This window comes from Thalassophryne amazonica, chromosome 17 (genome assembly GCF_902500255.1).
Source record: "Thalassophryne amazonica chromosome 17, fThaAma1.1, whole genome shotgun sequence".
Classification (NCBI taxonomy): domain Eukaryota; kingdom Metazoa; phylum Chordata; class Actinopteri; order Batrachoidiformes; family Batrachoididae; genus Thalassophryne; species Thalassophryne amazonica.
The window spans coordinates 51,815,832-51,887,920 of NC_047119.1; the positions used below are offsets into that span (position 1 = coordinate 51,815,832).

General features: G+C 41.7%; 2 protein-coding genes and 1 long non-coding RNA gene across 3 annotated transcripts; 1 reads left to right on the forward strand and 2 right to left on the reverse strand.

The window, feature by feature from the left end:
- The first annotated feature begins 9,490 nt into the window (after positions 1 to 9,490).
- On the forward strand, positions 9,491 to 10,424 carry LOC117530145. The gene is made up of 2 exons (XR_004566194.1): positions 9,491 to 9,670; positions 10,344 to 10,424. It is a non-coding gene; the product is annotated as an uncharacterized LOC117530145 (long non-coding RNA).
- Positions 10,425 to 12,572: 2,148 nt separating this feature from the next.
- Positions 12,573 to 58,869, reverse strand: mamdc4 (MAM domain containing 4). The gene is made up of 26 exons (XM_034193101.1): positions 58,776 to 58,869; positions 55,110 to 55,274; positions 54,510 to 54,635; positions 54,099 to 54,332; positions 53,838 to 53,963; positions 53,230 to 53,385; positions 49,044 to 49,147; positions 43,988 to 44,143; positions 43,715 to 43,805; positions 43,389 to 43,502; positions 43,013 to 43,105; positions 41,243 to 41,380; positions 41,011 to 41,150; positions 35,932 to 36,040; positions 35,753 to 35,857; positions 34,549 to 34,683; positions 30,172 to 30,299; positions 29,874 to 30,090; positions 26,755 to 26,892; positions 24,997 to 25,124; positions 21,016 to 21,106; positions 18,166 to 18,315; positions 17,909 to 18,034; positions 17,275 to 17,399; positions 14,267 to 14,372; positions 12,573 to 12,860 (listed from the first exon to the last, which is right to left on the reverse strand). Exons 1-26 carry the CDS (start codon positions 58,819 to 58,821, stop codon positions 12,682 to 12,684), a joined length of 3,426 nt encoding a protein of 1,141 aa, XP_034048992.1. The 5' UTR covers positions 58,822 to 58,869; the 3' UTR covers positions 12,573 to 12,681.
- Positions 58,870 to 63,491: 4,622 nt separating this feature from the next.
- Positions 63,492 to 70,386, reverse strand: phpt1 (phosphohistidine phosphatase 1). Its single transcript, XM_034192381.1, has 3 exons — positions 70,136 to 70,386; positions 67,189 to 67,316; positions 63,492 to 63,595 (listed from the first exon to the last, which is right to left on the reverse strand). The coding sequence occupies exons 1-3, from the start codon at positions 70,299 to 70,301 to the stop codon at positions 63,503 to 63,505; spliced, it is 387 nt and encodes a 128-aa protein (XP_034048272.1). The 5' UTR covers positions 70,302 to 70,386; the 3' UTR covers positions 63,492 to 63,502.
- Positions 70,387 to 72,089: the final 1,703 nt, after the last annotated feature.

Below are 72,089 nucleotides of genomic sequence, written 5' to 3' on the forward strand. Positions count from 1 at the left end.
AGGGAAAAGGTTTTATATGTTGAGAACACCTCGCCATCAAAATGAAGATCAGATCAAAGGGAAACACGCTGACAGAAACTTCAGCTAAAATCTTTCCAACTCAGTTTTTCTTGGATACCTATATTCCTTTTGATCATACTGAACACTTAGTAATTCAGAAATCTGTGTTCCAAAGGTCCAACAGAACCTCAGAATCATAACTAAAGCACCCGTCACACATAGCAAGAATGTGCAGGAACCAGACCGAAACCGCAAATATTGCCATCATCAGGCAGAGTCTGAAGGGAAAGGTGCGTGGTCAGCAGTGTCAGAAGGCATCCAGACTACCTCGTCCACATCTGGATGATGGCATCCAAAGCGCACGTAGACAACAGGTAGATGATACAGACTGCTGTCAGATGGCCATAAAAGGCGCTGAAGACTGCCTGATGTCCAAAAGTCTGGATGGCAAACACAGAGCTGGAGTAGGAGGCAGTGTTGTGTTCCTCATGCGCACGTGCACGCCAGGCTGGAATGATCATTTTGCTGTGTTTGTGTTTGTAACAGCTGCAAGATCCGCTAAGCGTGCATACATGACACTGGACACCTTTGATGAAAGTTTGTTGGCAGTGGGCCAAGCAGTCACACCATCCGTCAGACACAGCCTTTCCAGCAAACTTTAATTTCTTCTTTGCTCACTTCAGGAGCACAACACAACTCTGTACACCGTGATGTCGGTTGGATTATCATATGGGATTTAATTTTTGCTGTGGTTATTTGCAGCACACAGCTGTCAGGTGAGAGGCTTTTCACCACAGGCTGCGGTTTTGTTCCTGTGCACTCTACGCTGTGGAACAATCGTGGTTCCGTGCTGGAGGTGAGTTTCATGTTTAATAATGTCATGACGTAGTGATACAGTTCCACATGACACCTCCTACAGAGATCAGATGGCGATCAGGTAATAATATGCATATTACAACGGTGAGATCCTTTCAGCTCCATGCTTGATGTGCGCTATGACGCATTACTGCGCATGAGACCACAGAAAGACACAGCAGCACACGGTGCTTTCTGTTTGATTGTGTGCTGTTCACATTCACTGTACATGATGAATTTTTGCCACATACATGTTGTTACATATCAACATGTCCTTTGCTCTCCCTGGCCGGGGTCCAGTGGAGGTGGATATTACACAACATGCCGGCAGGCTTTGCTGTGACCAATCCATCTCAGAGCTCAATCAACCGTGATCAGACTGTTTCAGATGCTGTTTTGATACAGTCAGAATTGTTATGTGTCGGACGCAGTCGGAGAACCGACCAGCGTTTGACATTCGGACCCAGCATAAAGTAAACAGAGCACGGTTCAAAGGATAACAGAATTTAATGACATAACAGTGAGTGCTTAATTATTAACAAATAAGTGCGCGGTCTGGCGAGGTGGAAAAACTGTGCTCTCCCAGCAGCACAAACGGTCCGGAGCCAGAACAGTTCGGACCCAAGGACCCCGCCGACACCCCCCAGGTGGCCGCGACCAACCGAGTCTGTGAAAGGAGAAACCATAATGTGAGTCCACCACTCCACACACAGAGAGACCACTCAAAGGTGTACATAATCAGCAAACACTTCCTGGCTTAATCACCAATCAGCTTCCCACCCTGCAGGCATGGAACACCCAGTTCAATTCTCCACTGCAGTGGAAGCTGATTAAACGACTAACATAACAGCTCAATGTAATAAGGTGTGAGGGACACCATAGCTACTGACTGTACTCATGTTAGTAGCAAAACCTAAAGTACCTCAGGAAGTGTGCTGACGAGCGTGAGACCTCACCCCCTCCTCTTTCACAGACCATGGCATCAAACCTGGTACGGTCTCTGCGTCCATGATGATGAGATGGTTCTCCGAACGTCGATCTCACCCGTCTGGTCACAAGGTTGAGTCTCTGTCAAATACACACTGTGTACTCCAGACTTAAATGCAACCATGCCCCAATCCATATAGATGCACCACAGCTGTGAGTCCTGACGAGCTGCACATGACCAGCCTCAGGTGATCAGGGTGAGGTCCTAATAACTCAGCCACACAGCCACTCAGTCCTGAACGCATGCCACCTGGAAGGAATAACAGAAGACAGAAAACAGAAGACAGAAACAAAAGCCAGCCAGGCACACCAGCCACACAACAGCACCCCACCCTCACGGGAAGCCTCCCGGCGACCACACAAACCTGGCCCAGGAAAAACACCCCCCTCCAGGGACCATGGCTGGAAACCGTATCTGCATTCATCTTCCAACTGAATCTTCATCTAACAGAACGGTTGACGTCTTCTCCTCTGACTGCATCTTTGCCTTTGTTTCTGTCATTCAATTTGCACAGGTGTGGCCAGGAGTTCTTGAACCTGTGCGGTCAGCCTTTGTCCGACCATGTTTAAAGTCTGTTTAGTCATAAAACAAAAAAGACAAACACAAACAACCAAACCACCCGCCCCCCTCCCCAGAGGACCGTCCCATCAAACCCCAGGAAGAGGAGAAAAGAAAAACACAACCCAAACTTAAGCTTGCAAACAAAAAAACCCGCTAACACCCCCCCTCCCCCCCCGGACGACATGTAGGGACCAACACCCCCCAGAGGACATCCCGCCAGCTCCAGGAGTAATAACCACAGCCGAGGTCCCTCTGGGATCCAAAGTCACCCACGGGGACTCCCAGCGCCTCCCAGAGGACCATTCCATCAGACCCCAGGAGACGCCCCCCCTCATGACTAACAGACCCAGCCCCGGCCGTCTATGGCTAGATGGACCCACAGCCCTTTCCCCCCCAGAGGACACCACAGTCATACCCTGAGGGCGGAAACTGGGGGGAAAAACAAAAGAAAAAAAACATACAAACAATACAACCCCAACCCCACCCCCTCGGCGCAGTGGAAACTGGAAGTACGTCCACTGTCACCAACCATGACTATACCCCAGAAGTCAACCGGGAGGAGTGGAACAGCGGTAATGGCAGACGGCACAAAACGGTGCCACCCCTCAGACTTCCAAACCAGCCACCAGCTGCGGGTATATTCCACTGCCCCAAACCTCAGCTACGCCGATGGCATACGGCTCAAAGGCGCGCTGAAGCCGGAGGTGGAACAGGGAATCAACAAAAAAAAACAAAAAAACACCCCGAGCCCCCCCCCCACCCGGGTGCAGAGGTTACCTGGGAAACGCCCAGCATAACCAAACAGCACCACCCCAGCAACGCCAATGGCAAACGGCACAGAGGCGCGCCAAGGCTGGAGGTTGTAAAGGGAATTAAAAAAAAATACACCAACCCCCCCCCCCCCCCCCCTCCCGGGTGCAGAGGTTACCTGGGAAATGCCCAGCATAACCAAACTGCACCACTCCAGCAACGCCGACATCGTACAGCTCACACGGCTGGAGCCAGAGGAGAAGAGAGGGCACAACAAAAACAAAAAAAAAAAAAGAAAAAAGAAAAACAACCCAATTACCCCCCCATCACCCCCCAGAGGACCGTCCCATCAAACCCTGGGAGGTGAAACCACAAGAAATAAAAAGAAAGACTAACAGACTAACATAAAGTTACCTGTGTCCTTTCTATGCTCCAGACAGCCTGCACGGTCACGACCCCAGAACACTAATAGTGCAGAACATCCCACACAAAAACCAACTCAAAAACCCCCCACAAAAAATGAACCAACACAAAACTAATAAGTGACTTATACCGTTAAGCTCAAACAAATGGAACACACCTGTTCCACCTTAAGAGCTATAACGGTAATGTGACTCAGTCACCAACAGGGGGAGCCAAAGTGCTAAAAATAGAAAACCCCTTTGGTAACCGAGAAAACAACTCACGCTGCTTTCCCTGTGCGCAGCTACGTGTAACACACAACCAAAATGTGCTTCAACTAAATTACGCCGAAGCTGACACAACAAACACAGTAGCTATCTTCACCCGGGGAGACGGGGCTACAACTGTAACAACAGGACGCACAGCGACCCGTGCCACAGAACTCCGCCGTGCGCGTTCACCCATTAAAGACACACTCATGCAGCTCCCGTTTTACCTCTTATCCGGTCGAAGTGTGACGCGAAGTTGTCGCTATTCACACTCCACAACAACCCACAGATAAGGCAACACCACAGGAACACGGCTGCAAGAGAGCTCAAATCACTATTCAATAATCGTTTCTCCGACACGCACCATCCGGGCGGAGAGCACCTGCAACTGATCCGGATAACTTCTGACGTCTGCTGCCGCCTTCCCGGCACAGTACCGCCTCTGCTACCGCTGGGTCCATGATGTATTGGCCAGAGACTACTGTTATGTGTTGGACGCAGTCGGAGAACCGACCAGCGTTTGACATTAGGACCCAGCATAAAGTAAACAGAGCACGGTTCAAAGGATAACAGAATTTAATGACATAACAGTGAGTGCTTAATTAATAACAAATAAGTGCGCGGTCTGGCGAGGTGGAAAAACGGTGCGCTCCCAGCAGCACAAACGGTCCGGAGCCAGAACAGTTCGGACCCAAGGACCCCGCCGACACCCCCCAGGTGGCCGCGACCAACCGAGTCTGTGAAAGGAGAAACCATAATGTGAGTCCACCACTCCACACACAGAGAGACCACTCAAAGGTGTACATAATCAGCAAACACTTCCTGGCTTAATCACCAATCAGCTTCCCACCCTGCAGGCATGGAACACCCAGTTCAATTCTCCACTGCAGTGGAAGCTGATTAAACGACTAACATAACAGCTCAATGTAATAAGGTGTGAGGGACACCATAGCTACTGACTGTACTCATGTTAGTAGCAAAACCTAAAGTACCTCAGGAAGTGTGCTGACGAGCGTGAGACCTCACCCCCTCCTCTTTCACAGACCATGGCATCAAACCTGGTACGGTCTCTGCGTCCATGATGATGAGATGGTTCTCCGAACGTCGATCTCACCCGTCTGGTCACAAGGTCGAGTCTCTGGCAAATACACACTGTGTACTCCAGACTTAAATGCAACCATGCCCCAATCCATATAGATGCACCACAGCTGTGAGTCCTGATGAGCTGCACATGACCAGCCTCAGGTGATCAGGGTGAGGTCCTAATAACTCAGCCACACAGCCACTCAGTCCTGAACGCATGCCACCTGGAAGGAAAAACAGAAGACAGAAAACAGAAGACAGAAACAAAAGCCAGCCAGGCACCCCAGCCACACAACAAGAATATGTATACTGCGATCAGATGACGCAAAAACTGTGCATAGATGTTTGTTCCATCACGATGGCACCAAGAGTGTTTTGAAGATGTGCAACACACTCAGAACAGCCGAACGATTGGGACTAAATATGTAGACTGCGATCAGATGACGCAAAAACTACGCATAGACCGTCATCAGGTGTGTGTCCCATCTCGATGGCACCAAGAAGGTTTTGAACATGTGCAACACACTCAGGACAGCTGAATGATTGGGACCAAATATATAGACTGACCATTGACTGCTGTCTGTAGGTCTTCAGACCGCACCTCAATACTTCCTGATTGTGGCTGGATGTGTCATTCTGACACCATTGGGCCTCAATCTGCGTATGTGTGATGGGGGTATAAGGAACTGATGGCGTCTGAGGCATCAGATAGAAATGTGACATCATCCATCTTTAAGCTCCTCGTTTCCAAATACCATTTGTACAATGTTTGTAATAAAATATCTTAAAGTGCTCAGTGCAAAGAAATGAATTAAATTTAAAACCACAGCAGCGGAGGGTGAGAGGCAGTTGTTTAGAGCAGTAGTTACCAACATTGTTTTCTTCGGAGGCTGGCCTATTTGTCCCGAAGAAAGACTGAGCTCTCCCAGAATAAAGTAATTACCACCCCCCCTTTTTTTATAAGAATATTGACATGATAGGTCCCCCCACCCCCACCCATATTTTTCTATTGATCTTTTTATTTCTTATTGTCAAATAAGCCCTTTTTTTATACTCCAAACTTTCTGGGCCACAGCCTCACCCTAGATACACCTGTGGTTTATATGTATCAGTTATCAAGAAATAAAACCCAATAATTTCATCCTAAATAACAGCCAGATTTTGCTTACAAACCCCACAAACTCTAATAACCTTATCAACTCCAAACTGAAACATTTATATTGTAAAGTGTTCACGATTTATTGCTTGTATCATGTCCTTTAAAATGTGTACAGACAAGCACACATTAAGTCAATAAATGTGTCATCTCATGGGCACGCACGCTCGTGCTCACCTGGAGCGCGGCGCGCACTCTGCGATACTGCATCCAACCGCATACCAGTTCATGCGCGATCATGACGTACAGCAGGAAGCTGAGCACACCGGGATCCATGGAGGAGCGCGTGATGAGGATGAATGAGGCGCATGGGCATGCAGGTTCTTGCAGGATGACGATGATGATGCAGAAAGGGTCCTCGTGTGCGCTGCAACTTCATCCACTCCACAGACGCTCCTGAGCGCACGCGGCCTTTGAGAGCACTGTTCATCTGCGTGAAAGCAGATTTTTTTCTTCTCTCACAGACATCAACTGAGAGATAAAACAAGCTGACAACAGAGGATGTTGCCGTGGTAACATGAGTTGCTAAGGACAAAATGATGCCTTCAGCTCCAGAGCTTCGAACCCGCCTCACCACTCCCTCTGTGTGTGGACATCAGTGTGTGTTCTGCAAAAATGCTGGGAACATATTTATGGCTTAACCCTCTTTAACCAAGCCAATTTTAATCTTAAATATCTATATATATTTGAACTTCATAAGATGCGACAGCCCAAATCCAATAAAAGCTGATGACACTGGAGGCAAAACCCTAAAAATTCTCAAATTCTGCATGGGTTCCTTCTGTCTGTCAAGATGCACACTTGGTTTAATCCTCGTCTCACAATTACACATTACTGCTGAAAACTGCAGAATACAAAAGATTTCTGGACAATATAAAGGCTTTTTAATGCTTTTACACAAGACATGGAAGACATTAAACCAGACAACCAAGCCTGATGTGGACAAATTCGATTAATTTCTACAGCGCCAAATCACGACGTAAGTCGTCCCAAGGCGCTACACATGGGCAAGGTTTAAACTGTACCCATACCACAAGCAAAATCATTGGCGACTGTGGTCATGAAAAACTCACTCAGGTGTTTTTAATTACAGGAAGAAACCTCAAGCAGACCAGACACAGTGAGGGGACCATCTGCTTTGGCCACACTAACAATAATATCAATTTTCCGATGGAGTTGCTTCCTTATTTCAGTGACGGGATCTGACCCTTGGTGGAATTAAATAAGATTTTCCCTGTTATCCCGGGGAGTGGATAAACTGTGTTCTTCTGATAGTGAGACATCAGTTTACAATTATTAAAGTTCCTCATCAGGAAAAAAAAAACAATCCGGTGTGTTGACTGGACACCTGTAACATTTATAGGTGGGGTGTGCATTGCTGCATTCCATTGCGAATCCGAAGCCCGTAATTGCAAATAGATATTTCAGACTTCTGCTCTAAATGCATTCTTGTGCATCTGCTCGGGAAAACATGGATTCGTGCAGCAAGCTCATGTTTGTATGGCTGGGGGCAGTCAGCTCCACCCCGTAGTAGTTTCAGTCGCCATCTTGGGAGAGGGATTGTCATGAGTTTGTGACCCACTGCCGTTGTGACAGCAACGCCAAGATCCACAACTCAAGTCAGTCCGCCTCAGATATACAGTATTTACTGCATAAAATCCACCAAACACTGTATACAAGTAAAACTTGAAGAAAAGTTCATTCTGCTTACCCCTCGCTGTGTGTGTGATGAAATTTTGCTGTGATATCAGGACATCAAACTCAGATTACGTGCACCTTGCCCAAGATTTCCAAGTTGGAATTCAGACTCAAATGGCTGTTCTACTGCACTTTTCCGAGTCAGAACTCCCACCCTGCCACCCTGAGTTCCAAGTACGCTGGAACGCAGGGTTCTTTATCGTATTTCACTCTTGTCGTGAATGTTTGCTCATTTACAAACAACCACAATTCGGATGTTTTACACGTGTAATTTACCGTATGCAATTTTCTGGATTTAGGAGTGTTTTCTGAATGTATGCGAGCCCATCGTTCTAACAAAGGGAGTGACAAATTTAAGCAAAATTTATGAAACTGCTCATTAGTGAAGCTTAATGTTAACACCTAAAGCACTCAGTGATTACTATATTTTCTGGAGTACAAGTCTGGGTTTTTTTGTTACTAGTTTGGGAAGTCTTGTGACTTTTTTCTTAAAATATCACACATTCATTATTAATGAGAATAACAAATGACTGATATCTGGCTTTCCCAGGAATCAAAGCATTAAACAAAATGAACTAATAATCAAAGCGTTAATGCCAATCATAAAAAGTACATTACAACAAACCACAAAAATCCCAAATTAAACAGCTGGTAATACAGAAAAAGTTAATCTTTAATTAACAAAGCACTGAAAGGTCAATTACATGTTGTGGGCTGGGGTGTTTGGCTGGCTTTGTTTTTGTTTTCTGTTTCTCCCTCCAGGCGGTATGCGTTCAGGACTGAGTGGCTGACGTGTGGCTGAGTATTAGGACCTCACCCTGAACACCTGAGGCTTGTTATCACGTGCAGGTCATCAGGACTCACAGCTGTGGTGTATCTGTCTTGATCAGAGCTTGCTGCACTTAAACCTTGAATGCACAGTGTATTTGCCAGAGACTCGACCTTGTGAGCAGACATGTGAGATCGACGTCAGGAGAACAATCTCACCATCACGGACGCAGAGACCGCTCCAGGTTTGACGCCACAGTCTGTGAAGGAGGATTGGGTGAGGTCTCATGCTCTTCAGCACACTTCCTGAGGTAATTTGGTTTTGGTGACTTTCATGAAGTAATGACAGTGGATTTGGTGTCCCTCACACCTTGTTATATTGAGCTGTCATGTTATGCTAATTGCCTAATCAGCTTCTGCTGCAGTGGAGATTTGAACTGAGTTGTTCCGTGCCTGCAGGGTGAGAAGCTGAGTTATATTAAAGCCAGGAAGTGTTTGCTGATTGTGTGCACCTTTTGAGCTGTGTCTCTCTGTGTGGAGAGTGTTGGACTCACCTCATGATTTCTTCCTTTGCAGACTTGGTTTGTCGCGGCCGCCTGGGGGTGGTCGGCGGGGTCCCTGGGTCTGAACTGCTGTGGCTCCGGACCGTTTGCGCTGCTGAGAGCGCGCCGTGTTTCCACCTCACCAGACTGCGGACTTTTTGGGTTGTTTATCACTCCACTCACTATTATGTTTATTACATTCTGTTACCTTTTGAACCGTGCTCTACTTATTTTATGCTGGGTCCTGTTTAACGCTGGGTCGGTGCTCCGACCGCGTCCGACACATAACATTACACCTGCCCTTAGGAAGCTGTCACGTCTACATACTGTATGTTACACAACAAATTTTTACTAAATTGTTCTTTAAACAGTTAAAGGTTGACATGAGGACAAGCAGCCGTCATCACCGTGAGCAAACAGTGTAACACAAACAAACCTGCACACACCCATTTTTATTCAAGTCTAATGAGTCACGGACAGTTTTGATCTTGAGATTCTGAACAGGCAGTCTGTTTATGAACTGACAGGGTGAATGTTAAATTGCACCATCTGGAAGAAAAGGAGCAGGGAGACGTTGTCGCGTATCGATCTCATACATGTCAACCTATACGGATTGTCCATAAATTATACAGAGTTTCAGAGTCATACAGACGTACAAATAAAGTCTTATGGATATTCAGGGTTTTCTGTTAATTTTTTACTGTTTTTTTTACTCCGCAGACTTTCGGCCAGCCATCCGCCATCTTTGTACTCTTCATAGAAGCTGTGTGATGACGTGCGCAATGTGAGCGTCCAATCAGAATTGGTTCACCAGCAAATGGTTTTCCAATATCCAATCGTAGGGCAGAGCAGTCTCAGATGGTAGGGCCAAAGATTGTTAGGAGCAGTGATCTGTTACTCTGTGAGTTCTTGTTTCTGTAAAGATAGAACATCTGTGTGACACTATATTCACAGGAAATATATTGAGTTTGTACAAAATACCTACAATGTACTTGTCGGCATTGATTTTATTGACAGCAAGCAATTTTACTGTGGAGCAATAGCATTTAACTGTGGAGGACTTCCACCATAAAAGAGCCCATGGAGAGCCCTGGTGTTAGTTATTAATATATGGACAAAACCCCAGTTATGTGATACCACTATGCGGTTGTGTGTACTGTAATAAAACAGATTTTGGTGCAATTTGGAGGTTATAAGGATTTTGTGGATTTTATCACTTGGCTATACAGGTGGACCCTCAAAGGGGTTGACATGTATGCGATCTTCTGGAGGTATGTGCACTGCTAATCATCAGGCACAAACATTGAAGGTCTTAAATGAATTAACTCAATAGCTGAGAAGCAACTTGAGCTTACAAATGTGGTCAGCAGCCTTATTTTCATGCTAGCTACATGCTAACAAGATGGGCGAGCGCGGAGAGTCGCTGTGGCAACTGTGCTAAGCTACACGACCCAGAAAATAAGTTAACTAGACCACCCCACTCATAGAGTGCAAACCTCCGCCAACACTAGTTTCCAATTCCACTAATTTTTACCTTTGAAAAATTTTTACACTAGGGGATCACGCCTAACCCACCCGCACCAAAACAAAAACAAGTATAGCCTTTTTCCTGCATTCTAAGGCTCTCTTTGAATCTAAATGTCGACCCTCTAATTCAGTGGTGTCCAAAACATTCCAGAAAGAGCCAAGAGGGTGCAGGTTTTTTTTGCAGCCACTGACTCCAGCAGTCCATCAAATATGGCCATCAGGTAATGCGAAGGCTTTTCGCCTGTCTATCTGTCTGCGCTCAGCACAAGTTCAGTTCTATTACTACCAGGGTCTTCAAATTCACAGGGAACATTCTTGGAACACAGACCTTGGACAAGTTCAAAGATGGCTAATGCTGACCTATTTTAAGGGGTTAAAAAGTCACATTCTGTACCTAATTTTATGATGTGATCTCACGGACATTAGTGTGGTGACGTCACTTCCTGGTTTCGCTAGCTGCTAACTTCACTTCGTTTTTGGCTAGAAATAACACCTTTCTCATCTATTATTTAAAAGCTAGCAAGAAATAAACACTTATAAGCCTGAAAACGCTGTTTTTGTAACCTGATAACACCTCTGAACTGATTTACAAGACAATTCACGGATGTTAGCGTGCATGCTACCTTCTGATAACCTAAAGCTAACTTCTTATGGAGTTAAATTTGTCACATTACTACCTGCAAATGCACAGAGGGTGATCAACAAATATTCCTTGATTTGCACAACGTCCGCTCTCCTCAAAAGCTCACATATGCGGGCACACAAGACCTCCTGCTCCTGCTGTTAAAACGTAAATATTGTTTTTGATTGATTGATAGAGGGGCTTTATTGAATATATTATACAAATTGTACGTAAGGCAACAGGATCTCAATAATTAATTAAACAACTGCAAATTCTAAAGAACACAATGCTCATACAGCAGAGGGTATTTTACCACTGCGTTATATTTTACTCTTAACAACACACTGAAGATGTCTGGCATAACCACCTTATTCCTGAGGGCACTGCTGTAGAAGCGATTATAGGTGCATCTTCCTGTTAGACACCGGAAGCAGTAGTGAGCCATTGTTTTCTAGTGGTTTTCGTTTCCCGGGCCCGTTTATTTTAAAGTTTATTGTTTTCTTTTCTAAACGATGATCAGTTTCCGTAACATTTAAAAAATGTCCTTACGCAACTCGGGAACATGGTGCACTGATCGCGGTTGTACAAACAAACAGAGGAAGATGAGGAACCCAGAAGGATGTGGCTGAAAAAACTCAACTTGAAAAGACCACCTAAAACGTTATACGTGTGCTCTTTTCACTTTATTGGCAAAAAGCCCACAGAGGAAGGTCTTAGTTTGCAGCTGGGATGTGACAGACCACCGGCGGAATTAACAAGGATTAACAGCAGTGTCATCGGATTAACGGGTATGATTTCATATGTGTGGAGGGCAAATCATTGTAATATTGATCATTAGCAACAACATGTATGACCCTTTTCTGAACAGTTAAAATGTAACATGCGGTTGCCAAACACCAATAAGGACATACTCTGCTTCACCTCTGGAATCTGACACCTTTTTTCCTTCATTCTCTGCATCTTTTTACACTTGTTTTTTTTTTTCTTTTTTGCTTGAAATGTGCCACAAGGTCTGCTGGTTTTTCAGCATTTATCATCTTGGTGAAGGGCATTTCTACACTCAATCACAGTCAGGGATTGAACCCACAACTCAGTGGTTAGTGAACAATCAAAGTTTTACATTTTTAAGATACTAGAGAACTTTGTAAAATTATTAATTTGTACTTGCATTGATGGTAAATGTTCACCAGGTGGAGATATTGCTCTATTTAAAGAACCTTGAACACAGGCTGCTGTGGGACACAACAACAAACCTGCTGTTTATAGTAGTTGATACTAATAAGCATAGACGAAATCCACCTTCTGACCATGTAAATGAAGACTTCAGACTATCAGTGATATGAATACATGTTAATGGACCTGAATTAAACAAGTCAGCTCTCACCCTGCCATAGCATTACTGAAATTATGGTGCCTAGTCACTGGACAGAAAATTTAATAGATGGCAGACTCACTGTAAGCTACGGATCGTATGTTTCATTCATGAAACCAGCGGGAGATGAAGATGGACTGTTCCCACTTTGCACACTCTGTCGGCTTCGCAGGTAGAAAAACAGCAGGGTGAGCAGAGTGGCCAGGAGCAACAGGACCACGATGACCGATGCTGCAATGCCTCCTGCATTGTCACCCTTTGATTTCGCTACATGGGATAAAGAAAAACATAACATGACCCATTTTCCCAGAAAAAGCAGGTAAAGGCCACCGATCTTTAAAGTCGTCTTCTTAAATCCAACATGCATCACTGACATGACTGTAATCAATGTCCCATAGCTTGTCCAGGTGATAATCTTGACATTACTGACCAAGTTGATTTATGTTGCCACAGACTGTAGGTTAACATGACCAGTCTCCAAGAGCCTTCTGGTTCATTCCACAATACATTACTTAAACACAGACTCATTTTTATTGTTATTCAGTAAAAAACATCATAGATGCTATCACAGAGTGAAATATCGATGCACTGCTCAAATTGATAAAAACACAGAATAAAAGCACAGAATATCAGTCCAAGGTATGTGATAGTGATAAATATGGTATGGAGGAAAAAACACCCCTATAACTGTCTCTGTATATACACAACATACAATAAATAAATAAAGGACATGGGATATTGCACATATAAAGATGCTACAATGATAAAGTTGTTACCTGATGCTACTCTATATCCTACATTCTATATGGCACAGTTCTATCAATTTGTATTTAACTGTCTTATGACGGTTGGGTAAAAGCTGTCCCTGAATCTGCGTGTTTTGCAACTCAGGCTATGGTACAGTCTACCTGAGGGCGGGAGGGAAAACAGATTGTTTAAGGGATGTGAAGTGTCCCTGATTATCTTTCTTGCCCTGGACAAGCAGCAATGTTCTGCCAGTTCACTAATGGTTGGCACCCTGGCCCTAATAATCTTCTCTGCTGCCCTCACAACCCTCCCCAGTGCCTTCCTGTCTGCAAGGCTGCTACTTTCATTCCACAGAGAGATGCTACTGGTTAGTAGACTCTCCATTGTTCCTCTATAGAAGGAGGTGAGGACAGCCAGGCTCAGATGGGCACTCTTTAACCTGTGGAGAAAGTGCAGCTGCTGGTTAGCCTTTTTAACAACATTATGGTGCTGATATCAAGCTCAGCCCATTCAAGGGATTATGTGTTTATGTCCTCAAATGGATAGACCTACACAGAGATGACCAGGAGGACAGACCACAACATGATGATGGTCCACCTTCAACTGACAGCCAAAGGGTTAAAAAATTAACATAACGTATTGATGAGAGGGGAAGAAAACTTGGTTATTTTGCAATTTTCAGTTAAGATCAAAGTGCTGGTGGTCTTGTTTTTCTGCTGAGATTTTAAAAAAATAGAATTTTTGTATTCTCAAATATGATTTCAAACATTTTCTGACTGCAACTGCCTTTAGTTTTTCAGCTGACAACTGGTTAACAAGTCACATCGGTCAGCTCCGAAACAATTACGACAAAAGTTGTTTAAAGAAACCACGTTTCTACTGGAAACATTCAGAACATCTTTTGTAAATTGGATGGAAATTCTTACTTGGTTGTGGATCTGTGACGTCTCTGGCACAGTTCACTCCGACGGTGTACTGGATGTCATCTAGAGCTAGAAATCCCATTGACCCTTTGACGGCTTCGAGTACAATCTGATAACAGCAGATGCACAATCATGTCTGACTTTTATTAACAACATTCGCAGGTTGTAGTAAGTATTCGCCGCTTACGACTTAAAAATCACTGAAACTGAAGAACTATGCAAATGTTTAATTATGGAACATTTACTGATATTTCAATCAGTATTTCATGCTGATTGTTTGTCCTAATTATGCTACATGCCATAAACATGGTCATGTGATACAATGTATTTCAGACATATAATTTTTCAAACAAACATCCCAAGGAAATGTAATAATAATGTTTAAGTCTTCCACGAGCTTCCAATCACAGCAAAGTTCCAGACTGTGTTCTGGGTGCTCTTGTTGCTGGTGTGATGTGATATAACATGATGCTAATGGGGTGCCACCTAACACGATGCTAACAGCCTACCATTAGCATGAAAACTCTTTTCTCACATAACATGACATGCTAATGAGCTATCATTAGCATAAGCTGACTGCCTCCATTGTGAGCAATGGGATTTGTAATGTGCTTAAAAAAAACACTTCGAAAAATGTAACTGCACATCTTCAGATGATCTTACATGTTGCCTTAAAAATCTCTTAGTATGTGTGGTTTTTGAGTGTTTCACCAAACAGACTAACTAACAAGCAAGTTCCTTCAGTTGCTCCTTTGTTTACTTTGCGCGGGAGACACTGCTGTGGTATGTTTACCACTGTGTTACATCACCTTTCCTTCTAACAACACTCAATAAGTGTTTGGGAACTGAGGACACTAATTGTTAAAGCTTTGGAGGTGGAATTCTTTCCCATTCTTGCTTGATGTACAACGTCAATTGTTCACCAGTCCGGGGTCTCCATTGTATTTTGCGCTTCATAATGCGCCACACATTTTCAATGGGTGACAGGTTTGGACTGCAGGCAGGCCAGTCTAGTACCCACGCTGTTGTAACACATGCAGACTGTGGCTTGGCATTGTCTTGCTGAAATAAGCAGGGACGTCCCTGAAAAAGACGTCGCTTGGATGGCAGTATGTCTTGCTCCAAAACCTGGATGTACCTTTCAGCATTGATGGTGCCATCACAGATGTGTAAGTTGCCCATGCCATGGGTACTAACACACCCCCATACCATCACAGATGCTGGCTTTTGAACTTTGCCCTGGTAATAATCTGGATGGTCTCTTTCCTCTTTTGTCCGGAGGACACGACGTCCATGAATTCCAAAACCAATTTGAAATGTGTGGACTCATCAGATCACAGCACACTTTTTCACTTTGCATTTGTCCATTTCAAATGAGCTCGGGCCCAGAGAAGGTGGCGGCGTTTCTGGATGTTGTTGATTTATGGCTTTCACTTTGCATGGTAGAGTTTTAACTTGCACTTGTAGATGTAGCTACGAACTGTGTTAACTGACAATGGTTTTCTGAAGTGTTCCTGAGCCTATGCGGTAAGATCCTTTACACAATGATGTCGGTTTTTAATGCAGCGCCGCCTGAGGGATCGAAGGTCACGGGCATTCAATGTTGGTTTTCGGCCTTACCGCTTCAGTGTAGGAAGTTCTCCAGATTCTCTGAATCTTCTGATTACATTATGGACTGTAGATGATGGAATCACTAAATTCCTTGCAATTGAATGTTGAGAAACATTGTTCTTAAACTGTTGGACTATTTTTTCACGCAGTTGTTCACAAAGTGGTGATCCTCACCCCATCTTTGCTTGTGAATGGCTGAGCCTTTTGGGGATGCTTCTTTTATGCCCAATCATGACACTCACCTGTTTCCAATTAACCTTTTCTCCTGTGGAATGTTTCCAAACAGCTGTTCTTTGAGCATTCATCAACTTTCCCAGTTTCCAACATTAAATATCTTGTCTTTGTGGTGTATTCAATTGAATATAGGTTGAAGAGGATTCGCAAATCATTGTATTCTGTTTTTATCTACATTTTACACAACGTCCGAAATTCATTGGAATTGGGCTTGTAATATAAATTTAACAGCTGTGGAGAAAAGTAACAGGTGTTATCTCTGAACCCGTGGCTGCAGAGAAATTATACGTTGTTAAGTAGAAGCTGCTTCCTGATGTGTTAAATACACACTTCATCTGCACATTTCATGCTGCTTTTATGAACTGTTGCATGAAACCTTTATTTTGTTTAACACTGGAACGTTTGTACTTCCAAGATGGCATGACTCGCTGATGTTACTGGTAAAAAAGATAAACAACATTAAATAGTTCATGTTGCTCACACCTTTCACAATAAAACGTTTGATGCCAGCATCACAGCAAATACTTTTACTGTGAAACACATGCTGTCATTGTTCCTTGCGATTGAGTTTAAACTTGACAACACTGAGGAGACGTTAGCTAAAATCTGTTTCTTGCTAACACCAACAAATCTCCCACTATCTGTACAACATTTCAGTAACTACATAAGCTGAATAAAATATATTTTCCACCAATTTGAAACAATATGAAATACTATATTCAAATAATAATTTAACGTAAATACACCTCTTTATACATCTTACCTTCAAACACAGCCTCATACGACCATCGATGAGAAATCTACTTAAGGTCAATTTTCTTTCAGAATACAAACTTCCTACGGGCACTGCACTAGTGCTGCAAAAACAGAAACTCCTTGGTGGAGTTAATTATAAGTACAAAAAAAAAAAAGCTGCATCCATTTCTGCACATCCACACACAGTGCTGTGCAAAAGATTTAGGCATATTTTCCATGGACCATTAAGCTGCTCAATATCTAATATTAGCAAAATAAGTATAAATATATAAAACGGGTGAATGCTTTTCACCTTTAAAAATTGATTTTTGTTCTCTCCTGCAAGTTATAAGAGAATGGGGCATTATTTAATTAGTTAAAAACGTCTACCATGAATAAAACAACAGACAAAAAATAGATTAGAGTCATACCTGGTATTCCTCAGCAGATGTGATGTTTACTGCAAAGTGTTTCCACTCTGACCCCACTTCACTCAACAGCAGAATCTGATGAGGTTGACTTTTAGACAGTGTCCACACCTGCAGCTGGCTGTCAGCTGTTTTTGAAAAATAAATACGTAAACAAGGAAGTTATTGATAAAGGCAAGGGACACAACTGCAAGTTGATTTTTCATTGTCGGCCCATCTTATTTTTGCCAAATATTAACATTGCTGCACATTTGAGTAAGCTTTTGTTATCTGTTAAAGAAGGCATTTATAAATCTCAGAAATGCATATTTTTTTCCCACCTGTACCCTTTCTGTGTGGAGTTTGAGTGTTCTCCCCGTGTTTGCGTGGGTTCCCTCCAGATGCTCCGGTTTCCTCCCACATCCAAAGACATGCAGGTTAGGTGGACTGGAAACTTTAAATTGTCCGTAGGTGTGCGTGCGGGTGTGAATGAGTTAGTTTGTTTATATGTGGCCCTGTGACAAACTGGCATCCCATCCAGGGTGTACCTGCCTCACACCTTATGACTGCTGGGATAGGCTCCAGCCCCCCGTGACCCTTAATTGGAGTAAGCAGTTGAAGATGAGTGAATCAGTGAGTTTAAGTGTACTGAACTGACCTGAGGGGGGCTTTAAGGCCCAGAATGTCAGGCAGGTGCCTTTGGTTGGAGGCAGGTGAGGACTCAGCAGCTTGGCGGTTTCATTATGTGGTGTCCGGCTTGTGCTCCAAAAGAACAGGAAGTGACCTGGAAATGTGACACATTCAATTTTCCAAAATGTTCCATTGACCTTTTTTTTTTGTTTGTTTGAGGAGGTGATGTTATTTGATAAGAAGTAAACCAATTGGTCTTCACTTCTCGTGAGACAAAGGCTTTACCTTTCTCTGTGCCCAGCGTGTGGTCATGGGTGGGCGTGGAGTAATGCTTTTCTGTTTCATAACTTGTCAGGTCCCAGTCCAGTTTGTCCATGTTGGTGTTTTGAGTGTTGGTCCAGCTGCACGTTCCACGCTCCAGGGTGCATTTAGAACCTGAAACATCCCCCACAACAAAAAAAGATTCATCAACACAACTATATAGGGTTCATAAATGTGTCCTTACACTGTTTTAACTGCAGATTTTTCATGGTATTTAATTCATTTTTTTGCCACTTATCCGGTCCTGGGTTGAGGTGGCAGCAGACTAAAGCCCCTTTCACACTGGCATATTCGTAGAGCTGCGTATTGTGGCGTATCGTCTACACCGAGTTGAGCAGCTCTCCGCCCACTTCTAGCAGCTCTACGTCAAGTTTTTGCTCCCTACGCAGCAGTATGTTGAGGGCTATGCACGTAGGACGGAAGAAATTAAACATGTTTAGTTTTCTTCGGCGTAGCGCACTGGACAGTTTTAAGCAGGTCTGCGCAGCACAGCGTTACTGCATGCAAGTCTGTGCAACACGGCGCTCCTGTACACAACCAAAAACTGAGTGCTGCATCAAGAATGATTCAGCTGGAGAACATGAGAACAGGATCACACAACCCACAGCGCCTTGTGTGTTCAGAACAGGGAATCGAACCTTAACTTAGAAATCCAGAAAAAGCAGGTTGCTCTCTCTCTCTCTCTCGCTGGGACTTTAAAATAAAAGTGCCGTCGCTGCATGTCGGTGCGATCATCAGATGTCCTGATCGATCAGGTCTGATCAAATCAGCAGACCTAATCGGAGCAACCGGAGCTTTAAAAGTTTAGCACACAGCGCTTCATTCACAGCAGCCTTTACCACAGCCAGACTCAGCAGCATCTGTACACAATGAAAATGATCCACAAAGACAAAAATAATAATAAAAAACAATACTAATATTAAATGACTCTGTTTCTGAGCTGCACCACACCATGCAGTAGAGAACAAAGTGCACTTCCACAGAGGCAGAAAATAGCAGCTTTGGCTACGTACGTGGCAGTAATGAAACTGTAAATCCCTCATGATACAGTCCACTGTTTTCCAAGCGCAATGATGTGTTCTGCACAGCTGGCAGGAGTGAACTGGTTTTAAATAGCGGCAAGGGCTACACGCAACTGTGCGCACACATTAAAAAGTGAACACACGCAGCTGCAAGCAGATCTACGAACACGGAAAAAGGCTGAGCATGCGCGCATTTCGGGTGTATTTAAATGAAACAACGCCGCAGTACACAGCTCTACGAACACGCCAGCGTGAAAGGGGCTTAAGCAGCTCATCCCACATGTTCCTATCCTCAGCAAAGTCCTGTAACTCTTCCAAGGGGATCCCGAGGCGTTCCTAAGGTAGCTGTGAAATATAATCCCTCCAGGGTGTCCTGGGTCTTCCCCGAGTCCTGCTTCCGGTTGGATGTCCCTGAAAGACCTCCCAAGAGAGATGACCAGTGGATGTCCTCACCAGATACCAGAACTACCTCAACTGGCTCCTTTTAATGCAAGGAAGCAGTGACTCTACTTAGAAACCCTGCTGGATAGTCGAGCTTCTCACCCTGTCAGTAGTGTAAGCCCAGATACCCGACAGAGGAATCTCATTTCCGCCACTTGTATCCGCGACCTTGCTCTTCCTGTCATTACCCAAAGCTCATGACCATAGGTGAGGAAGATAGGAGCATAAATCGACTGGTTAATTGAGAACATCGCCTTCTGGCTCAGTTCCTTCTTTACCACGACAGTCCTGTAGAGTGCCCGTAAAACATCAGACGCCGCCCCAATCCATCTATCAATCTCACACACTAGTGTACCCTCACTTGTGAACAAGACCCTGAGATACTTAAACTCCTCCACTTGGGGCAGTAACTCTCCTCTGACCCAGAGGGAACAAGCCACCCTTTTCTGACAGAGGACCATGGTCTCAGATTTGGAGGTGCCAATTCTCATCCCAGTCACTTCACACTCTGCCTCAAACCTGGTTAGTGTGCATCAGCGGTCACTGCCTGATGAAGCCAACAGAACCACGTCATCTGCAAAAAGCAGAGATGCAACTCTGAGATCACCAAACTGGACACCCTCCAGTCCCTGGAAATGGTCATATTTATTTCTTGTTTTTTTTTTTCCCTTTTTGTCTGGCAACTATCATAATTTGTGTCAATAGTAGTGTGCTGCGCCCCAAATATAGATTGCCAAACAACCAGCAGTAACTCTGTGTACAACTTTAAATACACAAATGTAACATTTAAATCTACTTATAGACTTGTTCATTGGCTCACTCATTAAAAAAAAAACAAAAAAACAAAACTGCAGTGTATTTCTATTTACAAGTCAGAGAACTATCTTGACAGTGGACGCAGAATGAGCAGGTGCAGAGTGGGCTGTGTCCAAAAAGAGGCCAATAACTGCGTGAAACGTTGGACAAAGGGCACAAAGGGGGTTGGATTTACCACGTTCTTAGTCATGGACATGTTGTCGTTCAAGATCAACCAATCACAGCAGCTCTTGTCCTTTAAACTGGTGCACATCACTGTGGTATTGAGAAAGAGGATGCAAGCAAAACCTGTCGGCGCGCACAGCGGACACTAAAGCTCCCTGAGGTGAAACAGTCAAGTTTTAGATACTGTATTATGCTCATTTGTTTAATGAAATAAAGAAAATTGCTTTTGTTTGGGGGTGGAGGGTGGGATTAACATTGAGAAATTTCAAAATTGGCCACCTCCTGGCTTACTAATACATAGACACACAAACTTTGAACATTTGTAGATTTCCTAAAAATTTGTTTTGCTCATTAATGAATGTATTATTACTTTGAGCTTCACACGGATGATCTGACAGGATGATGTCATCAACTGTGATGTGACTGTCTTTACCGCCGGCTCCGACCACCTCAAACTCCAACTGGGGGGAAGATCAACATGACATCAGCAACATATGTGATCCATTATGATAAACTATATCCATCTTTCAAAAATGTAATAATTTAATGTTTTTGTGATTAAATTGCAGCTTGTTGCCCATTTTAGCATCTTCCCATAAAATAAACACTAGATATGTGAAATTATTTATGACTGTAATTTTACCTGCATTCTTTAAATTAAACTTTTAAGTCAACAGAAGTTTCTTCTTTCAATTAAAATGATGAATCCTTAAATTACAACATGAGAAAACAGGAACTGTAAATGGTGCAGCTGCAAAAATGATTATTATTGTTGTTGGGAAGCTTGGTGGTTTAGTGGTTAGCACTGCTGCATCACAGCAAGAAGGTTGCAGGTTCAAATCCGACCTGGTCGTTGCTGTTCGATGTTTGCATGTTCTCCCTGAGTTCACTTGGGTTCCTGCCAGGTGCTCCAGCTTCCGCCCACCTCCAAAGACCTCCAGGTTCGGTGAACTGCTGGCTCTCAATTGACCATAGGTGTGAATGACTTTGTGGTTGGCCATAGGTGTTGGCCCTGCGATAGACTGGCGTCCTGTCCAGGGCGAATCCCCCCTCTCACCCAATGACCGGATAGGCTCCAGCTCCCTATAACCCTTAACTGGAATACGTGGGTTTAGAAAATGGATGAAGTTATTATTATTAGTAGTAGTAGTAGTTTCACTATTATAGAATTGGCAGCAGTTATTTTGAATAATTAAATCATGTCTTTTTTTAAATAAAAATAACAAACAGGGATTAACTTCCTGATTCTCAGATGTGTTTAATTTAAAAATAACATGTCAACAATGTGCTGGAAGCAAATTTATGTATTTTGTATACTTTAGCATTAAAGACGATGGGCGAAGACAACAAAGAAGAGGAGGAGAACGTTTCCACAAACAGCGGGAGAAGAAGAAAACTAGAAGGGTGGAAATGAGAATGGGGACTTTGAATGTTGGTAGTATGACTGGTAAAGGGAGAGAGCTGGCTGATATGATGGAGAGGAGAAAGGTAGACATATTGTGTGTGCAAGAGACCAAGTGGAAGGGAAGTAAGAGCAGAAGCATCGGCGGTGGGTACAAGTTGTTGTACCATGGTGAGGACAGGAAGAGAAATGGTGTTGGGGTCATTTTAAAGGAAGAGTATGTTAAAAGTGTGTTGGAGGGTAGGCGAGTGTCTGACAGGGTGATGAGTGTGAAGTTGGAAATTGAAGGGGTGATGATGAATATCATCAGTGCATATGCCCCACAGGTAGGTTGTGAGATGAAGGAGAAAGAAGATTTCTGGAGTGTGTTAGATGAGGTGGCGGAGAGTGTGCCCAAGCATGAAAGAGTGTTGATAGGAGCGGACTTCAATGGGCATGTGGGTGAAGGGAACAGAGGTGATGAGGAAGTAATGGGTAGATATGGTATCAAGGATAGGAATGGGGAAGGACAGATGGTAGTTGATTTTGCAAAAAGGATGGAAATGGCTGTGGTGAATAACTACTTTAAGAAAAGGGAGGAGCACAGGGTATCATATAAGAGTGGAGGAAGATGCACACAGGTGGACTACATTCTTTATAGGAGATGCAAGCTAAAAGAAATCAGAGACTGTAAGGTGGTGGCAGGAGAGAGTGTCGTTAGACAGCATAGGATGGTTGTTTGTAGGATGACTTCAGAGGTAAAGAAGAAGAAGAGAGTGAGAGCTCAACAAAGGATCAGATGGTGGAAGCTGAAGGAGGAAGACTGTTGTGTGAAATTTAGCGAGCAGGTGAGAGAAGCACTGGTTGGAGGGGAAGCAATTTTGGACAACTGGAAAAGTACTGCAGATGTGGTGAGGGAGACAGCTAGGACAGTACTGGGTATGACATCTGGACAGTGAAGGAAGACAAGGAGACTTGGTGGTGGAATGAAGAGGTACAGGAAAGCATAAGGAGAAAGAGGTTGGCAAAAAAGTTTTGGGATAGTTGGAGAGTTGAAGAAAGTAGACAGGAGTACAAGGAGATGCGGCGTAAGGCAAAAAGAGAAGTGGCAAAAGTGAAGGAAAAGGCATATTGCTAGCTGTACAAGAAGTTGAATAGTAAGGAAGGAGAAAAGGACTTGTACCGATTGGCCAGACAAAGGGACAGCGCTGGAAAGGATGTGCAGCAGGTTAGGGTGGTAAAAGTGAGGAGTGTGTGCTGAGAAGGTGGAGGGAATATTTTGAAGATCTGATGAATAAAGAAAATGAGTGAGAGAAAAGGCTGGATGATGTGGTGAGAGTAAATCAGGAAGTACAAGAGATTAGTAAGGAAGAAGTGAGGGCAGCTATGAAGAGGATGAAGAGTGGAAAGGCAGTTGGTCCAAATGACATTCCAGTGGAGGCATGGAAATGTCTAGGAGAGATGGCAGTAGAGTTTCTAACCAGATTGTTTAATAAAATCTTGGAAAGTGAGAGGATGTCTGAGAGTGGAGACGAAGTGTGCTGGTTCCTATTTTCAAGAACAAGGGTGATGTGCAGGGCTGTAGTAACTACAGAGGCATAAAGTTGATCAGCCACAGCATGAAGTTATAGGAAAGAGTAGTAGAAGCTAGGCTTAGAAAACAGGTGAAGATCTGTGAGCAGCAATATGGTTTCATGCCGAGAAAGAGCACTACAGATGCAATGTTTGCTCTGAGAATACTGTTGGAGAAGTACAGAGAAGGCCAGAATGAGTTACATTGTGTGTTTATGGACTTAGAAAAAGCTTATGACAGGGTGCCAAGAGAAGAGCTGTGGTATTGTATGAGGAAGTCTGGAGTGGCAGAGAAGCATGTTAGGGTAGTGCAGGACATGTACAAGAATAGTGTGATAGGTGTAGGTGGGATTACACCAAGGATCAGCTCTGAATCGTTTCTTGTTTGCAGTGGTGATGGACAGGTTGACGGATGAGATCAGACAGGAGTCCCCATGGACTATGATGTTTGCAGATGACATTGTGATCTGTAGTGAGAGTAGAGAGCAAGTTGAGTCTAGTCTGGAGAGGTGGAGATATGCTTTGGAGTCAGTAGAAGCAAGTGAAAGTCAGTAGAAGCAAGACTGAGTACATGTGTGTGAATGAGAGGGAGCCCAGTGGAGTAGGGCAGTTACAAGGAGTAGAAGTGGTGAAAGTAGATAAGTTTAAATATTTGGGGTCAACTGTTCAAAGTAATAGAGAGTGTGGTCGAGAGGTGAAGAAGAGAGTGCAGGCAGGGTGGAGTGGGTGGAGAAAGGTGGCAGGAGTGATTTGTGTCCGAAGAATATCAGCAAGAGTGAAGGGGAAAGTTTACAAGACAGTAGTGAGACCAGCTATGTTATATGGATTAGAGACGGTGTCACTAACAAAAAGACAGGAGGCAGAGCTGGAGGTGGCAGAACTGAAGATGTTGAGATTCTCTTTGGGAGTGACAAGAATGGACAAGATTAGGAATGAACATATCAGAGGGACAGCTCAGGTGGGACGGTTTGGAGACAAAGTCAGAGAGGCGAGATTGAGATGGTTTGGACATGTGCAGAGGAGGGACCCAGGGTATATAGGGAGAAGGATGCTGAGGATGGAGCCACCAGGCAGGAGGAGAAGAGGGAGGCCAAAGAGGAGGTTTATGGATGTGCTGAGAGAGGACATGCAGGTGGTTGGTGTGACAGAGGAAGATACAGAAGAAAGGGTGAGATGGAAACGATTGATCTGCTGTGGCGACTCCTAATGGGAACAGCCGAAAGACATGTATTAATTTGCACATTTTACATTCTCATAATGATAGTTAAATACAGAATTAAAAAATGCAGACTAAATACAGAATTCAAAGTGCCATAAAATGCTCTGAAAGGTAGCAAATCAATCATTTTATCACTTGAAAAATGAGTATTGATCTATCTCTCGCCTCCGACAGCTTACTTCCCAGTCCACCAGTGCACTTGAGATGTTGGCGTTGCCATGGCGCCAGCCGTCTCCAAGGTTCAGAGTATTAGAGAAAATCTTCACCCTCTCTCCTTTTACTGGCTTCATGTAGACCACCAGAGAACCTGCAATGTTTAAACATTCATGTGTTTTATTTCAGAATTTTTGGACAGCAATGTCAAGCTACAACTTTGATCAACGAAATGAAACCACATGAATCCTACTTGATAGATTGTTTGAAACGATCAAAAAGTCATTAATCCCCAACTGTCACACCGTAATAACTTTGGTGTGTGATACTTGTGATTTTTAGTTTAGCGCCAGTAGGTCAAGTTCAAGTTCCTTTATTGGTACCCAGAGGGAGATTTTGCTTGCAGTGGAGTCCTCAAACACAAGCAAACCTGACCAGAACAAAGAAAATTAAAAATGGCAAATTTAAAAGTAAAATAAAATAAAAAATAGAGTGAAAAGTTAGAAAGTTCATTACTGGTCAAGGTACTACTAAAAATAAAACATTAAAATCTAAAAGCAGCACAATAATAGGTAAAAACATCAATAAGCAAATAATTTTAAAAAACAAGTAGAAATAACAATAAATACTAAATTCTCGAGGTCAGTGCCATGACAATTCTTCTTCTGCTTCTATCATATGACAGCTATCATTGCCTGGAACAGTGAGATTTATACACCAAGCTGACCTGAAATGAATCATTGTACATTAAATTGTCTTTATTGACGAGTCTGAATCCTTTGAAAAGTGACCAAATTACATGTATTTGTACTGAGTTTGCCAATGTTTTCACCGACAAAACCTGCCCCTAGAGGTTAAATTCCCGAATGAGTGACCTCGAGAATCCAGAAAAAAAAAAAGTATAAAAAATTATGACTTATTCCTCAGTGTAATAGCTGCAGGAACAAAACTGTTTTTATATCAATTTGTTCTACAGCCAAGTGTTTTGAGCCTGCAACCAGAGGGGAGAACTTGAAACTCTGTGCGTTTAAACTGTCTTGTATACAAATCCAATCCAGCGTGTTCAGTAACATTTTTGACAGCATTCCCGTCCACCCACACACTGGCATGCTAATCCTGTTAGCGTGTCTGTGAAGGATGCAAATTGTAGGTATGCTATTGTCTCTGCTAGTTAATGACATGAACTTACAAACTGACACCTCATTAGTATTTCTGATAAAATCTTCTCACTGGCATTTTAGCTCGATAGCTAAAATTGTAGCTATAATGCCTAGTCTACACTGGCAAACTTGACCAAACTTTTTTTGCAAACATTACCAAACACCGCGTTTGCTTATGTTTGGCTTGGGCGTCCATGCTATGAAACAGTACCAAACATTACCAAACAAATGTTTGGTAATGTTTGGTACTGTTTTCCAATGTTTTGTACTTTCCCTCTAAAAATGATCAGAAACAATGGCAAAATTCAAGAGAGAAGTCATCAGGGCATCTGCAGCTTAATGCAATCATGCTATCATGCTCAAATCACATTGTTCGTCTTAATAATGAATAACTCTTTTCTCTACCATTCTTCAACAACAGTCATCAGGACATGACATATCCCCCCGGTCCCCACATATCAGTAATACAAAGTCACCCAAGTACACCCTTAAGCTAAATATGAATATACAGACGGACAGACATGCTGATCACTATAATACTGGGAGGATAAAAGTACTTCCATCGGAATTTTAGCAGATACTGTAAGCATCATAGCGAGGCCTGCTGGCTTGATGGTGTCTCACCTGGATTTTCTCCCCCCTTGTGATACCAGAATTGAAGACATTGTGTTTTAGTGGTTCCTTTGTGAATGGGTGAGGTGAGAACTGCTGTGCTGCCAGGAGGAAGGTTATTGGATCCAGTGTTCACTGCCATGTAGAAACCTGAGTATTAACCAAACACAGGCAACCTGGATTTACAAGTGTAATTGAGTTTAAGTAAAATTTCTCTCATGGAAAAGTTTTGTCTGTGTTGAACGATTGGTCTCCAAAGTAAAGGCCAAACAAGGTCAACATCCACTGGATTCTGTGACATATGTTACTATGTGACATGATAGCTAGCATAACAGATGGCAAAAACTATTCCATTTATTAATGCTGTTAGTGAAACCAATAACTTACATCACTTTTTTCTTTTTTTAACCAAAAACAGAGCAACTTTAAGTTTTGACACCTGTCCAAACGGATACTTACCATTGTTGCCATTTTTGCCACGTTTACCCCAAAACATTCAATATAGATATTCCAAATTTATGCCAGATGTTAACCCCTGTCTAATCATTCATTGACCCCTACCTGGCTATAGTTGCCACTATGGAATGGCCACCATACCTTTTTGTGTAGGCCATAGTATACCGAGGCTGGATTGTAAATGTTAAGGCCCGGTCATATGGCACTTAACGAAGCCCAAACGAAACAAGAAATTTGGACTTTCGTTGGCATTGTTTAACCTTTGTGCAGCTTCGTTCCTGCAGCTGGCACTTCGTCAGATTTTTAAACTGTTTAACAATTTGAAGGAATGTCACCGAAAACTTTGCTTTGCTGTAGTTCTTGACATTTTTTATCGTTTGCTTAGTTTTTGTAACGTTAGCGTTTAGTTTGACTTCGTTCAACCAGCTGAATGTTTTCACTCAGTACGAAAGTGGAGCGCTTTTGTGGCGGTGAGATGGAGCTCCTCTGCGGCGTTGGTGTGTGCGGTGTGGGGCTTCTGACGCTGCATGTGATGTGTGAGTGCTACCACGGTCATGCAGGAAGAATTTGTTGATCAGAAACACCAGGGTTTTGAAAAAAAAACTGCAAAGTTATTTCTCTCTCTCTCTCTCAATGGTGAAAAAAGAGTCTGAACCAGACAATGAGGATTCTGATGAAGGAGATGATCCCTCTTTTGTTCTGAATGACAAATCAGAGTAGGTGGATCCACCAACTTGCGCACAGATCTCCACAGTGGGCTGGATCATGCACTTCTGTCTGCAGCTTCTCCAGGACTCAGGCGCTACAGAGCTCCATCCCAGCGCCGAGTCCTGGAACGCAGAGATACAGACACACACTTGCTCCAGCAATGGCTCCAGGCACGTTTCGTTTAAATCATGGAGATCAACGTTAGCTTCGGTTCCATTTTGCTCCTCTTTTGTTTCTTTTGCGCTCTTGATTCGCAGGCTGGCTATTCAGTGAGAAAGCTTGTTCGTCCACCTTTTCTCACTGATTTGTAACCTTTTTTACTTTTTCCCTTCGTTCAAGAATCATTGTATGCCATGTGATCGGGCCATTAAAGGCCTTGTCATACCTTGATGATTCGGCCAGCATATGCCAATCATATTAAAAAATGCTGGCATAAGTTCAGTAAGCTAAGGGGAGGTTTTTTTTTTATAAGTTTTTATAAGTTTCTTGTAATTTACTCATAAGTCTAAATCCATCCATTAATGCTGGCCACTGATTGGCTGAAAGCTGCAGTTCTCATGCAGACTGTTTCATTCACACATGGAGTAAATCTGACCTGTTCATTTTAGTCCAATTCACCATCACAGACAGACATGAATCCACATAAAGCTCCTGATTTTTGAAAATGACATCTGAAAATACTTTAATTCGTGTCTGGAAACGCAGCGTTTAAAAGCAAGTCCCTCTGTGGTTTTTCTGCGGCAGGTGTGTTTCTCAGAGGATGCCCGTGTCACGCTCTGAACATACAGAAGCGCTGTGATGATTTAAGCTTTAACAGCGATTTAAACTTTTAAAGCGCTGTCGCTGTCGGTGTGATCATCAGACGACCTGATCCATCAATCAGGGTGATCACGCCCGATTAATGCGCTGTTTAAACATTTAAAGCGGCGTTGGTGATCATCACACCGACAGATCAGCACTTCCTTCAGATCACACCTGATTGCGGCCGAATGGAGCTTTGAAAGTTGAAATCATCATCATTATTCAACTCTGTGATGACCTGATCAGATCCGCTGATCAGGAAGCAGCCGGCGCTTTCAACATGTAAAGAGACAGCACTTCATTCATTCACGGCAGCGTTTACCACAGCCAGTCCACTCATCAGCATTCTGTACACAATGAAAATGGTCCACAAAGATAAAAAAATTTAAATAAAAAAAATGTTACTCTGTTTTTGACGCAGACCACACCGTGCAATACCGACCTGAACCACCGGGTGAAAACAGAGCTGTCGTCATACGCTGGTCAATCGTCAAGGTGTGACAGCTGCATTAATTTATTAGATGTACGCCAGCGTGTGCCAGAGTTTTTAATACAGTCAGCATACGCAGGCTAAATCGTCAAGGTGTGGCAGGGCCTTAAGTTGGGAAACCTGCTTAGCCCATGGACTGCTTTAACACAGTTGTTGGAGTGCTACCTGTCCCAAATTAGCATCACACAGCTGGTACCACCAGTACACCACTCCACCAAAGCATGTTGCGGTTTACTGGAAATGGTGGCCAAGTTGCACAGTGGTTAGGGAGATGGTTGGTGTCAAACTAGAGGACCTAACAGTTCAAATTTCTGGTGAGCTTTCAATATTTTTAAACACAGTTTTCCTTCAAAATTTATTATTTGAATCTATAGAAGTGCCTGTGGTCATAGCAAGAAGGACTGGATGAGCAAGACTACTCCTCTAAGTCCGCTTGTGCATGAGCCAGACCATGGTGATGATGAAGGACCTCTCAGCCAACCAGTGGCTGATGTTCAGATGTGGAAAAATGTGGCTCAGTCACTGCTTCAAACATATTGGGTTCTAGATGATTGAGATAACCAACCTTCCAGCAAGTTCCTTCTGGTTCTTCTGATTATAGTTCACCGCTCTTAGTATTTGGCATATATTGTTTCTTAAAGAGTTGTGTAAATTCTCAAATGTGATTCTCTCTCACCCTCTTCGGTCTCCAGCGTGTGGTCAGTTTTTGGTCCCGTTATTGTTGCAGGGTGCCCGTTACGGTGGACCCAGTAAGATCTTCCAGAGTTGCTGTAACCACATTGCTGGCCTTCAAAAGTACACCTCTCTGGCATGGCGCAAGGTTTGGCCACAAACGCCACATCATCAATAGCCACCTGGCCATCGAAGCCACAGCGAACTGCCTCAAACATCAGCTGTTGGAAGTCCATGGTTCAAATGTCAAACAAGGCAAGTTTGCAACAAAATTTCCACAAGTAACTGCTTTTATAGCAAACCTGGAAGGGCGTGAGTTGCTGTGGCACTGAGCAGTGGCCTTCATGCCACATGTTGCCTTGAGCTCCGCTGCTGGTCCAGAGTACGGTCTCATAGTTGTCATCAGTGAAGAGCTTCACATTCAGCACACCTGAAGGGGTCAACGAAACGCTTCATTTCTAAATCCATTACTGTGGAAAAACATCTTCAATTAGAGTATAATTTGAGAATTGGGGATTACGAGTCCACAGTACCCATGGGCATAAAGACAGGAAGGACAACAGCTATCTGACATTTCACCCCAATTACCTTGACCTTCACTGCTATGACTGACCCTTGGATGACCTTACCAAGGCAATTCTTGAATCCACCAAAATGTCTGGCACATTTGGTCAACATCTGGTTAAAAATCAAATTCTTTTACATTAAGCTCTAACAAAATGAATTCTTTAAGGCAATTTTAGGGGTCAACCTTCATCGACAAATCAACTTTGACAGAAATCAGAAAAAGGACCTCAGAGGGGCCGATCAGCAGACAGACAGGCAGACATGACTTTGGCTGGTCTTTGGTAAATGTGACTTCACCTTGGCAAGTCCAAAAACCACATGCATGTGTGCACCACGTTTGGTAAAAGTCGGAGTGTCCATGGGCCAACGTAGGTTTACATGCCCCCCCCCAAAAAAAACACACACACACACAACTCTATCAACTACACTCAACAAAAATATAAATGCAACACTTTTGGTTTTGCTCCCATTTTGTATGAGATGAACTCAAAGATCTAAAACTTTTTCCACATACACAATATCACCATTTCCCTCAAATATTGTTCACAAACCAGTCTAAATCTGTGATAGTGAGCACTTCTCCTTTGCTGAGATAATCCATCCCACCTCACAGGTGTGCCATATCAAGATGCTGATTAGACACCATGATTAGTGCACAGGTGTGCCTTAGACTGCCCACAATAAAAAGCCACTCTGAAAGGTGCAGTTTTGTTTTATTGGGGGGGATACCAGTCAGTATCTGGTGTGACCATCATTTGCCTCATGCAGTGCAACACATGTCCTTCGCATAGAGTTGATCAGGTTGTCAATTGTGGCCTGTGGAATGTTGGTCCACTCCTCTTCAAGCCGTGCATGATCCTGCTGCAACGAGGTGATGTTCTTGGATGTATGGCATCCAAGACAATGGGCCTCAGGATCTCGTCACGGTATCTCTGTGCATTCAAAATGCCATCAATAAAATACACCTGTGTTCTTCGTCCATAACAGACGCCTGCCCATACCATAACCCCACCGCCACCATGGGCCTCTCGATTCACAACATTGACATCAGAAAACCGCTCACCCACACAACGCCACACACACTGTCTGCCATCTGCCCTGAACAGTGTGAACCAGGATTCATCCGTGAAGAGAACACCTCTCCAACGTGCCAAATGCAAGCGAATGTGAGCATTTGCCCACTCAAGTCAGTTACGACGACGAACTGGAGTCAGGTCGAGACCCCGATGAGGACGACGAGCATGCAGATGAGCTTCCCTGAGACGGTTTCTGACAGTTTGTGCAGAAATTCTTTGGTTATGCAAACCGATTGTTTCAGCAGCTGTGAGAATGGCTGGTCTCAGACGATCTTGGAGGTGAACATGCTGGATGTGGAGGTCCTGGGCTGGTGTGGTTACACGTGGTCTGCGGTTGTGAGGCTGGTTGGATGTACTGCCAAATTCTCTAAAACGCCTTTGGAGACGGCTTATGGTAGAGAAATGAACATTCAATACACGAGCAACAGCTCTGGTTGACATTCCTGCTGTCAGCATGCCAATTGCACGCTCCCTCAAATCTTGCGACATCTGTGGCATTGTGCTGTGTGATACAACTGCACCTTTCAGAGTGGCCTTTTATTGTGGGCAGTCTAAGGCACACCTGTGCACTAATCATGGTGTCTAATTAGCATCTTGATATGGCACAGCTGTGAGGTGGGATGGATTATCTCAGCAAAGGAGAAGTGCCCACTATCACAGATTTAGACTGGTTTGTGAACAATATTTGAGGGAAATGGTGATATTGTGTATGTGGAAAAAGTTTTAGATCTTTGAGTTCATCTCATACAAAATGGGAGCAAAACCAAAAGTGTTGCGTTTATATTTTTGTTGAGTGTAATATTTTTCTGAAGCCTTCGAGTGTCCCATTAATGAAATCGAATGTTGACATTGAAAATTTTGGTCCTCACTACCCGTTTTCACACAACAAATAGACATACCCTATAATCGCCATGTTTCGTAAGGCAAAAACAACAAAATTCTTCACTGAGGTATAAAAGGTCACAGGTTATGCAAATATTGTTGTATAGAGATGTTGTATATAGAAACAGCCCAATAGCAATGTCTAGACTATTTTTAGTGTAAAACAATGTTAAAATGTTGAAACAAAGGTACGCCATAATTGTTCAGTTTCATACTTATCAAAATACGTAGTTTTCCTTATGTAGAAACACAGGCCTGTGACTCCCACAAATATGTATAACACGCACATCAGAATTCATGGTATGAAATTTATTATCATCTTTTTCATCACAGAAGAGATATAAATAATTAACAAAAAATCAACAAGTAAAAAATGAACATATAAAAAGAGGATTATTGATGTGTGTCAAATAAAAATGTTAGAGATGAATTATCTCTCATTTATATACAGTATGGCACTTTTCATATATTACAATATAATATAAACCCTCATCATTTCCATGGTTATAACAAAAACATTCCCATGGCAATCTGAAAAAACAAAGCATATTGTTAAACAGTCTATTTCATACCTATTTAAACTATCATTTGAAGTCTTAACTGTCTGCATAGAAAAAATAAATACACCTCTGTGTGTGAGGGGGGCGGGGGAGGATACATAAACCCATGTTGGCCCACAAACTATTCTATTTTGACCTTTGAGCCCGATGACCTCGACCCGTATGACTGATTTTTGGTGACTTTGATCTCACCTGGGCAATCCCAGAATACACCTCTGTGTGTGTGCCATGGTTGGTGGATATCAGCGTGAAAATCAAAATTTTGACCTTTCACGATAATGACTTTGACCCCAATTATTGACTTTTGGCAAACGCGACCTCGCCTAAGCAACTTCAGAAACCATTTGCATGTGTGTGCCACGTTTGGTGAAAATCTGAATTAAAAATAAATAACTACATAAAAACCACAAATTAACCTTTGACCCCAATGACTTGACCTTTGCCAAAACAAATCCTTTAACTGTCATCCACATATCAAGTTTGTTGAAAATCAGCCAAAGGACCTGACAGAAAACAGACAGAAAAGCCAACAGTTTGACCTTTGACACTTGACCCAAAGAAACTTCTTAAAGGAAATTCTTGGGTCAATCTACAAGCACACAACGGGTTTGGTGGAAACTGACCCAAGCACCTCAGAAGAGTAAAAGAACACGTGTTTTTCAAATGATAGTATTACTAGCTGGGGTACCCGGCGCTGCCCGGGTTAACCTGTTTTAGACATAAGCCAAATGCCAGTCATTTTAATGAAAACAATTGCCCAACATTTGTTTTTGTAATGCTGATGTCTTATAAATACGCATATAATAGTTAATGGGCTAAAGTTTGTCCAGAAGAACTATAAGAGGTGGACTCCCAAAACTTGGACATACTTGGTTAAAAGACAAACACATTTGAAGTTCTTCATGCAGACTTTGTTTTGCAATCAAATTTATAACAAAATTACACACAAAAGATAGGTAACAGTAAATGTAAATATCAATGAATCAGAATTGAGGTAGTGGTGTATTTCACTGTTTTTATATTGCAATTTTACAAACATAAAATGAATGTATTCAGACAGGAAGGCAAAGTGGGTTGTACAGGACAGTCAGGTGCTTAACAGTTGAGAACATAAAGTAGCTGAAGAAAGGGATTAAATAAACAGAGATGACCAACATATATACAGGGCTGGAAATTTGAATCTGCCTGGTCATATCCACAGCCTCAGCCTAAGCATGTTGTTGTTTTGCTGAGTGTGCTGTGGCTGTGCTGTGCTGAGTGTGCTGTAGAAAGGGATTAAATAAACAGAGATGGCCAACACATATACAGGGCTGGAAATTTGAATCTGCCTGGTCATACCCACAGCCGGCTATTTTGGGAGTAATTTTCAGTTTTTAGTTTTTAGGGCTACATATTATAGTTTGGGAGTTTATCCCGGACGGACAGACAGACAGACAGATGTAGCCCTTTATGTATATAAATTCTTGCAGAACTGATCTTGCTGTAAAAAGACAGTCTGCTACGTTTCATGTAGACTTTCAGACATAGAAACCTCAGTTTAAACATTATTATTATTATTATTTAATCATTTATGGAAATTTTTCCACAACATCACCTGTATTTGTCCCGTAGATTTTATAAAAGAAGGAGAGGCAGTGTTTTGTAGAAATTGGAGGCTGTGTCAATGAAAGCAATCGTCCAAATGCACCATGTAGGGACGGACTCCACATATCCAAAGCCAGACTTCTGCCTGCAGAAAAAGAGATAGAAAACAGAAGATGATCAGCAACAGTATGACAAGCAGACTCAGTCACACTTAAGATTTATTTTGCTTCAACTTTGGAAAAGACTGTGTGTGTATGTCACTGTTGCAATGCATTTTTCATTGAATTTATATGGTGCTTGTCTGCCACCTGCTGGACATTTCTGGAATTGTTGCAGGTAATAATCTTAACACATAGTCCATGGGCCAAACAGGTTTTCAATTCCACTTTAAAGGAAATAAACAGCACTCCCAATCCAGCTTCAGTATACTATGGCCTACACAAATAAGTATGGGGGCCATCACAGGGTGGTAGCTATAGCCAGGTAGGAGTCAGTAAAGGATTATACAGATGTCAACACTTGAAAATGCTGCAATCATTTTGAAAAGTACATACATTATTTGTCTGATTGTAGAGATTTCAAAAAGGTATAGTTTGGATTGTCTATGACTGAATGTTCTGGAGTTATGGGGTAAAAAAACAACAAAAATGGTTACAATTTCAGTTTATACAGGGGTCAAAATTTAAGGCGCTCTAATTCTGGTAAAATGTGACACAAATAGCTTTTTAAAAAGGAATTGTTTTCACCATTTGTGATACTTACTTATCACATTATTGAATAACATATCTTATAGAATCCAATGAACTTCGACCTTGATTGGCCTTTACTTTGGAGTCCAAACATTCAACAGTCAAAACAATTACATTTATTAATCCTATTAGCTCAACCAATAATTTGCATCACTTTTCACCAAAATTGGATCTTTAACTTTGATCCCTGTACAAACTGCAACTGACCTTTGTCACCAGTTTTTCTGTTTTTACCCCATAACTCTAGAACATTCAGTCATAGATAGTTCAAACTATACCTTTTTGGAATCTTTATGATCACACAAATACTTTGGTATACCTTTCAATATGAATTGAGCATTTTTGTGTGTGTGTGATCCTGGCTATACCTGTCACCCTGTTTCCCAAAGAGATAAAAAGGAAAGCTTAACCATATGGAGAAACATGTCAACATCACTGCTGATTTATGATCGGTTTAGATTTTACCGTTCCCGATGGTGTGGTCCATCCCTTCCAGCACTGTCCAGTCAAAGTTATCACTTTTGTCCTGATACCAGTCACACAAGCCGTCTTCAAAGTTACACGACAGCCCTGTTTGGGAAGTTAAACTCACCATCAACGGCAGAAGATGGAATGACACAGAATGACGTGGGTATGAGTGTCACCTGATGGATAAGATGGTAAATACAGAGCGTGGCAGTTGACAAACTTCACGTTTTTCACTTTAATCTGGACACGAGGATCCCGTTTCATGGCACGAGCTTCAAACGCCAGCTGTCCGGGAAGAAATAACACATACAAAACCAAATCCAAGTCCAAAACATCAGCCAAAAAATAAATAAATAAAGAATAAAGATGGAGTTCCTCATGCTCTGAATTACAGAATTTTTATTTCATGTTTCCACATTTTTCTTGCATCGCTAAAAAAGGAATAACTTATGAAAAAGAATGCTATAAAAGACTAATTTAATTAATTTTGTTGATCATCAGGAAAAAAGCATTATTACTGTTTTCCAAACAATGCGTAAATCAGTCTTTAAATTATCAAAGCAGAACCAAAAAAAGGGTATTAAAAACAAAAAACGTAATAATACTGTCTTTTGCTTAAAACCTACATTGATAAAAAAGATTTTTAAGATGTCTTTTTAAATTTGCAGTTTAAAAAAGTAAAATCAAATGATTTTTAAAATCTATAACACAGCTCATATTTATAGGCTGATGTTATGTTATTACTAAAACAATTTGAGTTCTTAATTTTTATGAATATCTCTGCAAATAAATGGTTTATCAGAATCAGAATCAGAAGAAGTTTATTGCCATTGCCAATGAACAGGATTCACAGACTAGGAATTTGCTTCGATATAATGGTGCAACATTAAACAGAGAGCAATATAAAACGCTAAGATAAAATATACAATATGTGCCAAAATAAGACAAAATATAAGATAAAAAATGACATATGAAATATGAAAGGCTGTGTGCAACAGAAAAACAGAAAGAAAGAGGATCAGAAAAAAACAGTGCAGTGGGAGGAGTGCAATTAAAACCAAAGTACATTGTCTAAAGTGACCCGTGATAAAATGATAAAGTGACAGAGTTGAGGAGTTCATGAGTCTAACGGCAGAGGGGAAGAAACTGTTCTTATGGCGGGAGGTTCTGGTCTGGGTGGACCGTAGCCTCCTGCCCGAGGGGAGTGGTTTGAACAGACCGTGTGCAGGGTGAGAAGGGTCAGCTGTGATCCAACCTGCTCGGCCCAGAGTCCTGGAGACGTGCAGGTCGTGGAGAGATGGAAGGCTACAGCCGATCACCTTCTCAGCAGAGGCCACAATGCGCTGCAGTCTGTGTCTGTCCCTGGCTGTGGCCCCGGCGTACCACACCGTGATGGAGGAGCAGAGGATGGACTCGATGATGGCCGTGTAGAACTGCAACATCAACTGGACAGGCAGCGTGGCCTTCTTCAGCTGCCGCAGGAAGTACATCCTCTGCTGGGCCTTCTTGATGAGGGAGCTGATGGTTGACTCCCACTTGAGGTCCTGGGTGATGGTTGTGCCGAGGAAGCGGTGACAGACCACAGTGGTGATGGGGCTATTGGTGAGGGCGAGGGAGCGCGGGGGGGCTGTGGCTTTCCTGAAGTCCACGATCATCTCCACTGTTTTCTGGGCGTTGAGCTCCAAGTTGTTGCTGCTACACCAGGTCACCAGCTGGTCCACCTCCCTCCTGTAGGCAGACTCATCCCCATCCGAAATGAGTCCGATGAGGGTGGTGTCGTCCGCAAACTTGATGAGCTTTACGGAGTCGTGGCTGGAGGTGCAGCAGTTAGTGTAGAGTGAGAAGAGCAGAGGGGAAAGGACACAGCCCTGTGGAGATCCTGTGTTGAGAGCCCGAGTGTTCGAGACATTCTTTCCCAGCCTCACATGCTGACTCCGGTCCGTCAGGAAGTCTGTGATCCACCTGCAGGTACGTGGAGCAGAGAAAGCTTGTCCTGGAGCAAAGCCGGAAGGATGGTGTTGAATGCAGAGCTGAAGTCCACAAACAGGATCCTAGCGTAGGTTCCTGGGGAGTCCAGGTGCTGCAGGATGAAGTGCAGGGCCAGGTTTATGGCGTCATCTACAGACCTGTTGGCTCTGTAGGCAAACTGCAGGGGGTCCAGGAGGGGGTCGGTGATGGACTTCAGGTGGGATAAAACCAGGCGTTCGAAGGTCTTCATGACTACAGACGTGAGAGCCACAGGCCTGTAGTCATTACGTCCAGTGATGCGTGGTTTCTTGGGGACTGGAACTATAGGAGGACTTGAAGCAGACTGGAACATGGCATGACTCCAGGGAGGTGTTGAAGATCCCCGTGAAGACTGGGGCCAGCTCATCAGTGCAGTGTCTCAGGGTGGCAGGAGAGACACAGTCTGGGCCCGGGGCCTTACGTGGATTCAGCCTTTTGAAATGTCTCCTCACGTCCTCCTCTTGGACCGAGAGGGCAACAGGGGGAGTGGGGAGGGCAGCGGTGAGAGGGTGGAGGTCCATGGTGTTTGAATATCCAGTTGTGTGGGGGGTGGGGAGGTGTGAGTCCTTGTCTTCAAAGCGTGAATAGAAGACGTTCAGGTCGTCAATAGAACGAGGTGCTTTGGGCTTGTAGTTGGTGATGTCTTTCAGCCCCCTCCACACAGAGGCTGAGTCATTGGCAGAGAACCTTTGCTGCAGACGTGAACTGTACATGGATTTAGCCTTTGCCACCTCCTTGCTAAATCTGTACTTTGCACCTCTATAGCTGTCTCTGTCTCCTTCTCTGAAAGCCACCTCTTTCTGCTGACGGAGCTGCTGGAGTTTAGGTGTGAACCAGGGCTTGTCATTGTTATATCTCACCCTGGTACGCTGTGGGATGATGCTGTCTTCACAGAAATGAATATATGACGTCACAGTGTCTGTGTAGTCATCTAGACTGTCTGTTGAAGCCTCAAACATATCCCAATCCGTAGTGCCCAAGCACGCGCGTAGCTCCTCCACAGCTTCACTGCTCCACACTTTAGATGTCCTCACAACAGGTTTAGAGAGTTTAAGTCTCTGTCTGTATGCGGGGATCAAGTGGACCATCACGTGATCTGAGAGTCTGAGAGTCCCAAAGCTGCACGGGCCACTGCGCGGTACGCACCACTCACTGTCGTGTAACAATGATCTAACGTGCTCCCTTCTCTGGTCGGGCATTTAACAAACTGTTTGTATTTTGGTAATTCCTGACTGAGATTCCCTTTGTTAAAATCACTGAGAATTATAACAAGAGTCCGGAAAGTCTCTCTCCACGCTCATAATCTGATCCGCGAGTGCGCGCTCGGCCTCGTGCACGTCCGAGCTCGGTGGAATATACACAGAGCAAAGTATGAAAGAGTTAAACTCACGTGGAGAGTAGAACGGTCTGCAGTTTATGAGGAGATATTCCAGAGAGGGACAGCAGTGTTGGGAGATCACAGTCACATCGGCGCACCAGGCGTTGTTGATATAGAAGCATAAACCACTATGACTCTCCTTGTTCTCCATGTAATAATTTTGTGTTCATTACTTTGCTTTTGTTAAAGTACAGTGCAGTGAGTGACTGAATAGACATAAATCTCCTCCAGTTTGTCAGCATGATTGCTCGCACACAATAAATGTTATCGTCAAATCAATTCATTTTATTTTATTTGAACAACACCAAATTCTAAACTGAATGAAGGTGTAATCTTACCAACCCTTATCATCTTGTAAATGTCTGAATTTAAAGGGTATATAATGAGTTTGAACTGATTACAATTTGGTTAACTTTGACAAATAAGAAGAACAAGAACCAAAACCAGAGCACGGCGCTTGTAGAGTGCAAACCTCCGCCAACACTAGTTTCAAATTCCACATTTTGCCTTGGAAAATTTTTTCAAGGTCAAAGTCCTATTAGAAGCGGCTTTTCATAAGATAAATTAGATGTGATCAAATGTCAGGAGCATGTATTTAGTTCATGCACTTGAATCAGTTTTTTTGTGGTGTTGCCAGGTTGTTGGTTTATGCTTCTTTTTTTTTTTTTTTTTTTTACAGCTTATTCGGTTTCTGATTTCTTTTTCAGATCATTTTCACAGAGCATTTGTTGTCTTTGCTTTTTGGTAAATGGTTTCCGACTGATAACTGGAACATTGACAAACAGGCATAAAAATGGAACCTCCATCCAGTTTTGGTGCTGTAGGTAAATCCATAACAGAAAAATGAGAGTGACTGAGGCAATTTTGATTGAGATATAATGCAAAATGTACACCAAATGGGCTTTTTAATATTAAATTCAAATGTCCACAAAATCCACAATCCAGATCAGATCTGGATCAAACTTTTTCAGGGGACAGTAAGTGCCAGTCTGCACCTCACTTTCAAATATGAGAGTGATTGGGGCATGTTTGATCAAGATATAATGTAAAATATACATTACATGAGCTTTTCAATATTAAATTCAAATGACCACAAAATCTACAATCCTTATCAGATCCAGATCAAACTTTGTCAGTCGATAAAGGATGCCATCCTGCATGATGTCCTTGAAAATGAAAGAAATCTGATCTTATTGGACGGAGTTATAAATTTTTGAAAATTTGTTCAATGTTAAAAATAGGGATTCTTTTTTCAATTTTCCAAGAGTTTTCCTGACTTTGACCTTTGACCTTGAAATTGAATCAGTTCTTGCCTATCAGGATATGAATCTTCAGTAAAAATGTCATAATGATATATGAAAAATTGTGGGCTCCAGGCTGTTCACAAACAGACAGACAAACAGGGGTGAAACCATAACCTCCACCAACAACAAGACAAAACATTTGTCATGCTTATTTAATATAAAATAAATAATAGTAGTTGTGTGCACATCCAATCCTGATTAGGCCAGGTGCAGGATAATCAAGAACAGCAGACAAAAAAAAACAAAAACTTATTTAATATACCTTATTTATTTAATATACCTTATTTATGTAATATACCTTTAATATACCTGCTTATTTAATATACCTGTCTGCCACTTGCTGGGCATATTTGGGCTTGTTGCAGGGAATAATCTCATCATCACATGCATAATGGAAATTAGGAGCATGTGTGGCTGAAGTTACATATACCTTGAAATAAGATCAGTACCAGATTTGTTCATTTCCAAAGCATATGTGTAGTGTAAGAGTAGTGCTGCTGGCTTTGAGAACGGGCGCTCTACAAATCATCAAATGTGAAAGTCACGAGTGCAGAACAACAGCTGACCTGGAAACGATTCTTCCGCAGTCCGATCGACACGCTAGCGTGCTGCCACGCCTCCGCCTCTGTCCCAGTCTTTCCACTGAACTCCCATGTCTTGGGCCGCACTCCCATTGCGCTGTCAATCACCCTGACTGACAGCTCCCCTGCAGCAGACAGTAAAGATTATTCAGAGTTGCACTGAACAGAATGCAGTGAATATTAACCCTGCGCCCTCTAATGACTCTGGCAGTTTTACCGATGGAATCCAAAGTCCCAGTTAGTGCAAAGTCAAAGCTGAGGGTGCAGGCCGGTCCAGAGGGGCCGAGGAGGGGCGTGCGTGTCTGGGCTTCAGTCAGCTGCTGGCCCGAAGCATCGACCACAATCAGATACTCGTCTAAGAAATGAGGGGAAAAAAAGAGTTTTTGAAGAGGAAACTGCATTTTATATACAGTGAGACAAATAAATATTTGATGCACTGTTGAATTTTGCACGTTTTCTGACCTACAAAGAATGGAGAGGTCTGTAATTTTTATTGTAGGTAAATAAATCAATCAATCAGAAAATCACATTGTATGATTTTTTTTTATTAAGTAATTTGCATTTTAATGCATGAAATAAGTATCTGATCACCTACAAACCAGCAAGAATTCTGTCTCTCACAGACCTGTTAATTTTTCTTCAAGAAGCCCTCTTATTCTGCACTCTTTACCTGTATTAATTGCACCTGTTTAAACTTGTTACCTGTATAAAAGACACCTGTTCACACACTCAATCAATCACACTCCAACCTGTCCACTATAGCCAAGACCAAAGAACTGTCTAAGGAAACCAGGGACAAAACTGTAGACCTGCACAAGGCTGGGATGGACTACAGGACAACAGGCAAGCAGCTCGGTGAGAAGACAACAACTGTTGGCGTAATTATTAGAAAATGGAAGAAACACAAGACGACTGTCAATCTTCCTCAGTCTGGGGCTCCATACAAGATCTCGCTTCATGGGGTAAGGATGATTCTGAGAAAGCTCAGAACTACACAGGGTGACATGGTCAATGACTGGGACCACAGTCACAAAGATTACATTAGTAACACACTACTCAGTCATGGTTTAAAATCCTGCAGGGCAGCAAGGTCCCCCTGCTCAAGCCAGCACATGTCCAGACCTGTTTAAAGTTCACCAGTGACCATTGGATGATCCAGAGGAGGCATGGGAGAAGGTCATGTGGTCAAATGAGACTAAAATAGAGCTTTTTGGTATCAACTCCACTCGCCATGTTTGGAGAACCAGGACAATCCCAAGAACACCGTCCCAACTGTGAAGCATGGGGGTGGAAACATCATTTTGGAGGGTGCTTTTCTGCAAAAGGAGACAGGACAACTGCACCGTATTGAAGGGAGGATGGATGGGGTCATATATCACCAGATTTGGGCAAACAACTTCCTTCCATCAGTAAGACCATTGAAGATGGATCGTGGCTGGATCTTCCAGTATGACAATGACCCTAAAGACACAGCCAGGGCAACTAAGGAGGGTCTCCATAAGAAGCATTTCAAGGTCCTGGAGTGGTCTGGCCAGTCTCCAGACCTGAACTCAATAGAAAATCTTTGGAGGGAGCTGAAACTCCAAACCTGAAAGATCTGGAGATCTGTATGGAGGAGTGGACCAAAATCCCTGTTGCAGTGTGAAAACGTGGTCAAGAACAGAAAACGTCTGAAGGTTTCTGTACCAAATATTAAGGTCTGTTTTTCTATTGTATCAAATACTATATTAAAATGCCAATGAATTATTTATAAAAACAATGTGATTTCCTGTTTTTTTTTTTAGATTCTGTTTCTCATAGTTGAAGTGTACCTATGATAAAAATTACAGACCTCTTCATTCTTTGTAGGTGGGAAAACTTACAAAATCGACAGTGGATCAAATACTTATTTGCCTCACTATATATATATATATATATATATATATATATATATGTGTGTGTGTGTGTGTGTGTGTGTGTAAATCAGATGCTTTAGAGAGTTTTGCACCTTTGGTTGTAGAATTTTTATTCAGCAGCCAACCTTGAGTTCCAACGCTGGAATCAGTCCAACCTGAACTTCCCTGAGGGTACGAGAAATCCCCTGGGGATGGACACGGGTTGTTTTTTTGTTTTTTTTAACAAACATCATAAGATACATTTAAGAGAAATGTTATTTTTCCTGTGCAAATATTGAAACTGTGCAAAAAGTAATAACAGTTTCAAAATATTGAACATTTTGTCAATGTTTTTATTCTGTGTTTGGACCAAAACCTTTCATAAAAAAGAAAAAAAACATAGTCAAATAAAAAATAATAATAAGAAATATAAGGTCACAATTTGCACCTCATCACAGCAAATTAATTAAAGATATCAATTAATCTTACCACATTTGGTTTCGTCGTCTCTGCTTGCACAGTCAGGATAAAAATCACACAGCTTGTCCGGCTCGGTACATGGATCTTCGGGGCTATTTGGAAAACTTGCCATGGAATCATTCTCTGTTTCCAATGAGGAAGTTTCAGTTATTTTTTATTTCTTTATTTTTTAAGATATAATGAACACTGCTATAATACAAAACCAGCAAACAATAAGCAGCACTGTCTTTGTATTGCAGGTGTGCACATGTGTGCACCTTTTCAAAATAAAAGTCATATTTTGCTGCTTTGCACTTTGAACAGTTGTGCAGAACTGAGGTAGTTAAATAGTTTACCAGATGATAAGCGGCAATCAGGGGACAACATAATACTGTCTACAGCGATGCCACCATAAGAAAAGTCTCTGATTGCTGCCATCACCACAATCTATTAAAAAACAAAAAGAATTGTTTAGCAATTTACATTCATCAGTTTTTAAAATGCAGTGGACACAGTGTGGAGAAAATGTGAAATGACGGTAATTATTCAGTATTAACAGACACTATTTCAGATCTTTGACTGATAATAACTGCATTTAATGGTGATCTGACTTCAGGTGATTTACTCACTTTGAAGGAGGTATCAGTAACAATGTCCACCTCTGCTTTCACCCAAAGGTCTCCCAGGGCACCGCCCCTCTCCCACACTGGGTAGATCCTACGGTCTGCCACAAGCACAGTCAGGCCGCCAGACCTTGGTCCAAACTGGTGAGTGTACATCACCATCTACAGGACACAGGAACATGAAAATATGCAACATACTGTTTGTCTGCTTGCTCCCCGACTCCTCCTAGGTCCATACTGAAAATGTGAATTTTTTCCTCAAAATTCTACACACAATACCCCATAAAGACAATGTGAAAAATGTTTTTTTTTCATATATATATATATATATATATATATATATATATATATATATATATATATATATATATATATATATATATATATGTCCAGAGATCAAGAATCCACAATGTAGAGTTTATTATGTCCAGAGTTTAAGGATCCAGTGACCAATTTCATATTTGTTTAAGACTCAGTAAAATGTTGCTGACATAGAAAGCTTGTAAAGCCTACTTTTAGTACACAGAAAATTCACAAGAGGTATTGATAAGGACTCGGATTGATAACGGAATGAATAATGGTATTGATAGATAAAATCTTCTGAATACCCATCCCTATACCTAGGGCTGAAAAAATTCACAAGATTTCCTTGCATCTCCCACAATGCATTTGTTGGTATTCAGCAGATTTGCCAAATCAAATCAAACCAGTTGATGGTTTTCCTAATCATGACTTTCAACAAAAATCATAAAGGATTATTAACCGGCTGCAAGGTCGGGATAAACTCCAAAACTATAATATATGTAGCCCTAAAAACTATATATAATCTGAATCCTCATGACATGGGGAACAAACTGGTACCATTTTTTTTTTTAAGTTGAACTGAAAATTACCCCCAGAATAGCCGGCTGTGGGTATGACCAGGCAGATTCAAATTTCCAGCCCTGTATATGTGTTGGCCATCTCTGTTTATTTAATCCTTTTCTACAGCACACTCAGCACAGCACAGCCACAACACACTCAGCAAAACAACAACATGCTTAGGCTGAGGCTGTGGGTATGACCAGGCAGATTCAAATTTCCAGCCCTGTATAAGTGTTGGCCATCTGTTTATTTAATCCCTTTCTTCAGCTCCTTTATGTTCTCAACTGTTAAGCACCTGACTGTCCTGTACAACCCAGTTTACCTTCCTGTCTGAATACATTCATTTTATGTTTGTAAAATTGCAATGTAAAAACAGTGAAATACACCACTACCTCAATTTTGATTCATTGATATTTACATTTACTGTTACCTACCTTTTGTGTGTAATTTTGTTATAAATTTGATTGCAAAACAAAGTCTGCATGAAGGACCTCAAAGGTTTTTGTCTTTTAACCAAGTATTTCCACTTATTTTTGTGAGTCCACCTCTTATAGTTCTTCTGGACAAACTTTAGCCTATTAACTATCATATTCATAAGACATCAGCATTACAAAAACAAATGTTGGGCAATTGTTTTGATTAAAATGATTGGCATTTGGCTTATGTCTAAAACAGGTTAACCCGGGCAGTGCCGGGTACCCCAGTTAGTGTGTGTGTGTGTGTGTGTGTGTGTGTATATATACACACACACACACACACATATATATATATATATATATATATATATATATATATATATATATATACGCACACACACACACACACACACACGCCGGAATATGAAAGCTGCTGACGGCTCGTAGACAGAGCTCATAGTCAGAGCGGAAGTGAAGCCGTTCGCTTCAGCAGTGGAGGTGAAGTTCACCTCAAAAAAAAAAAAAACTTCACCTCCTCTGGTCACTTCAGAGCTTTGAAACCGAGCTGAGCAGCGGCTCATCTCAGCTCACCTCCGAGCTGACGGCCGGTGTCCCGACAGAACACCGGAACAGAGCAGGAACTTGTTAACAGGTGATCCACTCGTTAGCTGGTCAGCTTTCAATCTGTGTGTTTTTTCCGATGCTGTTTTGATAGTTATGGAGTACGTTCATATCCAGCTTGCTTTTTCTAATTCAGTTTTTAGCTTCTGGTTTGTAAAGAAAATACATGTTTCAGACTGAACCGGTCCAATATGGGAAAATATCCGACTGGTAATCAGCCAATCAGAGGGTGCGTACTGTTGCAGCCATATAATAATATTGATTATTTCTTTATGTGAAGAATGATTTATTTAAAGGTGCAATTAATTACATTTTACACATTAACACAGCAGCAAATAACTGTTTACTATGCAAAGATTTAATGGCTTAAATTGTGTGCTGTGCAAAGAATGAAGCAACACTCCCTCTGTGCTCAGAGCTTTTCTTGTCTGTTTTACATTCTCAGTCTGGCCATGTGTGCAGTGCACGTCTCGTCTGTGAGATTCCTGTGTTTGCACATTTAAATCAAATCAAATCAATTTTATTTATATAGTGCCAAATCACAACAAAGAGTTGCCCCAAGGCGCTCTACATTGTAAGGCAAAGCCATACAATAATTACGGAAAAACCCCAACGGTCAAAACGACCCCCTGTGAGCAAGCACTTGGCAACAGTGGGAAGGAAACACTCCCTTTTAACAGGAAGAAACCTCCAGCAGAACCAGGCTCAGGGAGGGGCAGTCTTCTGCTGGGACTGGTTGGGGCTGAGGGAGAGAACCAGGAAAAAGACATGCTGTGGAGGGGAGCAGAGATCAATCACTAATGATTAAATGCAGAGTGGTGCATACAGAGCAAAAAGAGAAAGAAACACTCAGTGCATCATGGGAACCCCCCAGCAGTCTAAGTCTATAGCAGCATAACTAAGGGATGGTTCAGGGTCACCTGATCCAGCCCTAACTATAAGCTTTAGCAAAAAGGAAAGTTTTAAGCTTAATCTTAAAAGTAGAGAGAGTGTCTGTCTCCCTGATCTGAATTGGGAGCTGGTTCCACAGGAAAGGAGCCTGAAAGCTGAAGGCTCTGCCTCCTATTCTACTCTTACAAACCCTAGGAACTACAAGTAAGCCTGCAGTCTGAGAGCGAAGCGCTCTATTGGGGTGATATGGTACTATGAGGTCCCTAAGATAAGATGGGACCTGATTATTCAAAACCTTATAAGTAAGAAGAAGAATTTTAAATTCTATTCTAGAATTAACAGGAAGCCAATGAAGAGGGGCCAATATGGGTGAGATATGCTCTCTCCTTCTAGTCCCTGTTAGTACTCTAGCTGCAGCATTTTGAATTAACTGAAGGCTTTTCAGGGAACTTTTAGGACAACCTGATAACAATGAATTACAATAGTCCAGCATAGAGGAAATAAATGCATGAATTAGTTTTTCAGCATCACTCTGAGACAAGACCTTTCTAATTTTAGAGATATTGTGCAAATGCAAAAAAGCAGTCCTACATATTTGTTTAATATGCGCATTGAATGACATATCCTGATCAAAAATGACTCCAAGATTTCTCACAGTATTACTAGAGGTCAGGGTAATGCCATCCAGAGTAAGGCTCTGGTTAGACACCATGTTTCTAAGATTTGTGGGGCCAAGTACAATAACTTCAGTTTTATCTGAGTTTAAAAGCAGGAAATTAGAGGTCATCCATGTCTTTATGTCCGTAAGACAATCCTGCAGTTTAGCTAATTGGTGTGTGTCCTCTGGCTTCATGGATAGATAAAGCTGGGTATCATCTGCGTAACAATGAAAATTTAAGCAATGCCGTCTAATAATACTGCCTAAGGGAAACATGTATAAAGTGAATAAAATTGGTCCTAGCACAGAACCTTGTGGAACTCCATAATTAACCTTAGTCTGTGAAGAAGATTCCCCATTTACATGAACAAATTGTAATCTATTAGATAAATATGATTCAAACCACCGCAGCGCAGTGCCTTTAATACCTATGGCATGCTCTAATCTCTGTAATAAAATTTTATGGTCAACAGTATCAAAAGCAGCACTGAGGTCTAACAGAACAAGCACAGAGATGAGTCCACTGTCTGAGGCCATAATAAGATCATTTGTAACCTTCACTAATGCTGTTTCTGTACTATGATGAATTCTAAAACCTGACTGAAACTCTTCAAATAGACCATTCCTCTGCAGATGATCAGTTAGCTGTTTTACAACTACCCTTTCAAGAATTTTTGAGAGAAAAGGAAGGTTGGAGATTGGCCTATAATTAGCTAAGATAGCTGGGTCAAGTGATGGCTTTTTAAGTAATGGTTTAATTACTGCCACCTTAAAAGCCTGTGGTACATAGCCAACTAACAAAGATAGATTGATCATATTTAAGATCGAAGCATTAAATAATGGTAGGGCTTCCTTGAGCAGCCTGGTAGGAATGGGGTCTAATAAACATGTTGATGGTTTGGATGAAGTAACTAATGAAAATAACTCAGACAGAACAATCGGAGAGAAAGAGTCTAACCAAATACCGGCATCACTGAAAGCAGCCAAAGATAACGATACGTCTTTGGGATGGTTATGAGTAATTTTTTCTCTAATAGGTAAAATTTTGTTAGCAAAGAAAGTCATGAAGTCATTACTAGTTAAAGTTAAAGGAATACTCAGCTCAATAGAGCTCTGACTCTTTGTCAGCCTGGCTACAGTGCTGAAAAGAAACCTGGGGTTGTTCTTATTTTCTTCACTTAGTGATGAGTAGTAAGATGTCCTAGCTTTATGGAGGGCTTTTTTTTTATAGCGCAACAGACTCTTTTTCCAGGCTAAGTGAAGATCTTCTAAATTAGTGAGACGCCATTTCCTCTCCAACTTACAGGTTATCTGCTTTAGTGTATGTGAGTGTCTCTCCCCCTTTTACAAAGAGTCAACAGTACTCATTGGTCACTGCATAGTGCCTGTTCTGCTCAATCCAGAGTAGGGAGGGTTGAGGAGGAGTGGCTAAGGAGGGAAGTTTAGTTTACCTCATGAAGTGTTTGTCGAAATGCAACATGTATTGGCAGAAAAATCATTCATAGCACCTTCACATATTTTCAAATTTTAAATCCTTTTGGCAGCAGGATTTTAGTTTAAATACAAGCAAGCAAATAAACAAGCCCACTATAACTTAAGATTAAAAACTCACTTTGCAAGGATGAGAGCTGTTGGTGGGATCAAGAAGTGGACTTTGGAACGCTGCCCAGTCCATCCTTAGACCGCTATCAGGGACAGTGACATACAGAAAATAACCTGCAATCATAACCATGGCTTTTATTGACTTGTGATATTTAAAATCTTTAAGAAAACATTTATTTCTAAGCAAATCTTTAAGAAAAATGTATTTATAACCTTTGGCAACGTATAGGCACATATCTCGTAAAATGCAGTGAGTGAATGGACAAACAAATGAGTCCATCCGCTCCAGATTATTAACACGATAACTCTAAAACAATAAATGTGATCTTATAACTTACCACATAAAAAGAACACATAGTGACAATAAATTGTTTTCAATCTGGTGAACTTTGATAAATCAGCTCAATCAAAAAAAGCAACTTCATTTTGCTCATGCCAAATCCCATAGACATGACTGCCACCTGCTTGATGGTTAGTGGATTTTGGACTGATGAGTCTGCACAGAAATCAGTTTCTATACTAAATCAGTTGCCTGCTTTTCTGATTGCTTAACAGCGTCTGTTTTCTAAAACTCAAATACCATAGTCTCAAACCTACACAACCACACAGAAAGAATTTTGTATTCTAGACAAAGCAGACACTTCTTCCCTCTCAACATGTCTCCATTAACCAGGGCTGTCCACTCTGGGGCCCGTGGACCGCATTTACCCCACATTCACTTTATTTTGGCCAATCACAAGTGACAAATTCTCTGCAAGTTAATACATTGTTGCTAACCAGATTAAACAGAACTGTGATTATTATTCTGAAATTTTAATTTTGTATAAAATGCATGTCATTTAAAACCACAACAAAAAACAATCCTCCTCCATCCAGATTCCGGTATTTATGGCCCTTCAAAATAACGAATTTTGTTACTTCTAAGATTTTAGTTTGAAATAAAGATATATATAGGCAGTCTCTAGTGAGCCTACTGCTGCTTGTTTACTGTGTAATATTGTAAATATTTAAAATAATGACCTTTATTTATACTGTAAATTTCAAATGATAGCTCTTTAAAAAAAGGTTTTCTGCAAAGAGAAATTGAAAGAACTCTTATTGTAATGTCTAGACTTCTCTTAATTTAAAAAAATGATTTTTTAATATACTTTTGGAAAAGTTTTCATGTTTTATTAATTTTCATTCTTATCATGATGGGAAAATGTTGAATATATTGTATTAATTCTAACGTTTTTAATAAGACCATTTAATGCTGAGGGTTTTCATGTGAGAAGGATAAAGATAACTCCACTCAGAGAACAAAAGATAAGAACAGACATCTATTCTTTCGGGGGGGCGCGTTATGAGGTAACCCTGCTTATGATATCTTGAAAACCTGTACGAGGGCTGTCCGTAAAGTATAGGTCCTTTTTATTTTTTTCAAAAACTATATAGATTTCATTCATATGTTTTTACGTCAGACATGCTTGAACCCTCGTGCGCATGTGTGAGTTTTTCCACGGCTGTCAGTGACGTCATTCGCCTGCGAGCACTCCTTGTGGGAGGAGTCGTCCAGCCCCTCGTCGGAATTCCTTTGTCTGAGAAGTTGCTGAGAGACTGGCGCTTTGTTTGATCAAAATTTTTTCTAAACCTGTGAGACACATCGAAGTGGACATGGTTCGAAAAATTAAGCTGGTTTTCAGTGAAAATTTTAACAGCTGATGAGAGATTTTGAGGTGATTCTGTCGCTTTAAGGACTTTTCACGGTGCGAGACGTCGCTCAGCGCTCTCAGGCAGCGTCATCAGCCTGTTTCAAGCTGAAAACCTCCACATTTCAGGCTCTATTGATCCAGGACGTCGTGAGAGAACAGAGACGTTTCAGAAGAAGTCGGTTTCAGCATTTTATCCGGATATTCCTGTTGGGAAAGTGTCGGTACACAGACCCACAACAGGGGGCGCAAAGGAACGGACAATGGAGTAGGTCAAATAACAACACTTTACTGTTGTGAATGTGCACAACAAATACAACAGATTACAACAATAGATCAGAATCAATTCACAAAGGTGTCGTGTGGGCAGGCTCGAAGATAGGAGACACCTGTCCAAAGCAGAACCGGAACCACACGATTTCCTCCGCCACCAGACCCCGGGAATACTGGAGCCGCCAAGTCCCGAATTCCCAGGTGGCCACTGCCTCCGCGTGTCGGACCTGGTACTGCTGGCGAGGAACAAAAACACAATTAAAGGTGGGCGCGTTTGCACCCAGTAATCCGCACGGCAGGAAAGCTACCTCCACCTCTCGTTGGAAAAAAGGTCTGTTATCACTCACAAAAATCACAAAGCAGTCAGCTGAGAATATTACCTTCCAGGTAGAACGATATCTCGGCAAAGAGGTGGAGACGTCGTCCTGCTGATGTATCCCTGCTGATTGGTAACAGCTGTTGCAGGTGATGCGTGACAGCTGTCACCCTGGCTGCTCCTGTGAGGCGGCTGCGCCCTCTGGTGCCTGGAGCCCGCACTCCAGGCAGGGCGCCCTCTGGTGGTGGGCCAGCAGTACCTCCTCTTCTGGCGGCCCACACAACAATTCCACTGTTAAAGGAGATTTTTTTAATGAAAGACGTGCCGACGGGTCCGCGCGTCGGGACGCAGCCGACGCGGCGCGGCGGCACAGGAAAAACACCTCCGTGTTGATAACCATTTGTTAAAATCCAGTTGGCTTTTGATGGCTTTCAGTGGAGTGAGTATATGAGAAATTGTTTATCAGCTGGAGATGTTCCAACTTGTCCTCAAGGCTTCCAACAGAGGTGTTTTTCCTGTGGCGGAGCGTCGCGGCGGCTGCGAGCCGACGCTGCAATCCGCCCGCACGTCTTTCATTAAAAAAATCTCCTTTAACAGTGGAATATCCGGATAAAATGCTGAAACCGACTTCTTCTGAAACTTCTCTGTTCTCTCACGACGTCCTGGATCAACAGAGCCTGAAATGTGGAGGTTTTAAGCTTGAAACAGGCTGATGACGCTGCCTGAGAGCGCTGCGCGACGTCTCGCACCGTGAAAAGTCCTTAAAGCGACAGAATCACCTCAAAATCTCTCATCAGCTATTAAAATTTTCACTGAAGACCAGCTTAATTTTTCGAACCATGTCCACTTCGATGTGTCTCACAGGTTTAGAAAAAATTTTGATCAAACAAAGCGCCAGTCTCTCAGCAACTTCTCAGACAAAGGAATTCCGACGAGGGGCTGGACGACTCCTCCCACAAGGAGTGCTCACAGGCGAATGACGTCAGCGACAGGCGTGGAAAAACTCACGCATGCGCACGAGGGTTCAAGCATGTCTGACGTAAAAACATATGAATGAAATCCATATAGTTTTTGAAAAAAATAAAAAGGACCTATACTTTACGGACAGACCTCGTATATACGATGGTGAGGTGTACCTTTCCTTCAGTGAAAGGAAGAAGAAAGCATGCTGTTTGTTCCAGCGGCAAATAAAGACTTCAATTGAAACAAGTCATCTGTCTCTCTCTTCCTCCGGCCGTAGTCATTACGGTCATAATTTTTCTGGCATATATCATACGTTCCGATCCTCACCTATGGTCATGAGATTTGGCTCATGACCGAAAGAATGAGATCGTGAGTACAAGCAGCCGAGATGAGTTTCCTCCGCAGGGTGGCTGGGTGCTCCCTTAGAGACAGGGTGAGGAGCTCGGTCACTCGGGAGGAGCTCGGAGTCGAGCCACTGCTCCTCCACGTCGAAAGGAGTCAGTTGAGGTGGCTCGGGCATCTTTTCCGGATGCCCCCTGGACGCCTCGCTGGAGAGGTGTTCCGGGCACGTCCCATTGGGAGGAGGCCCCGGGGAAGACCCAGGACACGCTGGAGGGACTATATCTCTTGGCTGGCTTGGGAATGCCTTGGGGTTCCCCCGGAGGAGGTGTGTGTGGATCGGGAGGTCTGGGCGGCTTTGCTTGAGCTGCTGCCCCCGCGACCCGACTCCGGATAAAGTGGAAGAAGATGGATGGATGGATATACCATAGACACGCCTCTTTTCGCCCTAACAAGGATACATACTACCATTAAACTAAAAGTCATGTAACAGTGTTAAGAATGTTTGTGTTCACTTGGCTCTTTGTCCTCCACATGCACGCACATCTGTCCACAAAGGCCCCGCCCCAGAAACCTCAGGAGTGAGGCAAGTTTAAAAACAGAACGTGCTTCGATACCTGATACAGTGTTGTTGGAGTGGTCCCGTCCTGGTCCTTTCAGAAGGTCTGTATTGGAGATGGTCTTTTGATTTCTTCTGACCCACTTCAGAGTAGATAATGACCTCAGGTCCCAGTCACACAAATCCTGCTCAAAATCACAGAGCCGGTACGCTCCTGCAGACACACAAACGCTCACATAACCACCTGCTGATGGCGGAGGCGGACGCGCTCAGCAGTGCATTCACACCTTTCACAGAAAAAAGATCCGACTTATACTCTGGTCAAAAGTCAAACGTTTGGATGGGAAAGTGTGTCCAAACTTTTGACTGGTGCTGTATAAGGGATTTTATTTTTTCTTCAATGGGCATTTTCTGACAGGTGTGACTTATACTCCAGAAAATGTGTGCTTTTCTTCTTGTTTGTTTCTCTGATTAATTTGTCAACTTGGCTTTACTGAAACACTAAATCGGCAAAGTAGCTGGAACATCTGTTTCACTTGTCACCACATGATGGCAGTGGTGCACTTTTTTGTTGCTTAGTGACCAAAAACAGAAGCGATTTAGCTGTGAAGCAGCATTGTCAGAGGTGGGGATAGTGTAGACGTGTTTTCAGATGCCATTTCTCACCACAGTTATCTTCATCTGTGCCGTCGTCGCAGTCATCGGTGCCGTCGCAGATCTGCCGCCGCTCCACGCATCCACCACGCCGACATTTCAGACCCTCTGGTGGACATTCAGTCCCTGGGTCCGATACTAACAACAGAGTTAACAGACGGTGCACTTTTAATTTTCAGTTCGTCTCTTTAGTCTTTGTACCAAAAGCAGCCACAAAGGGGCAATAGAGAGTCTTCACCTGCACCATCTCCAGCACTGGAAAGGTGAACTCACCAGGAAAAGCACAGTCCAAAAACTGCAGCTGGTCTATGGCCACGTCTCCTCTCTGTCCTTCGGATCTCTTAGAGGAAATACGGATTTGGAAGCTTGTGGGAATCCTTCCCAGAAAGATGGTGGCTTCTCGCCACGCACGTACGCTTGTGACCTCCGGACGCCACACGACAGCTTCTTCAGAGTCCTGCCGAAGTATGGAGGCCCACAACGGTGCAAAGCCCAGACCTGTGCCAGCTGCATGTGAGGTGCAAAAACATACACGGACGCGTTCACACAAACTTTTAGAAATCATCAATAAAATGAGCCTCAGACTTTGCAAAATTGTTTTTAAAAGTCCATCTTTTAAACATTTCTGAACTGTGACTCGATTCTGTTTAACATTTAATTTGTTTAATATTTATAGATTATTACCAGAGTCCCAGAGGAAGTATTGGAGCACAAGGCGACATGTTGGTGAAGACTCGTTCACTGGTGGTGACATGAAAACTGCAATACTGACAGGGTCCGTCTGCACTGAGGTCACCCCCATGAACCAGCCTGTGTGATGAAAAATGTCTTACAATCTCTCTCTCTCTAAATCATCACAACGACAATAAATAAAAGAGAAAATACAAGAACATTTAAGATGAGGAAAGAAAAAATAATGTCATGTTGTGGAGAAAGAAAAACAAAAAGGGGAAAACAGCAATATGTCAGCAACAATATTTTTTTAAATAAATGATGAAAACATGAAAAATTACATTTTAAAAATACTATGACAACACGAATAACAGGCAAACATTTTGGAAAAAATGTTTCAAAAACTAAATATTTTATGAAAGGGAAAATACTTCAATAAGCACAAAAAAGTCTCTCTGAAGGTGTCATTTTAACTTTTCTTTTCTTTTTTTTTTTAGGGAAGTGTAATTTCTGATCATGTGTGTTTTGCACTACAGTGCCACTGTACATTTTACATACAAAACATGGGGGATAAAAATACAGAATCTGGTACATCCGTCTGAATAACTTTACCGACTGCAGTCCCGGTGGTGAAGTCAGAGGTCGGCCCGCTGTCCGGCATCGTGTCGCCTCTCTGTCGTCTCTCCCACCTGTATGCTGATGCATTCAGGGACTGGTCAGTCCAGCTACACATCCCAGTATCCTCGAAGTCACACTCAGACTCCCTCCCACTGTAGCCTTCAGGGGGTAATAGTAAAAAAAAAAAAAAAAAAAAAAAAAAAAAGAAGTTCAGTCCTTTATTAAAAGGCATTTTAGGAGAGCTGTGTATAAGTACTAAATGTCATTGTCTTCATGAAACCGGTAGGGGGCAGTAAATCTGAACAGTAAAACTTCTATGGTCACAAATCTGCAAGCAAAATGATTCTGACGCAAACAAATAAAACATGACGGACGTCAACCAAATGGTTACTGAGATGTAGATTAAAGAGCTGGAAAAAAAAAAAAAAATCAGTTTTGTGTCCATAAAATATTCCATTCCATATGCTTATAAATGAGATATGAAAATTATATTTTTGGACACGTTCTATTTATGTGCAACCAATGTACATATTTAAGTCATGTTCCCCCTTTTTTTTTTAAAGAAATGTGGTTTTGGATTCTTTCATTCATTGCTGATAACTGAAAAAGAAATCCTAACATAAATTATTTCATGTTTTAAAGCTCATAGCTGTAATGTACCACACAGTATGTGTACTGAGCAGTGACACCATTAAAGTACTTACTTCCATCTTAACTAATATAAGGTTTTTGAGTCATGTACAAACTGTCACCGATGACTTGAGTCCACATTCTTATTTCCTTATCAGAACTCTGACTGGAATTATGGGACACGTAACACCAACAGGCTCAATCAAGGATATTCATAGAGTTGTCTTGAAACCACTCCTTTGTTATCTTGGCTGTGTGCTTAGGGTCACAGTCCTGCTGAAAGATGAACCATCGCCCCAGTCTGAGGTCAAGAGCACTCTGGAGCAGGTTTTCATCCTGGATGTCTCTGTACATTGCTGCATTCATCTTTCCCTCAATCCTGACTAGTCTCCCAGTTCCTGCTGCTGAAAAACATCCCCACAGCATGATACTGCCACCACCATGCTTCACTGTAGGGATGGTGTCTGGTTTCCTACAAACATGATGCCTGGCATTCACACCAAAGAGTTCAATCTTTGTCTCATCAGTCAGGAAGGTTCTCCTCTCTCCACAGAGGAATGCTGGAGCTCTGACTAAGGTCTTTCTCCCCCGATTTCTCAATTTAGATGGGCAGCCAGTTCTAGGAAGAGTCCTGGTGGATCCGAATGTCTTCCATTTACAGATGATGGAGGCCACTGTGCTCATTGGGACCTTCAAAGCAGCAGAAATGTTTCTGAACCCTTCCCCAGATTTGTGCCTCGAGACATTCCTGTCTCAGAGGATTTTTCTTTGACTTCATGCTTAGTTTGTGCTCTGACATGTACTGTCAACTGTGGTACCTTATAATCACATCCAATCAATTACGCTGTAGAGACATCTCAAGGATAATTAGTGGAAACAGGATGCACCTGAGGTATTTTGAGCTTCATGGCAAAGGCTGTGAATACTTATGTACATGTGATTTCTGATTTTATTTTTAATACTCTCAAAAAGCACCAAAACTTTTTCCCACAGTCATTATGGGGTATAGTGTGTAGAATTTTAAGGAAAACAAATTAATTTCATCTATTTTTGAAATAAGGGTGTAACATAACAAAATGTGAAACAAGTGAAATGCTGTGAATCTTTCCCAGATGGACAAGAGCATCCTTGAGATGAAATGTTTCTGTACGCTTCTCCAGATTTGTGCCTCGAGACAATCCTGTCTCAGAGGTCTACAAACAATTCCTTTGACTCCATGCCTGGTTTGTGCTCCGACATGCACTGTCAACTGTGGGACCTTATATGTAGACAGGTGTGTGCCTTTCCAAATCATGTCCTATCAACTGCATTTTCCCCAGATGGATTCCAGTTAAGCTGTAGAAACATCTCAAGGATGATCAGTGGAAACAAGATGCACCTGAGCTCAATTTTGATTTTTTAATAAATTTGCAAAAATTGCAAACTTTTTTCAGTCATTATGGGGTATGGTGTGTAGAATTTTGAGGAAAACATTAATTTAATCCATTTTGGAAAAAGGCTGTAACATAACAAAATGTGGAAGATGCACTGCATATTAGTTGTGGCTCATATTCACAGACAAGTGAACTATTTTGTGTGTGTGTATATATACTCAACAAAAATATAAACGCAACACTTTTGGTTTTGCTCCCATTTTGTATGAGATGTACTCAAAGATCTCAAACTTTTTCCACATACACAATATCACCATTTCCCTCAAATATTGTTCACAAACCAGTCGAAATCTGTGATAGTGAGCACTTCTCCTTTGCTGAGATAATCCATCCCACCTCACAGGTGTGCCATACCAAGATGCTGATTAGACACCATGATTAGTGCACAGGTGTGCCTTAGACTGCCCACAATAAAAGGCCACTCTGAAAGGTGCAGTTTTGTTTTATTGGGGGGGATACCAGTCAGTATCTGGTGTGACCACCATTTGCCTCATGCAGTGCAACATATCTCCTTCGCATCATCTGTGAAGAGAACACCTCTCCAACGTGCCAAACGCCAGCGAATGTGAGCATTTGCCCACTCAAGTCGGTTATGACGATGAACTGGAGTCAGGTCGAGACCCCGATGAGGACGACGAGCATGCAGATGAGCTTCCCTGAGACGGTTTCTGACAGTTTGTGCAGAAATTCTTTGGTTATGCAAACCGATTGTTTCAGCAGCTGTCCGAGTGGCTGGTCTCAGACGATCTTGGAGATGAACATGCTGGATGTGGAGGTCCTGGGCTGGGGTAGTTACACGTGGTCTGCGGTTGTGAGGCTGGTTGGATGTACTGCCAAATTCTCTGAAACGACTTTGGAGATGGCTTATGGTAGAGACATGAACATTCAATACAAGAGCAACAGCTCTGGTTGACATTCCTGCTGTCAGCATGCCAACTGCATGCTCCCTCAAATCTTGCGACATCTGTGGCATTGTGCTGTGTGATAAAACTGCACCTTTCAGAGTGGCCTTTTATTGTGGGCAGTCTAAGGCACACCTGTGCACTAATCATGGTGTCTAATCAGCATCTTGGTATGGCACACCTGTGAGGTGGGATGGATTATCTCAGCAAAGGAGAAGTGCTCACTATCACAGATTTAGACTGGTTTGTGAACATTATTTGAGAGAAATGGTGATATTGTGTATGTGGAAAAAGTTTTAGATCTTAGAGTTCATCTCATACAAAATGGGAGCAAAACCAAAAGTGTTGCGTTTATATTTTTGTTGAGTGTATATATATATATATATATATATATATATATATATATATATATATATATATATATATTAGACCACACAGGCTATGAAACTAATAAAAAAAATTGGACATAGAACTTTTTGGTTGTCTGTTAAAGACATTAAATGTCAATATGGGGGAAAATTTCCCTTTAATTTTTGTCATATTTAATATATAAAAAGAACTTCAGCCTTTAATAATTTTGCCATAAATAAGTTGTTTTTTTTTTGCCTTTTAATTTAACCACACAAGAGCAATATTTCCACACAGCTTTGAATGCTATTATTGAAATTAGATGTTGTTTGAATAGTTTCTCTTACCCCACTGAACAATCACCAACAGAACGAACACTAAAAGGAGCCTCATCTTCTGCGTCGTCCTCCGTGCCAGTGCAGGTCGGCACCAAGCCTGGAGAGTCTCTGATCGACTTTGATCTGTTCAGAGATAATGGGTGGACTTTAAAATTCACCCGCCATGCAACCTCAACAGACCGCTCATAAAACAACTTCCTCTGAGTAACACTTTCCACAGTGCCTGCAGACAGCGGCATCAGAGATGCGCAGAAACAACGTGCAAATGTTAACATATTTTTTTCATTTTAGTTGGACCGTTTTTCTATTTTAGTTTATTAATGAATTACAGTAATTGGCAAGGGTGATGTCACAGTAGTTAGTGTGCTTGGTTTCAGTGCGGAAGGTTCCCGGTTCAAACCCCACCCCTCCCACATTTCTCCATGCAACATTGGAGTTGCGTCAGGAAGCCCAGCCAGCATAAAAAAAAAAAAAAACCTGACAAATCAACATGCAGATCCACCTCAGATCTGCTGTGGTGACCTCGAGTGAAAACAAGGGAACAGCCGAAGGGAATATATACAACCCCTGGCAATAATTATGGAATCACCAGCCTCGGAGGATGTTCATTCAGTTGTTTAATTTTGTAGAAAAAAGCAGATAACAGACATGACACAAAACTAAAGTCATTTCAAATGGCAACTTTCTGGCTTTAAGAAACACTAGAAGAAATCAGGAAAAAAAAATTGTGGCAGTCAGTAACGGTTACTTTTTTAGACCAAGCAGAGGGAAAAAAATATGGACTCACTCAATTCTGAGGAATAAATTATGGAATCACCCTGTAAATTTTCATCCCCAAAACTAACACCTGCATCAAATCAGATCTGCTCGTTAGTCTGCATCTAAAAAGGAGTGATCACACCTTGGAGAGCTGTTGCACCAAGTGGACTGACATGAATCATGGCTCCAACACGAGAGATGTCAATTGAAACAAAGGAGAGGATTATCAAACTCTTAAAAGAGGGTAAATCATCATGCAATGTTGCAAAAGATGTTGGTTGTTCACAGTCAGCTGTGTCTAAACTCTGGACCAAATACAAACAACATGGGAAGGTTGTTAAAGGCAAACATACTGGTAGACCAAGGAAGACATCAAAGCGTCAAGACAGAAAACTTAAAGCAATATGTCTCAAAAATCAAAAAAGCACAACAAAACAAATGAGGAACGAATGGGAGGAAACTGGAGCCAACGTCTGTGACCGAACTGTAAGAAACCGCCTAAAGGAAATGGGATTTACATACAGAAAAGCTAAACAAAAGCCACCATTAACACCTACACAGAAAAAAACAAGGTTACAATGGGCTAAGGAAAAGCAATCGTGGACTGTGGATGACTGGTTGAAAGTCATATTCAGTGATGAATCTCGAATCTGCATTGGGCAAGGTGATGATGCTGGAACTTTTGTTTGGTGCCGTTCCAATGAGATTTATAAAGATGACTGCCTGAAGAGAACATGTAAATTTCCACAGTCATTGATGATATGGGGCTGCATGTCAGGTAAAGGCACTGGGGAGATGGCTGTCATTACATCATCAATAAATGCACAAGTTTACATTGATATTTTGGACACTTTTCTTATCCCATCAACTGAAAGGATGTTTGGGGATGATGAAATCATTTTTCAAGATGATAATGCATCTTGCCATAGAGCAAAAACTAAACTGTGAAAACATTCCTTGCAAAAAGACACATAGGGTCAGTGTAATGGCCTGCAAATAGTCCAGATCTTAATCCAATTGAAAATCTTTGGTGGAAGTTGAAGAAAATGGTCCATGACAAGGCTCCAACCTGCAAAGCTGATCTGGCAACTGCAATCAGAGAAAGTTGGAGCCAGATTGATGAAGAGTACTGTTTGTCACTCATTAAGTCCATGCCTCAGAGACTGCAAGCTGTTATAAAAGCCAGAGGTGGTGCAACAAAATACTAGTGATGTGTTGGAGTGTTCTTTTCTTTTTCATGATTCCATAATTTTTTCCTCAGAATTGATTCCATATTTTTTTTTTCCCTGTGCTTGGTCTAAAAAAGTAACCGTTACTGACTGCCACAATTTTTTTTCCTGATTTCTTATAGTGTTTCTTAAAGCCAGAAAGTTGCCATTTGAAATTACTTTAGTTTTGTGTCATGTCTGTGATCTGCTTTTTTCTACAAAATTAAACAACTGAATGAACATCCTCCGAGGCCGGTGATTCCATCATTTTTACCAGGGGTTGTATATATATATATATATATATATACACACACACACACACAACCCCAATTCCAATGAAGATGGGATGTTGTGTAAGATGTAAATAAAAACAGAATACACTGATTTGCAAATCCTCTTCAATATACGAGGTCTATTAGAAAAGTATCCGACCTTATTATTTTTTCAAAAACCATATGGATTTGAATCACGTGTGATTACATCAGACATGCTTGAACCCTCGTGGGCATGCAAGAGTTTTTTCACGCCTGTCGGTTACGTCATTCGCCTGTGGGCAGTCTTTGAGTGAGGAGTCGCCCACCCTCTCGTCGATTTTTTCATTGTTTAGGAATGGCTCAGAGACTGTTGCTTTGTTTGATAAACATTTTTTCAAAACTGTAAGGCACAACCGAGTGGACACCATTCAATAAATTCAGCTGGTTTTCGGTAAAAATTTTAACGGCTGATGAGAGATTTTGGTCTGGTAGTGTCGCTTTAAGGCCGGTCCACGGCGCCTGACGGCGATCTGCGCTTCGAGGGGGCAGCGTCTCGCCGTTTCAAGTTGAAAACTTCCACATTTCAGGCTCTGTTGACGCAGTAAGTCGTCAGAGAACAGAGAACTTTCAGAAGAAGTCGGCATGAGGAGTTTATTCGGACATTCCATTGTTAACGGTCATTTTGTAATGAAAGAACGTGCGGGCAGAGTCGCATGTCGGGCCGGACCCGACCGCGGGGGGTCGCGGCAGGAAAAACACCTCCGTTGGAAACCTTAACGGGCAAGTTGGAACATGCCCAAGCTGTTAAACAATTTCTCAGTTACTCACTTGTTGAAAGCCATTAAAAGCCGCCTGAATTCTACAAATGGTTTTCAACACGGAGGTGTTTTTCCTGTCGCGGCGCACACAGATTTGCCGAGTCATCACGGAAACGACTCGGCGAATTTGCGCGTACGTCTTTCATTAAAAAAATGTCCTTAAACAGTGGAATGTCCGCATAAATTCCTCATGCCGGCCTCTTCTGAATCTTCTCTGTTCTCTCACGATGTCCTGGGTGAATTAAGCCTTAAATTAGGATGTTTTCAGCTCGAAACAGGCCGACGACATCGCCTGGAAGTGCTGCAGGACGTCCCGCTCCGTGGGAAGTCCTTACACCGACAGAAACACCCCATAATCTCTCATCAGCCGTTAAACTTTTCACAGAAAACCAGCTTAATTTCTCGAAGTGTCCACTCAGATATTCCTCACAGGTCCAGAAAAATTTTTGATAAAGCAACGCGCGCCGTCTCGAGCAGCGTGTGAAACAAAGGAATTCAGCCGAGAGGGCGGGACCACATCTCAGTCAAGGCCTGCCCACAGGGAAATGACGTCACCGACGCGTGAAAAAACTCACGCATGCGCACGAGGGTTCAAGCATGATTGGTGTAATCGCATGTCATTCAAATCCATATAGTTAAAAAAAAAAAAAAGGGTCGGTTTATTATCTAAGAGACCTCGTATATTCAATTGAATACACCACAAAGACAAGATGTTTAATGTTCAAACTGCTAAACTTTGCTTTTGTGCAAATATTTGCTCATTTTGAAATGGATGCCTGCAACACGTTTCAAAAAAGCTGGGACAGTGGTATGTTTACCACTGCATTACTTCACCTTTCATTCTAACAACACTCAAGCATTTGGGAACTGAGGACACTAATTGTTGAAGCTTTGTAGGTGGAATTCTTTCCCATTCTTGCTTGATGTACGACTTCAGTTGTTCAACAGGCCGGGGTCTCATCGTCATATTTTGCGTTTCATAGTGCGCCACACATTTTCAATGGGTGACAGGTCTGGACTGTCAAGAAGTTACAGGTCTGTGAGAGCCAGAAATCTTGCTTGTTTGTGGGTGACCAAATACTTATTTTCCACCATAATTTACAAATAAATTCTTTAAAAATCCTACAATGTGATTTCTTGGATTTTTTTTTTTTTCCTCATTTTGTCTCTCATAGTTGAAGTGTACCTATGTTGAAAATTACAGACCCCTCTCATCTTTCTAAGTAGGAGAACTTGCACAATCAGGGACTGACTAAATACTTTTTTACCCCACTGTAAACGGGCACAGGCCTGTACTCGGGAAGTCACCTGTGGTGGACTGATGTTGGAATCCGAGGATAGGCACCAACAAGAATGGGCCTCAGAGCCTCTGTAGGACTTGCTTCTACTTCTAAAACAATTCTGTATGTGAACACATCTCCAATCAGTTCTTTATTTTAGTCAATCAGTTAGATCTTCACCACCGCATAAAAAACAAAAACATTTAGTTTTCTATGTTCCCAAAATAAATATATTTTTCACTCAAACAGGTGTCTGTCAGTCTGACTGGTTTTGTTAGTTCTGCTACAAAAAGCTCTCCCTCCACTCCGTCCGGTTTGCTTTTGTCGAGATGATGATATTGTGCCTTCTCGTGAAAAGTTCAGGTTAAGCTTTATGTCCATCGTGGAGAAAAGGCGCCAGCAGAGGCTGGTCTTAGTTCAGTACCCTTCATTCGCCCAGGTCACCTCGTAGTCAGGATACACGCTCTTCAGTTTCTCAGTAGCCACTGCATGGTTCGCTCGTCCAAACCCCTGCAACAGAAAACATCAATATCTCTTTCGAAGTTCCAAAATAACCAATGACATCATCAATAGTCAGAGGGAGGAGCTTCACGACCGAGACTTGAGTCCAGAACTTGCGCTACTGTTATAGCAGCAGTCAGAAACCAACTCTGCAACATCTAATTCCTGGTGCAACCTCAAATCAGGAGTCAGGAAAATATGGAAAATGCAAACAAATAAAAAAATGCAGTGATTCATACATTTGGCTTATTTCATTAATATTTCATCCACTATCCATTCTTGTATTTAAGGCCTGCAACACATTCTCAAAAAACAACAAACAAACAAACTTGGGACACTGAAGCATTTATCACTTTGTAATGTTGCCATTCCTTTAAAGACATTTTGGTGTTGAGGACAGCAAGCAACGAGACATTTTAGGTGTTATTTTACCTTCCTGCAAACAAGTCTCAACGTGTAGGCGACACCAAAAAAATGCACAAATAATCACTAAAAATGATGAAATGTTGAAATTTAAAAAAATCCTGAACAATAAAAGTCGGTAAGTGCGCGGATGAAGGATAAACAACAGCTGTCTGATGCCCAAACCAACTGTAAACACGGTGGAGGTCGAGCTGTTTTCGTATGATTTTTTTCTAGTGTGGAGCTTTTTTTTCAGTCCAGTCTGAAGGTGATTCTGAAGCAGCTGTGGAGGACACAGCCTTATGGTTTTTAGCCTTATTTAGACCACAATAAGGATGACGAAAGCTTGGAGGAAAACCTTCAGTCTGAAAACAGTGATGATATTGGCAGAGTTCAGAACACAGAATGGTGATTATAAAATAAATACAAAAATAATGCAGATGATTTCGGCATGTGGGTGGAGATGATAAACTGCTTTTTTTTGCCAGCTCTTTGGTCGTAATCAACTGATGAATAATAAAAAAAAAGTTACTATCTGTGACATCAGATAAAAAGTGATGAGGAAGTGTGGATTTTTTATTTATGTGTTTTTTCCCCCTGAAAACAAGGTACATATATTTGAAATCTGAAAAATGTCATGAGGGACTGAAAATATCAGCTATTTTTAAAATAAATCTTGTTACCTTCTTGAATACAGTTAGTAGCGTAACATATTATTAATATTAAAACCAATCACACGAGTAAATAATGTAGTGTCTATTTCACTGAGATTATCTTCAATCTGATGAAAACGTATCCACCTTTACAAAACGACATCTGAAAATAATTTAATTCCTTATGTCCTGGCTGAAGTAAAGTCCCTTTGTCACACGGTAATTTGGTGCCAGGTTACAGTGCCGGCTGGAATTCATTAATTGTGGCTGATGGATCGAGTCTTTGCTGTTAACGTACCCTGCTCTTCTTCCGCCATGAGCCACTTTGCACCGCAAGTTGAAAGACTCGCAGTCCCTCATCTGCTCATAATGTCTCAGTCTGCACGTGACGAAATGATCTCATGAGCCACAAAACAATAAAATAAAATGATGTGAAAATGCTCAGTTTTGCCTCTGTGTCAACTGGAGAAGCTGCAGACACAGTGCGTGCTCGTCAATATAAGTGTTCCACCTGCCAATCAAAAGAATTCTGCCAGCGAGAATGAACCCTTCTGACTCATATTACACCGTGCAGTTCTGACTCGAACCACTCAGTGGAAACGGGGCTGTCAGTAGCCTGTAAAAATCCATAAATTAATGTGACTATTAAGATAATGGTTCTTGCGCTGATGCACTTCCTCCTTCTTTTTCAATGTCGGGACTCCCCCAGAAGTTCCTGGTTTTTAGTGGCGCGCAGTTAAATCCGAATATTTATCTCTTCGGTAACTGCGCACCAGGAAAGGATAAATATCTAACTGTTGTTTAATTTTAGTCTTAAACACTCAAAAAACATTACATATCGTGTCACCTACACTATAAAGTGTGCAAAGGTACAGGGTTGTTGTTGCTTCATTTTTCATTTCACAACTCTTCAAACATTCTCTATTGTGGACAGACCAGTCTAGTATCCGTACCTTCTTCTTCTGCAGCCATGTCTTTGTTATGCCATGCAGAATATGGGTTTGCATTGTCTTGTTGAAAAGTACATGGACGTCCCTGGAAAGGATGTTGTCTTGAAGGTATATTGCTCTAATATTTTTCCTACATTAATGCTACCAGCACAGAAGTGTAAATTACATTTGCTAAGGGAATAACACAGTCTCAGGTCATGACAGACCCTGACTTTTGGGCTTGTTGCAGATAAGTCTAGATGGTCCTTTTTGTCTTTGGTCCAGCACACAGTGTCCATTTCTTTAAAAAAAGAAAAAAAAGAAGAAGATCTGGAATAGTGATTCATCTGACCAGAATAAATTTTTCCACTGTGTGATGGTCCAACACAGATGCCACCAAGTGCAGAGAAGTCGATGCCACTTCTGGACAAGGTTAGCATACAGCTTCTTTTTGCACAGTAAAGATTTAAGTGACATTTGTGAATCTAAATCCATATCGTAGTGCTTGGGAAAGGTTTCCCAAAGTAGTCGCTTGCCCATATGGTTATATCAGCTATTGATGAATGGTGATTCTTGATGCAGTGCCTTCTGAGGGATCAGACATCACGGATGTTCAGTTTAGGTACCAAATTTCATTCCATTTCCTTCAACTGTTTAATGACATTCTGCACTGTAGAGGGATAAATATGCAAATCTCTTCCAGTCTTTCTTTGAGGAACACTGTTTTTAAACATTTCAATAATTTTCTCAAGCATTTGTTGACAAACAGGAGATTCTTCACCCATCTTTGCTCTTCAAAGACTCGTCCTTTCATGGACACTGCTTTTGGACAAAATCATGATTCCCCCCATTACTTGCTCTAATTTGCCCTGTTCCAACTTTTTCTTGAATATGTTGCAGGCCTGAAATGCAGGAATGAATGTCTACTAAAAAACTAAATGAAGTTGACCACACAAAAGATGAAATACAGCATCTCCTTTTCAAACCGTCTGTACGAATAACTGTTTTTGTTTTTTTAAATAGGCATTCTTTTCGATATAGTCCCAACTTTTACTGAGTTAGGGCTGTACTTAATAGATGTATTTTTATTAAGTCGCAAAGAATTTTTGCTTTAGGGCATTCATAATATTAAAACCATCATCGTGTTCTTACACTTCAGAGAAAACAGTGACTTTTTTCTTCTTTTACCATTTCTGAACCATTTTCAGTTGGCAAGAGAACTTCTGGTACGTTGGCGCCACCTCCTGGATAAATACTTGCATCATATTCCAAGTTTGGAGACTTACCAAGAACTTGCAGGAAATTTCAACGCCAACATAAAGCCGCAGTACATCAACAAAACAGCAACACAAATAGAAATTTTTAAAAAATGTAAAAAAAATACAGATGATTCATGAATGTGCATCTTTTAATCATATTCTTCTCCAATTATATACTGTGCTATTTGAAAAGCAGCCTTTAACTTAAAAAATTTAATTTGAGAATATACTTAATGTGCATATTAAAACTGTAATTTCTATAAAGTGACAAAAACAAATAATAATGGACCAAATTTGAACAGAAATTTTAAAGCTCCATTTAGCTCACTGATCATACTGCAGTGGGAGGAGCCTGTTACCATGGAGTATCCGTAGACGTGGATCTTCTTGGATTCTGGTTGATGTCGGATCCTTCCTCCACCAATGCACTCACAATCCAGGAGTCCGCCTTTTTCCAGCTCCTCTGAGACCTTGTCAAATATATCAGCTGGAACACAGAAACGCCACATATATTACAGTGACGGTAAACTCATTCATCAATGATATTTATTCTGAAGAAGTGTGTTCATTCATTCCTCTAAGTGGTTCTGGCAATGGAAAGAGGTTCTAAACCTGTCTGAGCTCCAGAGAGACAAACATCATTTTAACTTAAATGGTTTAGCGTGAGGTTCTGAATAAGGATCTGGGTTCGGGTATAATTTTTGCAAAATACATAACACTTCTGCTGTCACTGAGTTTGTAGCTGCACATGTGTACCCGCAGAAAATCAATTTCCGCTGCTTCTACTGTGCCTGACATTGGATGCATCTTAGTATTGTCATTTGAGAATAAATTAATCTTTTTATGATCTTTCGTTGGGCAGCACGGTGGATCAGTGGTTAGCACTGTTGCCTCTCAGCTACAAAGTCATGGGATCGATTCCCACCTCTGGCCTTTCTGTGTGGAGTTGGTGTGTTCTCCCCTTGTTTGCATGGGTTCTGTCCAGGTGCTCCAGCTTCCTCCCACAGCCAAAGACACGCAGGTTAGGTGGATTGGAAACTTTAATTGTCCGTAGATGTGCCTGTGGGTGTTAATGTGTTTGTTTGTCTTTATGTGGCCCTGTCACAGACTGCCGTCCTGTCCAGGGTGCACCCCACCTCATGCCCTGTGGTTGCTAGGATTGGCTCCAGCCCCACCCGTGACTCTAAATTGGAGTAAGCGGGTATAAAAAATGGTATACTTCTATGAACCTTCCGTTTGAAATAAACAGACTGAATTAAGGGTAATTTAAAAATAAATTCCTGACAATTTTGGCCACTTTTTTGGCAATAACTTTTAAAAAGCATCTAGATAAAATATTGTTATTTACTATAATCTTGGACCTCATTATTGGAGTTTATTTGAAACAAGCTGGCTTCTCATTATGCAAGGGAATGCTGAAATATGAAGGGAAAAATAAAAATGCCCATAAAAACATAAATTATGGTGAAATGTCACTTGACTGATAAAATGGACAAATTCAGTCCATCATCAGCAAGACCTACAATTTTTTTGCTTTTTTAAATAAGATGTACTTCAGTAAAAAAAACAAACTAAATTTAATATTTTTAATTAAAAACTAGTCATTATTACAAAAGAAAACTGGGCATATAAAAAATGTTTGCAATATTCCAGCGTAGCTTCAAAGTGACCGCTGTCTGCCCAGATCCTTTTACAATCTCAGCGACAACTCCGGTATTCGCCCTATTGAGGTTTAAAATCCCGCAAAATCCTGCAAAATTTCAGAGAGTTGGCCGCTTAACATTGAGAAATGCATTGAGTTGGTCTGTTCAGGCTGCAATTTAACCGCTGTACATGGACAACAGCATCAACATCGCAACATAAAACTCTTTGTATATAGTGCCTAAAACTCTTGTGAATATATTATTTGGGTTTATAGATGTTGTTATTGTGTTTGTTTTATGTAAACATGTGAGAAGCTCTGGTTGTTTGTCCGGGGGTTTTTTTCCAATGGGAATTGCCGTGAGCACTTCCTGTTCATGTCATTTTGGGGGAAAGTTAAGTTTGCTCTTTAACTTCTTGCTTATTGTAGGGATGAGACAAAAAAAAAATAAAAAAAATGAAAGTCCATAAATTGTTCTTTTTACATGTGCAATTGATAGAGCATGAAAAAACAAAGAAATTGACACCAAGATTGTCAAGATTGGTTAAGAAATCAGGACGTTATGGTAATTTTAGTCTAAAAAAATCTGTATTTTTTTTTCCTATTGATCTGTTACGCACGGTCATTTTCGCGTTCTCAAAAACCACATTCTCAATATCGGATTGTCATGAAACTTCATCATTATGTTGACAAAATATTATATTTTAGGTCTACTTACTTTTGAATGAGTGCTGTAAAGGCGATCATGGTTTTTACCCTTGGTAAAGTTGAGCAAAATTTTCAGCACGAACGAAGTACATGAAAGAAGCGGCAGAATTGAACCGGACAAAAACGAGGTCAAAGAGGAACTTCCTGCCCATGTCATTACAAGGAATTCCATGGGAAATACCCCAGCGAGACAATGAAAAAAGCGATCTTTGTGGGGAATCCTCTGCACACTGCGCACAACGATAAACACAAATCGGATGGAATGCGCATGCAGGCCTTGATCGGGACATTGTCTCGCCCCTACTTATTGTCCTTGACAACACTATTTTTGCTCTTTGTTCCAGAGTAATATAGCATCACCTTCCTAAAATAATGGCCTAAGTCATATTTTCCAGAACATGACTTAGGCCATTATTTTAGGAAGGTGATGCTATATTACTCTGGAACAAACAGGATGATGATATGTAAGATGTCTGAAATTCAGTTTGCGTTTTTGAAGATCCATGCAGGTAAAATGTAGCAGACGCGGAATATTTGTCTTAGCAAGTTTTCAGGGTCTCATGCATGTACTCTCTTATTAACGTGATGAAAGGCATAAAATATTACATTTTGGTAGTATAATATTTATTGGCAATTGTCATGTCGTTTCTCTATGTTGTTTAGACAACAGCGACTCTCTGGCACGCAAGGGATTCTGGGACATCTCAACAGGGCGAACGATACAGGTTGGAACAATTACAGTCATTTTAGGTGTTCTGAAAAGTTACTCTGAGTTTATTTAGAGCTGCATGTTGCTACTAATGCGTTGCCTTTTCCAGAATAAAAGGTGTTTCTCTAAAGTGAAGCACTAATTTTATTGGGGGGTCAGTGCCACCGGGACCACCAGCATTCTGAACACGGCCCTGGCTGGAGCGCAGCCTTCCTCGGCGCCGGTGCTGCGGTTCGGTGCGACATACCGTGGTACTCGGCCCAGCCGTAGCCTCGGACGATGTCCACCTCAGAGTCGTCGCCCTCCTCTCGGCTGTGGATCCGGATCAACACGTACTTAAAGACGCCGGACGTGTCGATGTGAGCCGGCGGGATGTTCGCCATGAGCACCGCAGCCCTCGTCTTCGTGCACATCTCCGAAGTACGGCAACAAACAAACAAGTAAACAAAACTCACTAAACGTGCGTATTTTACCAGCACAGACCGGCGCACAGTTCTACGTCTATGAACCAGCATACACGCGGAGTCTACACCATCAACACTGACAACAACCATCAAATGCTTCCGGTGTGACGCTTTCACAGTAAAAGCTCCGCTCGCTCGCATAAATCATTTAGAAAATTTCAAGTTGAATGTTTGGAAATTAAAAAAAGAGGCAAATTTCGTTTTACCATATCCACCCATGATTCTGTTTGTTAATACAATATTGCCGTATATATTTATGAAATTGTTTTTTTGGGGGGTTTTTTTGTTTGTTTTTGTCACGTTGACAGTCCTTTTCTTGGAATTTTTCGAATGGATTTTTCTTAAAATATTTTAATTCCTTAAAGCCCTTTATTTTTTGTCTCGTTAAGTGAGAGAAATGCAGTGTTTTTACCATTATGTTTTCAATTTTTATTTTTCCCCCCTCACAAACTGGCACGAAAATTCACTCATTTTAATTAAAAAGCATAAATGCAAGTCCTAAAATATTATGTGCAAATTATGCGCTTTTTTAGTAGTTTAAAATAAGCTAATGTGTCATCACATACCTTTTTTTATTTGATGCCGGACATTTTGACGATTTATTTATTGTGAAGGCTGAGGAAGTCATCCAGCATGAAAGTAGTACACTTCCGCACAGCAATGAATTGTGGTAGTAGTAGTTTACAATGAACTAAAGACGAATAAAACGTGATTTTTACATTATATATATATGTATAAACACACACACAGATCAAATCGTTCCGCCATATGATTTAAACCGTATAAAATATTTTAGAGAAAAAAAAAGTTATTCAGAAGTGTTCATATTTTACATTATAATGTCATCTATGATTTGGTAATAAACTAATTATAAAGTTATATCAAATTTGTGGAAAAACTTTAAGCTGATGTTACCAGTTATTCTTTATTAAAATCTGCAGCGCCTCCTTTGTCTTTATAATGTTATTGCAATGTAGCATTTTTGTGTTTCAGTTAATAAGAAATATATCCACAATTTATCCCGTTTTGTTTTGTTGTCTGAAATGAGTACAAATCAAAAGTTGCAGCACAGATCTGTGCACACACACACTGTGGAAACACATTTGACCATGAAATGAATGAATTCTTCTAATAAAAACACAATTACGAACTGAAATATTATTCATTCAAAATCTGTCATCTTCTGTCATCTGTTCATCTTACACAACTTTGATCATCATTGTCACAAAAGCTTTTTTGTTTTTTGTTTTAAATTTGGGTCTGCATATATCAGAATATGTCTTCAGTTTGCAAACACCTGTTGCATGAATCTAAGATGTGTCATTTTCAGTGATTGTGAAAGAAAAGTGTCAAAACAATTCGAATTCACACACACACACAAAAAAAAATCACATTCAAGTTCTGCATATTCGAAATTCAGTATTCAAGTTTATCAAAGCAGAGTGATTAAAGACAGTGAGAAAATAATTTAATAAAAAAAATCTGATTGATAAAACTAAAAGTTCTATCAGGCTCCCAACACAGGCAGTCAAATTATTTGTTCCCATGATGCTTCAATGTTGTCAAGTGAATTATTACCCTTAAATTCATGAGAATAAAAACATAAAAAGTTATTTTCTATCATCTTCAATTGGCAGCCTGGATGTTTACTGACATAGTTTGTTTGTTGTTTTTTTATCCATTTTTTTCTCTGAAATATGAACAACCTTAATATTATGTTTTCAATATACACAACTT

Bases quoted from the DNA above. Each gene is read 5' to 3' on its own strand.
- mamdc4 (XM_034193101.1), bottom strand. From the start codon at position 58,821: ATGAGGCTCCTTTTAGTGTTCGTTCTGTTGGTGATTGTTCAGTGGG. The intron at 25,125-26,754 runs GTGAGACACCAT...TAAACATTGCAG, and splicing joins CAAGGGGGGAGAAAATCCAG to GTTCTCTGGTGGTCTACATG. The intron at 14,373-17,274 runs GTATGACTCTAA...TGCTGTTATCAG, and splicing joins CATCTGCTGAGGAATACCAG to ATTGTACTCGAAGCCGTCAA.
- phpt1 (XM_034192381.1), bottom strand. From the start codon at position 70,301: ATGTGCACGAAGACGAGGGCTGCGGTGCTCATGGCGAACATCCCGCCG. The intron at 67,317-70,135 runs GTATGTCGCACC...TCTGTGTTCCAG, and splicing joins CGGCTGGGCCGAGTACCACG to CTGATATATTTGACAAGGTC. The intron at 63,596-67,188 runs GTAACAGGCTCC...TTTCTGTTGCAG, and splicing joins ACGTCTACGGATACTCCATG to GGGTTTGGACGAGCGAACCA.